At 43.0% G+C, this 57269-nt stretch overlaps 2 protein-coding genes across 3 annotated transcripts in view; one reads left to right on the top strand and one right to left on the bottom strand.

Moving 5' to 3' along the window:
• The first annotated feature begins 10653 nt into the window (after window positions 1–10653).
• Window positions 10654–37549, top strand: MRPS5 (mitochondrial ribosomal protein S5). Of its 2 annotated transcripts, XM_061210681.1 has the most exons (12): window positions 10654–10859; window positions 14161–14241; window positions 16414–16551; window positions 20303–20428; window positions 22236–22469; window positions 24233–24267; window positions 25817–25907; window positions 28191–28237; window positions 28710–28767; window positions 29075–29137; window positions 32766–32902; window positions 35596–37544. In XM_061210681.1, the coding sequence occupies exons 1-12, from the start codon at window positions 10802–10804 to the stop codon at window positions 35818–35820; spliced, it is 1293 nt and encodes a 430-aa protein (XP_061066664.1). In that variant the 5' UTR covers window positions 10654–10801; the 3' UTR covers window positions 35821–37544. The 2 variants fall into 2 exon arrangements, with proteins under 2 accessions (XP_061066664.1, XP_061066665.1); XM_061210682.1 differs by lacking the exons at window positions 10654–10859; window positions 14161–14241; window positions 16414–16551; window positions 20303–20428 and having other exon boundaries at window positions 22252–22390; window positions 35596–37549.
• A 12743-nt stretch (window positions 37550–50292) lies between these two features.
• MAL (mal, T cell differentiation protein) overlaps window positions 50293–57269 on the bottom strand; it is a 20601-nt gene continuing 13624 nt past the window's right edge. The window contains exons 2-4 of the mRNA XM_061210579.1: window positions 56416–56583; window positions 55087–55212; window positions 50293–50836 (exon numbers count right to left, since the gene is read on the bottom strand). Of these exons, the coding sequence (XP_061066562.1) occupies window positions 50762–50836; window positions 55087–55212; window positions 56416–56583 (369 nt within the window). The 3' untranslated portion in view covers window positions 50293–50761. The remainder of the gene's footprint in view (window positions 50837–55086; window positions 55213–56415; window positions 56584–57269) is intronic.

The following is a 57269-nucleotide window of genomic DNA, read 5'->3' as shown; positions in this document are numbered from 1 at the left end:
ACTTCTTTCCTCCTGGTTCACAGCTATAGTTTGGGGATTGAGAGACTAAAGGCCTTCTCTGCACAAAAGCTCCATGCACTTGTTTCTCTGTAATACATGTTACTTTTATGAGGCAGTAGAGTACTCTTATTAAAGTTTTTGTGAGCAAAAAGCAATTTTAATAGATCTTTATGCTACTAGATTTGGGATTTTTGAAATAAAAAAAATTTAAACATCAATTAAAATATGGGTATTATTAAAATCAAAACCTCAATAACATTATCCTATGTGAGAGTAGCCAGATGCCAGGGACCACATATTGTATGGCTCCCTTTATATGGAATGGCCAAAAAAGGCAAATCTTCAGAGACAAAGTAGATCAGTGGTTGCCTGGGGCTGGGAGTGGCAACTGGGAGTGACTGCAAATATTTCAAGGAATCTCACTGGGGTGGTGGTGCTATCCTAAAACTGGATTATGGTGATGGCTGAACAACTTGGTAAATTACTAAAACTCATTGAAATGTGTAAATAAAGTGCGAATTTTATGGTATGTAAATTATACCTCAACTGTTTTTCAAAAATCAAATATACAGACATACCAACTATTGCTAAACCAATTTTCCTATCTCGTCTGTTACTTCAAGCCATCTGTGTGTCGTTGCTATCACCTTCTATTTTCTGTAATGGTTATTCCTAAGCTTACTGGGTCTCAAGTTCATATCATGTTGTCTCTGCAACCTATGTGGAGAAGCCAAGACCAAGAGCTGTCATAGGCCAGAGGAATCTTGACTAAAGGAATTAGCTTGCACTAAGGACAGTCGTTCAAACATTTAAAGTCCAGATGAGGTAGCTGAGCCCAGAATTCAGGGAACCAGCTGGGTCCATGCAGACAAGCAGGATCTAGGGGTACAAGAGGCTGGCAGAGGGGAGTAGGCAGGTAGAAGGCACAGGAGGCATCTGGACAGCTAAGATCATGATGCCAGCCTAGGAGCCTGAAAATCATGGGAAATTCTTCCCAGAGATTCAAAGTTCACAAGCAGAAATAGCAAATATTTTACATTAGTAACAGCTTAGTTTGCTCTATCACACATTTCTTCCCTCCAGTGCCCTTCTCTAACCCCCGCCCAGGTCACTTTATATACCTGGATACCTGCAACAACTTTGTAGCTGGTCTTTGCCTAACATCTGTCCCTTCCTCTTTTGTATCTCGGCCACGTTAACCATTCTCATCAGTGTGCACCCATTCGCACCCCTGAAAGCCTTTGTACTGCCTACAGGATAAATGCTCACCTCTCAGTTTAGCATTTAATGCCCTCTTCAGTCTGCCCTAATCTCCTGCTGCTTCTGACAACCTCTATTTCAGAAAAACTAGCTTGCCTGCCATACTTAAGACATGCCTCTGCACTTCCCAGCCTGGGCCGTTCTGCTCAAGCCGTTCCACCAGCCTGGAATGCCCCCTCCACTGTCTAAAGCCTAACAATCAGTCAGAACCCTGTTCAAAGGTCCACTCCTTGGGGAATAATTCTCTTGAACACTGATGAGAAGTCAGGTCTTATTCATTTGCAATTGTAAAAGCATTTGTTGTATCCATAAATATTTAAAAATGAACAATATATAGATAGGGATAGTTCTTATCACTGTCTTGATCTATTTAAGTCACGGGTTGTTTATCATCTTGCCACTTTCTTGTCTCCTGAACCAGATTATCAGCTGCTTCAGGTCATTTCTCATACTTCCTCTCAGAAATGAGCACCCAGTAGGTCCTTACTAACCACGTATTAATTTGAAAAACAACTTGTATTGCCCAAGTTTTCTCAGTGCTCTGACTGCACAGTTTCTACTAGATGAAAATCTTTCCTTCTAGAACACCACCAATCAAATATTTTCTTAGAAAAATACTATATTGCTCCTGTAATTATTTTTCAATTTCAAATATAGATTAGCATTGTTCCATCTTTTGGGGTTGTTGTATGCGTATATGAAAATTCATTGCTATTTTATTTTGTAGCACTACAATGACTTCTCATTCCAGCTACCCAGAGTTGGGCCAAACTTCACAGGTTAAGGAAACAGTCACCCACAAGACTGCTCTCACTTCAGACACCAGCCATGAATTGGGGGTCCCTAGGTCACCCTTCTGACCATCTGGCTACAAATTTGGGAGTTCCCACTACTCTTTCAGACTTGGTAATTCTATATAACTACTCTCAGAACTCAAAAAAGTGCTGTATTTATTATGGTAATTTTATTGTAGCAAAAGGATGCAAATCAAAACCAGCCTAAGGAAGAGACACATAGGGTAAGGTTTGGGAACAGCACAAATGTGAGGCTTCCCCAGGAATACATTACCTTTCTGGCATATTGATGTGTAACAACAATACATAGAGTGCTTCCAGCCCAGGAAACTCACCTGAGCTTCGTTGCCCAGAATTTTATTGGGGTTTCATTACGTTGGCATGATCAGTTGACCACACAGTTGAATTCCATCTCCAGTGCCCTCCACCCCCAGGTTGGGCTGATACCATGTGGCTCAAAGCCCCAACCCTCTAATCACTTGGTTGATCTGTCAGGCATGGCCAGTCCCCATCTTGAGTCATCTCATTTGTGTAAACTAGGGGCCAACCACGAGTCACTTCATTAGCATAAACTATCAGATATGGTCCCTGGGGGGGTCACTATGAATAACAAAGATATCCTATCACTCAGGAAGTTCCAAGGATTTAGAGGTTACCTCCTAACACATTCAAATCAATGTAAAAATGCTTCAATTATTATTCAAATAAGTCATAAAAATAAAGACTGTACTTTAAACATTCCTCATCAAATAATTGCAATATACCACTTCTGCTTGCAGACCACTGGCAAGAACTTAGACATAGGACTATGGCTGATGGCAAGGGAGGCTGGAAATGGAAGTCTTTGTCCTGGGCAGCAATGGGGCCAATGAAAATTGGGGGATTCTATTACTAAGGAAGAAGAGGAGGATGGATATTGACAAATGACCAGGAATCTGTGCCTGAAGACCCCAATACTTCAAAGCCATTTGGGAATGAGATCATATCCATGATCCTCTCTGGGTCTCAGTCTTCTCCTCTGTAAGATGAAGGGCTTTGCACTTGTGGAAATAAATGAAGACTACCCAAATGAGAAGAAACAGGCTGTTTATTCAGAGCTTGCCATAGCAAAGGATCAGCCACTATAACCTGCACCTGGCAGAGACCCAAAGGCATGAAGGGATTAAGAAAGCTTTACGATGAGAAGAAAAAAAATGAAAGCTTCAGGTATGCCCTGACTGGAAGTTGTCGGCATGGGAAAACTGGAGGGGGGTTAACTAGGAGCAGGATATCTTATGTGATTGGTTTGGGCAGCATATTTGGTTTTCTATGGTTGGTTCTAAGTTGGAAGTGAGGGCAAAGAATAGGGGGGAAGTAGCAGTCATTTGGCTGTTCTGAGCTGATTGCTGCAGAGGCTGTGGTTTGGCTTCCAGGCTGGTTGCTGCAAAGGTGTGGGACAGAGTTCTATTGTCATATAAGGTGTATCCATTGTCCATTGGTATATTTAGTCCCTCAGTTCTCCCTTTTGGTCATTTTCTTCCTTGAGAGAGGTTGACCAATTCAGAGATGCTAGAGAGCCAGATCTTTATGGAGAATTGTTTGGTTGTCTCCATAGTAAACTTATCATGAGATCTTTTTGATCTTTTTGTTGTTGTATCATCATGGCAATCATCTGATGAGAGAGAATCTGTGCAGAAGCATTGAGCCAAGTAGTGTTTTCTTTAAGGTGATGTACTGCCTGTTCTACCATGCCTGTTTCATTGAGCCAAGTATAGCAATGACATAGATACCCCCATGATTAGTCGGTAAGAAGTTTAGTGCAAAGCAGTTGCCCATAACTACTTAAGCCAATGAGCTGAGACAAATCTACAGATCTTCAATCTAGGGAAGAGGTGATGTCATTAATAACTTCTGGCAGGGTTAGTGAGTGATAGGTCTCTTACAGTCTTTTTGTCTCCCACCATTGGAAATACTGCTCTGATTGTTCACATAAACAATGAGTCAGCAATTCCCCAAGGCAGAATGCATGAATAATTAAGGGTGGCTGCATTTTGGAGCTCTTGCCTGGGTTGGAATTTCCAGCACTGGTGATTTATAAAGTTAGGATTTCTATATACAGACAGTTTTGGGATGCTATTCCTAAAGTGCATGAAGTTTTAGTCTGAGGAAAACGAGACCTGTTGACCTGGTTGCAAAGGAAGTAGAATCCAGTAGGGGCACATAGAGATCCAGGAAAAAAGTTGTTCATGACATGAGATGGGAACCAAAGCCTCACATTAGCTCTGCTATATATTTGGATCCCTTTACTTTCTTCCAGCTGATAAGTAACTGGCCTACTACCCTAATTGAGGTTGTTGAATTCAAATTTAGAATTACCTGGATTCTGATCAACAGATTGTGATAATTGGCTCTTTATCTGGTAGAGTGGGACACTAGCAAAGTCACAGGTTGATTTGTTTAAGGTCATTTGTCCCTGTAGGTGCTAATGGAAAAACCACTGGCTTTAATTCTCTATAGTCTCATTTGGTGAGACCAGAACCGTTCATATATATTTATCCTGATGGTCTGCCAATGGATGGCATATCCAGCAGTTGGTGAGACTTAGAGTAGTGGCTACTATTTAGGATAATCTAAGAATGGCATTAGAATGAGTACGCTCTGGGGACTTCCCTGGCGGTCCAGTGGTTAAGACTTTGCCTTCCAGTGCAGGGGGTGCGGGTTCAATCCCTGGTTGGGAAGCTAAGATCCCATATGCCAAAAAACCAAAACATAAAACAGAAGCAATATTGTAACAAATTCAATAAAAGACTTTTAAAAAAAGAATGAGTATGCTCTGACCTAACAATTATAATGAAGAGGAAAGAAAAGAGAAAACGGGTCATTAGGGGTGGATGACAACCAGGAATCAATAGAAATGAGAAGGATAACTATAAGCAAGCAGATGAAAAACAAAACAAGACTTTTTTTGAAGTATAATTGATACAGTACTGTGTTAGACAAAACAGGGCTTTGACACAGGTCTTGGTCTGACATCTTAGGCAGAAGCTATCTGTTATCTGAAGTCATCTATTTATTCCAAAGGTCTTTGGTCAGCTGTATACTTCTGAAGACCAGCTGCTTCTAGAGCATCTGGGAGAATCCTCAGTTTGAAGTCCTCTACTGGAATAGGCTTCCAGTTGTGTCAGTTCGGAAATTCTTCTTTAGTTGTAAAGTATGTATTGAAGAATTGACCCTCTGGAGTTTCACTGCTGTATTTGTTAACAGTACCCGATAAGGTTCTATACAATAAAGTTCAAGAACAATTTTTCTCTGATGTCTCAGACAAAAATCTCATGGTTGAAGATCACAAAGAGGCTATTTAGGAAGATGCTGTGGGAAGATGTCCTTAACCTGCTGATGATAGTACTGGGTAGAGTACATGAATCCCTTGTAATATTTTGCCATGTCTGCATGCAGCAGGGTAGAGTCTAGTATTGGAAGTGGAATCTCTAAATAAATGGGTTCAGTTCTTAGATAACTGATGTATCCCCAAGGAGTGAACCATATGGCCATAAGGGCTTCTGGGAGTACCCTGGACAGGGAGCTAAAGGGTTTCTGAGATTTTTGCTAATTTTAAGTTAAGGATGTCATTGATTCCTGTAAAGTGTGTGCTTTGATCACCTGATATAAAAAATGGGATGTGGCCTTCCCTGGTGGCGCAGTGGTTGAGAATCTGCCTGCCAGTGCAGGGGACACGGGTTCGAGCCCTGGTCTGGGAAGATCCCACATGCCGCGGAGCAACTGGGCCCGTGAGCCACAACTACTGAGCCTGCACGTCTGGAGCCTGTGCTCCGCAACGAGAGGCCGCGATAGTGAGAGGCCTGCGCACCGCGACGAAGAGTGGCCCCTGCTTGCCGCAACTGGAGAAAGCCCTCACACAGAAACGAAGACCCAACACAGCCATAAATTAATTAATTAATTAATTAAAAAAAATAATAAAAACTTATTTAAAAAAATGGGATGTGATATGTTGGATACACAAAATCAAGCAGCTTTTAGTAAGGACTATAGCTTTTCATAGCAACTAAATGCTTCAGTCCATCATAAAAATAGCCATATTAAAAACTAAAACACATTCCCATTTCATGAAGGGTAGGAGCTAGCTAAAATCCATCTGAAGGTGTCCAAGGATCTTGGAGGCTTTGGTTCCAGGCCATGTCCCACCTTTAGTTTTGTCAAGATTATGTTTATAGGTGACACGTGACCTAAAAATAACCTGTTGAAAAGTTTTCTTTTTAAAGTTTATTTACCAATGTTAATTTAAGATTGTAACCAATTTGTATCATGATGTGTAGTTTCATGGAAAAATTTAGCTATCATCTGAAATCATCTGGCGCCACCAAGTGGCCATCTTGGGAGCACCAGTGATGATCTGAGTGAAGGTTACATTTTTTAACATTCTTCTTTTTCAGAATCAGGGGCTAAACATTGATATTCTATAGTGGCCTCTCTGAATTCCTCCAGAGGTTTATCCTTTGAGGGTTTAGTTAGGAACCTCACCTTGGTTAAGGCTGCTTGTTTGGCCTAATGATCTGCTAGTGCATTTCCTTTCACTTCCATATTATTTCTTTTGTATGAGCCTCAGCCCTTATAATAGCCACCTCTCTAGGAAACAGTAGAGAATCCATAAGTTCTTGTTGTGCATTTTTGATGGGGATTCTAGGAGAGGTTAGGAAACCTTCTTTGTTTCAAAGCATCTCAAAGTCATGTTCTGATCTCAAGCATATCTCCTATCTGTGTATATGCTTACTCTCTGGTCTTTGGCCAGTCGACTAACTGTATATAGTAAGTGCAATAAGTTCTGCCATCTGGGCTGCTTGTAACTCAGGTAGAGGACTACATTCTAAAGAGAACTTAAATTAGTGACACCATATCCTTCTTGATAACTTTGGTTTCTTATTTGAGATATGCTTCATCAACAAAAAATATTAGTTCAGAATTCTTAATTGGAGTCTCTAGTAAATCTGAGCAAGGCACAGAAAGTTTCCTAACTAAGGTAAGACAATCATGAGGTTCTTCTTCTGTTAGGGGCAGGAGTGTGGCAGGGTTCACGATGCTGCAGTAGTGAACAGAAATGTGAGAGGGAGAGAGTAACAGAATATAATAAGATGTTAATTAGCAGGCTGACAGTGTAAACTCTCTCTTTTCGCAGATGACATGATCTGATATGTAGAAAATCCTAAGAAATACACTAAAAACCTATTGGAATAAATGAATTCAGCAAAGTTTCTGGATACAATCAGATCAATATACAAAAATCAATAATATTTCCATACATGATCCATAAAAGAAAAAAACTGATAAACTGGACTTCATCAAAACTGAAACCTTTTGCTTGGTGAAAGACCCTATTAAGAGGATGAAAAGACAGGCTACAGGCTGGGAGAAAATATTTGCAGACAACTTATTTCAAAATGTACTCCCATCTAGAATATACAAAGAACTCTCAAAACTCAATAGTAAAAGAAACCAAACAATCCAACTAGAGAGTGAGCAAACATTTCACCAAAGAGGACATACAGATGGCAAACAAGCACGTGAAAAGACATTCAAACATCATTACCTATTAGGGAAATGTAAATTAAAACCATGATGATTTATCACTACACAACTATTAGAACAGCTTAAAAAAGTGTTTTTTAAGGGACAATTCTAAATGCTAGTGAGGATCAGAGGAACCAGATCTCTCACACATTGCTGGTGGGAATATAAAATGGTATGGCCACTATGAAAAAGAGTTTGGCCGTTCTTAAAAAACAAAACATACATTTACCATTCAATCTAGCAATCTCACTGCTTGGCATTCATTCCAGAGAAATGAAAGCTTATGCCCACACAAAAACATGTACATGATGGGTATATACCTCTAAGTATTGAAAGCAGGGACCTGAAAATCTATTTGTACCCCATGTTCATAGCAGTATTATTCACAATAGCAAAAAGGTAGAAGCAACCCAACTGTCCATTGGCAGATGGATAAACAAAGTACAGTATATACATACAATGGAATATTATTCAGCCTTTAAAAAGAAAGGAAATTCTGACACATGCTACACAAGGATGAACCTTGAGGACATTATGTTAAGTGAAATAAGCCAATTACAAAAGGACAAACATTGTATGATTCTACTTATAGGAGATAGTTAATCAAATTCATAAAGACAGAAAATAGAATGGTGGTTGCCAGAGACTGGAGAGAGAAAGGAATGGGGAGTTTCTGTTTTGCAAGATGAAAAGAGTTCTGGAGATGGATGGTAGTGATGGTTGCACAACAATGTGAATGGACTCAGTGCTCTGAACTGTACACTTAAAAATAGTTAAGATGGTAAATTTTATGTTATGTGTATTTTATCACAATTTGAAATTTTTTAAATGTCAAAAAATGCACATGAATATTCACAGCAGCTTTGTTTGGAACAGCCAAAAATTGGAGAAAAACTACATATCCTACAATGATGAATGGTGGAACAAAAGAAAGAAACTATTGATGCATTCAACAACTTGGATGGACATCAGCGGTATTATGATGAGTGAAAAACGCCAATCTCTCTAATTCCATTTATATAACATTCTCAAAATGACAGTATTTTAGATATGGAGACCATATTAGTGGTTGCCAAGGGTTAGGGATGGTTGGGGAAGACAGAAGAGGGAGAATGTGACTCTAAAGAGAAAGCACAAGGGATCTTTGTGATGATAGTTCTGTATCGTGATTGTGGTGGTTACAGAAATCTACATGTGATAAAAATTGCATAGAACTACACACCACCCCCAAGAATGCATGTAAACTGATAAAATCCAAATGAACTCTGTGCATTGTATCAATGCGTACAATGGTTTTGATACTGTATTATAGTTATACAGTTGACCCTTGAACAACATGGGTTTGGACTGCATGAGTCCGCTTATATGCAAATATTTTTTCAATAAATACTGCTGTACTACATGATATGCGACTGGTTAAATCCATGGATGCAACACTATGAATTCAGAGGGCCAACTATGGGACCTGATCACCCATGGATTTTGGTATCCGTGGAAGGTCCTGGAACCAATCCTCTGTGGATACTGAGAGGTGACTGTATAAGATGTCACGATTGGGAAAAACTGGGTGAGGGGTGCATGGGACCTTTCTGTACTATTTTTGCAGCTCCCTGTAAGTCTGTAATTATTTCAAAATGAAAAGTTAGAAAAAAACCAGAACTTGACTGCTTGGCCATGGGCCAGCAAGTTCCCTTGTGACCTGAGCTGTCCATCATGAACTGGGTGCCATCTGACCCACCAAGCCATAAAGCTGGGCACACAGCAGCACGCCATCATCAAATGGAAGTGGTATATATGAAGCTGGGCTCAAGCAGATCCTGAAGGCACAAGAAATTGTATGATTTCCTCATGACCATGGCCTCTACTCTTGCGACATTATCTTCTCTCTCCAAGCCCTACCTACAGCTTCACGGTAACCTCCCTCTGACTAGTTGCCTGAAGAGGAAAACTCTTGGGTTCTGCATGGTATGCAAGCATCACCTAAAAGGACACAGCTGCACAACGTCTCACTTTGGGAAGGCTCTGCGGGACAGTGATGAAGGGAAATCCTCTCAGTGGGCAGAACTTTGAGCAGTGCACCTTGTTGTTCATTTTGCTTGATCAGAAGCACAGAGCTATACTTTTTCATGGGCTGTGGCTAATGGCTTGGCTGGATGGTCAGGTACTTGAAAGGAGTATGATTAGAAAATTCAAGGAGGTCTGACAAGGAGTCTGGGGAGAGGTGTGTCGACAGACTTCTCTAATTCGGCACAGAATGTTAAGATAATTATGTTCCATATGAATACTTACCAAATGGTGACCTCCACAGAGGAGGATTTTAATGAGGTGGACAGAATCACCAACCTGTGAATGTCAGTCAGCCTCCTTCCACAGAAATGGACTCAAGAACAAAGCACTAGGGATGGAGGTTACGTTTGGGCTCAGCAACATGGACTTCCACTCACCAGGGCCAATCGGGCTCCAGCCACTGCTTAGTGCCCAATATTCCAACAGCAGAGACCAACACTGAGCCCCCAATATGACACTACTTCCCGAGCATTAGCCAGCTCTCTGGTTGCAGATTGATTACATCGGGCCAGTTCTATCATGGAAGGAACAGCACCTTGTTCTGACTGGAACAGACACTCTGGATATGGATTTGTCTTCACTGCCCGCAATGCTTCTCCCAAAACAACTATCCAGAGCTTTGCTGGAGTTGGGTATGAATAGCTTTTTAATTCTATTTATTCCCCCCTCGGACCTTCACTGAGACCCTCTCCGTGCTCGTCTGTACCTCTCACTTCTGGTTGGGAAGAGTCCGCAGCATCAGCTCCATTCCGAGGGAGGAGGATGTCACCGGCTCGCGGCCCCGCCGCCCAGTAGACCCCAACGGTCCCGCCGGGTTCCTGGAGAGAACACTGTGAGCCAGCCCCGCCCCCACCGGCCGCCAGCCCAAGCCCCGCCCCTGGGTCCTAACGCGAGGACCCCCTCCCCCCCCCCCGCCCGCGGGGGCTGTCCGAGGCTGCGCCGGACTCATCCCACTTTGCTTCCCGTCCAGACAACCCCTCACTCGGGCCTGCGCTGCGGCGCGGCCCCCTGGCCTCGGAAATACAGTCTCGGGCCGAGGTCCGCGGCCGTTGGACGAGGAGCAGTCGCGGCAGGCGGTGGGAAGGCTGCCCGGACGGAGGCGCTCGTGGGTCTCCACCATGGCGGCGGCGGTGCGCGCTGCGGGAATTCTCCCAGCGCTGTGTGGCGCGTCGGCGGGTGAGAGCCAGGACGCTGGGAGCAGGGGCTCTGAGCGGGGCGGGAGTGGGGGTTCGCCCGGGGCCTGCAGACACCCGGGTGGAAAGAAGCGAGAAGCCGCGGCCCCGGCCTCTCACGCCCGGCTCTTGTTCTGCTGGGACCTGCTGTGTGACCTTGCGCGCGTCCGCATCCTCTCTGGGTCGCAGGGCCCGGGTCTGTAAAGTGAGGGTGGACTGGACGCGGTCCAAAGTCTCTTCCAGTTCACCAGGCCGCTCGTGCATGCTCGGTTAAAAGGGGCAGGGTAGTGGCAGGCAAGCATCGCCTTCCCCGCGGGCGTGATCCACAGGTTCATTTGGTGATGTTGATGTGGGGTTCGAGGTGGATGGCGGCCAGCGAAGCTCGAAAGGGAAAGAAGCTCTCTTCCAGCTTGAGTCGGATAGGACTAGTGTCAGTTATTTTAGATTCCAGGCTGATCAGTGCCCTTTATTAAAAAGAAGGATGTTTGGAATGTCAGTAGTTTTGCTTTTATTGTCCTCCGCCACCCCTAGTTGGTTGTTTGCAGCCCGAGGAAAGGCAATCTGCTATCCTCCAGCCTGATGTTTATCTCTAGGAACCACTTAGTAATTAATTTGACCTCTGTTCGTTCTATTTTATTGTAAACCCACAATCCAGCATTCGTAATTCCGAAATCCAAAGATCTGTAAAAATCGAAAAGTTCTTTTTTGTAACTCATTTTGTTGGGAAACTTGACCTGCAATCGTTTGTCGGAAAATCTGACCTGAGCATTTTTTACTTTTGTTTATGTTGTGACCACCTCCTCCTTTTCCAAAGCCCCGATCAAATAGCACCTAGCATGTGTAGCTTTCTTTCATGAGCTCTTAGGTGTAGCAGGGACTGTCTTAAACTCTTTATGCTTTTTTCTTTGCTTCATCTTCACAATGCCTTTATGAGATAGATGCCTTTATTATTCCCATTTTACAGATGAGGGAATTAAGGCACACAGAGGTTGAGAAACTTGTTCAAGGTTAGACTGGGAGGATGTCAGGTTTTTGCACCCACACCACCTGGCTCCAGAGCCTCTTTCTTTCTTTCTTTCCTTCTTTTTTTTTTTTCTTTTTCTAGTGTATAAACTTTTTTGGGTAGTGGCTCTATTGGGATGTAATTTATATACCACAGGATTCATCTTCTTAAAGTATACAGTTCAGTGGTTTTTAGTGTATTCACAGAGCTGTGCAACCATCACCACAATCAATTTTAGAACATTTTCATCACCCCAAAAAGAAACCCTGTACTCTTTTAGCTAGCATCCCCCTGACCCCCATTGCCCCCAGCCCTGGGCAACCACTAATCTACTTTTTTCTCGATAGTTTGCATGTTCTGGATATTTCATATAAATGAAATCAAGTAATATGTGATCTTTTGTGACTGGCTTCTTTCACTTAGCATAATGTTTTCCAGATTTGTCCATGTTGTAGCATAAATCAGTAGTTAATTCCTTTTTATGGCAGAATAATATTCTGTTGTGTGTATATACCACATTTTGTTTATCTGTTGAGCATTTGGGTTGTTTGTACCTTTTGGCTATTATGCCTAATGTGGCTGTAAATATTTGTGTGCAATGTTTTTGTATGTACATATATTTTCATTTCTCATGTGTATACACCTGGGAGTGGAATTGCTGGATCAAATGGCGACTCCATGTTTCACTTTTTGAGGAACTGCTAGACTGTTTTCTAAAGCAGCTGTACCTTTTTACATTCCCACCAGCATGAGGATTTTTATTTCTCCACATCCTTGTCAACACTTGTTATTTTCTGTCTTTTTGACTGTAGTCATCCTAGTGGGTGTGAAGTGGTATCAATTTGTGGTTTTGATTTGCATTTCCTTGATGGCTAATGAATGTCTTTTTTTGTGCTTATTGGCCATTTCTGTATGTTCTTTGGAGAAATGTCTATTCTAATCTATATCCATTTTTAAACTGGGCTGTCTTTTTATTAGTGAATTGTAAGAGTTCTTTATATTTTCTAGATACAAGTCCCTTGTCAGATAAATGATTTGTAAAATTTTCTCCCCATCTGTGTGTTGTCTTTTCATTTTCTTGATAGTGTCCTTTGAAACACAAAAGTTTTAAATTTGGATAAAGTCTGATTTACCTATTTTTGGTTTTTGTTGCTTATGCTTTTAGTGTCATATCTAAGAAACCATTGCAAAATCCAAGGTCATAATTATTTACCCTTATGTTTTATTCTAAAGGTTTTACAGTTTTTGCTCTTACCTTTAGGTCTTTGATCCATTTTGAGTTAAGTTTTATGTATGGTATAAGTAGGGCTCCAACTTCATTCTTTTTGCATGTGGATACTCAGTTGTCCCAGCATCATTTGTTGGAAAGATTATTCTTTCTCCACTGGTTTTTCTTGGCGCCCTTTTCAAAAATTAGTGTCCAGTGAATGCTGTCAGAGCCTGTTCTGAAGTACTGTACTGTGTGAAGTGGTACACTGTACGGTTACAGCCTGGCACTGCAGGGGCTCCTGATGAAAGAGGGGAGCAGAGTGCTGTGGAAATTGGGGAGCCTTCACCGAGAGGTGGTGTTTCAGGCAAACCAGGAGAGCCTGTCAGAGACACACTAAAGGATTCAAGAGCTGAGTGTGTTCCAGACTGACTGCGAGTCTGGTGCAGCCAGAGGGGGATGGAGAGGAGAGTGGTGGAGATGAGGCTGACGTGGAAGGTTGGGGCCAAGTCGCAGCCCTGTAGGTGATGTTGAGGAGTTTTGAATTTGTTCTGCAGATAGTAGGGAGCCAAAGAATGATATATCAGGGCTGTGTGTTGACTAGACTTGTAGTTTTAGAAAGGCCTGCCTGTTACCAAAGGGAAAAGGAAAGGGGGGTAAATTAGGAGTTTGAAATAAGCAAAAAGAAAAGAGAAGGGCCTGCTTGACAGCAGATGGTGAATTAGAGGGAGAGAGACGAGGCAGACTGGAGACCTGTTAGGAGACTGTCAACAGGAGACTGTCCTTACCATGTGGCTGAGGGATGGAGCCTGAACAAAGAGGGGCAGTGAGACTGTAGGAGGGTGTGCAGCTGAGAGGTGGATTGATTTTTGAGGAGAATCTATAGGGCTTGGTAACAGGTCAGATGTGAGAGTGAAGGAGCCGATGTGATGTGATTTCATTTACTTGGGCAAGTGGTCATGGAGCCCAGAAATTACTCATGTACTTGTCTTGGTTTTTTTATTCTATAGATAATACCGTTCTTTAGGTGTTAAAAAATGTTCCTTTTCATGTAGAAATGGATCTTAATTTTTTTTTTTTTTTTTTAATTTATAGGTCATTTATGGTCCAGGCAGCTTTACCTAAACAGCTTTCCAACAGCTTCCATTTTGGCATTGAAGACTGTTCCCAGCAATGGTGAGATTTATTTATCTAACTACCTTTTCTTATAAGAGCTAGTGTTAAGAGTACTTTATGTAGTTTTTAAAAATGTAAAGGAATGAAGTACATTCTTTGTAATAGAAATGGAGAAGGTCTAAAGAGTATTTTTCAAATTTTTAATGATTACAGCTGTTATAATTCAAGGCTTTAAAAAATAATAGCCATGATTTATTGAGTAATGACTGTGTCAGGTTAATAGTATGTTATCTAGGTTAATCCTCACACCAGTTTTTATGAGGAGTTGTTATTCCCATTTTACAGATGCTGAAGTGAGTCTCTGAGAGGCTAAGTGACTTGCTTAAGGTCACACAGCCAGTAATGGCAGGACTGGGTCCTGAGCTGTCTCGGATACTGTGATGTGTTCTCGAAACACAGTGTTTGTAGAAGGGGTGGGAAGAGTGCTGACTGGTGGAATGACCGCACAGTTCTCGGCTCCTCCACTTTCTGCCTGTGCAACCATGAACTAATGACACCCCTTGGACCCTCAGTTTCCTCTTCTATAAAATGAGGATGGTAGTTCCTACTTTAAAGATTGTTATCTTAAAATATTGTACTTCCGAAGAGAACTAAAAGGTTTATATCTTAAAACCACTTCCCTTTTCTAGGCCTTCTCATCTTCCAGTGACACTTGAACTTCCATCTGGTTATATTTCTAAACAGATAGTGTATATATTTGTTCTTTTCTCTGTTAACATCGTTATGCTAATTGAAGATTTAATTAGGCACCATCCCTGCTTTTTCTGAGCATAGTTGTAAGCACAATTTTGGTCGAATCTATAGGCAGTTATGTATATGTTCTTCACAGCTGAGCTAGGTAGTACAGTTGACCCTGTACGACCAGAACGGGTTTGAACTGCACGGGTCCACTTATATGTGGATTTTTTTCAAGAAATAAGTACTACAGTACCATGCAATTCGAGGTTGGTTGAATCCAAGGATGTGGAATCGCAGATAGGGAAGGCCAACTATATGTTATACGTGGATTTTTAACTGGTGGGGGGGTCAGTGCCCATCACCCTCACGCTGTTTAAGGGTCAACTGTATTCTCTTATTACGTTTCCTTTCTCCTACAACATTTTCTTTTTCCTAGAGTTAGTAATTGCCTTGTTTTTAAAAAATTGCTTTGTATTCTTTGTACCTGTTGCAGTATTTTCCTAAAGGCTGCAACAGATTGGTCAGAAATAGCAATAATTTTTCTAAAATCCCTGAAACACATCACTAATTAACCAGTTTGATTTTATAGAAGAGATTTAAATTAGAAGGAAGAAATTCTTCATGGTGAAAACTGTTAAACACTGAAGTGAAACCTTCAAGGGCAGACTCTGTCTTTGAAGAAGTCCACCCAAGGGAGCTTCCTGGGCTTGGCCCTCTGTGGACTCCATGCTATTCCTGAGATGGAGACTTCATGGTCCGAAATTAATAAGCATTCAAAGGATCAGAGCAAAATTGTTAATTGATCGTTGGTGGATGATAATCTGTAATTGAACTTCAAATGTGATTTAGCATGAGCTGCTGCCACCTCCTGTTTTAAAAAGCACAATGCAATTTGAGCAAACTCAGTTGTAGCAACAGTATATTAAAAGAGATTATTCCTAAACTCTGAAGTTGATTTCTTTCTACTTTTGACAGTTGGACCTTTGTAGGCTAACTACATTATTATTTGTGAATAGTATTTTGGTCTTTTGAAAAAGATTAAAGAATTCTAAATTTGATGGTAGTGATTTTTACACTCTTCAAGTATGTCAAGGATTGTAGTGCTAAACTACAAAAATAAATTCATGTGCACTTGATATTTTGTTGAAGGTTGAGAAGGTTACAAGAAAAACTAAAATGTGTCCAACATAATGGGATTTAGAATGATTATTGAAGATCTGAATTTATTTAAAATGAAAAGCCAGTATTTTCTGTTTACTTTTAATTGAGTAATTTACAAAGTAAGCTAATAGGTCCAGAGAGACCTCACTATGTTATCTGAGCCAGCCTCCAGAAGTTTTATTTTTTAAAGAAAGACTGTCCTCAAAATATGATTCTTAAAAGTTCAGGATTTTAGTGACTTATTTTTATTAGTAACAGTTAATTTTTTGGTGCTGGCAGTGTTTCTCCATAGGTGTGGAGCATCTAACAGAGTTTTATTCCATCTACCTGCAGGCTCTTTGTCATCTCCAGGAACCAGAGACAACCGTCATTTTATCAGCTTGACCCGTGCGCTACAGACACAGTGCTGTATTTCATCTCCCAGTAACTTGATGGGCCAGCAGTATAGATTCTATAGTTTCTTCACTAAATGTATGTAGACTGGGCACAAACTTCCCATTTCATGAAACAGGAAAATAAAAGGTGCTTTTGTATCTTAATTTTTCTTCTTTTTCTTTTTCCTCCTTAAATGAATTAACACTTCAGAGATTAATATATGATGTACAGGCATACCTCATTTTATTGCACTTCACTTTATTGTGCTTTGTGGATATTGCATTTTTTACATATTTAAGGTTTGTGGCAACCCTGTGTTGAACAAATCTATCTGCACCATTTTTTCCAACAGCATTTGTGTGTTGTCTCTGTGTCATATTTTGGTAATTCTTGCAATATCTCAAACTTCTTAGTTACTATTATATTTGATATGGTGATATGTGATCAGTGGTCTTTGATGTTGCTACTATGACTGGCTGAAGATTAGCATTTTTTAGCAGTAGAGTATTTTTTATTTTATTTTTTTTGAATATTTTTAAAATTAAAGTATATATATTGTTTTAGACATAATGCTATCGCATGCTTAAGACTGCAGTATAGTATAAACGTAACATTTATATGCACTGGGAAACCAAAAAATTTGTGTGACTCACTTTATTGTGATATTTGCTTCGTCGCAGTGGTCTGGAACCAAACCCACAGTATCTCCGAGGTACGCCTGTGCTATTAAAATAAAAATGTTCCTCCGTGTACCTCCTAGAGTTATCTCACATGCTACCAGTTGTATTGTACTATAGACACTTTTGGGAGTACTACTTTACTTTAATCCCCTCATTTGGGGCACCTGAGGTCTAAAGGACCTGTGGAATCCCTGGAATTCCAGGATGGAATTGTGGCCCAAATCCCTGCTGATTTAGATTCACACCAAGAATATACTCAAAATCTGTTTTCAGTTGCACTTTAGTTGAGGAGACAGGACTAATCAGGAAAAGTTAATTTTAAGTAGATGTTGTTTTGCTAAGATTACTCCTATCTGAGATAGTATTTGAGAGTCCAGTCTGAACTGAAATTAGCTTGTAATAAATGGAGATTGAATCCACAATTCAGCATTAGGCAAATTAAAAGAAATTAGGATTATAAAGCCAATTCATTTTAGACTATTTGGTAAATACAGAATCAAAAAGCAAAAAATGACTTGTAATCCTACTACCCTGAAATCCTGGATTTGCTGCTTTTTTCATGCAGCAGTACGCTATACATTTTCCCATGACAGTACATGGGCTTCTCCAGTGCAGTGTCATAACTGTAGAATATTTCATTGTGTGGGTACAGATCACTTTAATTTGGATTAAATTAAATAATGACCTACTAGGTCATTCGTGTAGCTATGCAGAAAAGAGGACCAGATGATGGGGAATTGCAAGTAACACAGTCTTCCTTGTATCAGAGGATTTTGGTGTAAAGAGAAAAGAGAGGTGGGTAGAGCTGGAGCCATGAGGCTCTTCCTTGGTGCTCCCAGCCCCAGTGTTTTCTAATAGCTGACTTTGTGCTTTGATGGTGGTGGTTGGGGGGGTGTCGGGCGGGTGTATATCAGACTTACAGGCCTTTTTAAAAATAGTCTTTTCCCTGCCCTGAAAGGCCTTTTCTCTAACTCTTCTTGTTCTAGAGGTGCCCCTTGCCCTCTGAGACCTCTCACACCTGCCTCTGACTCTTCATTAGCCTCCCTTCTTCCTCAGTCATAGGACTCTGTACCCTTATGAGTTTATTGCTCCCAAGTCAGGGCGGGGTGGGGGTGAACTCAGTTGAAACCAGCATGGGGCTAGTTTTTGCTGTTTTAATAGGAAATAGTCTTTGACTTTCTAAATCTCTTCCAAGAAATTAAAAAAACCATAATTTTTTCAAAACTCATTAAGATTTCCTAAAAATGTTTAACATTGTATTTATAAATCTATCCCTCTGCCATAGAGGGTCCACCATTAAATGGTGGAGTCTTTTAAATCTTCGTCTTAATATCGTTTCTTTTAAAATCGAATCCCTTTTAGTCTTAATGAGTGATTTGCTTATTCTGATTCTAAGAGAAACTGTAATTGGTTGACCTCCTTATGCCTCCATTAAAAGTGCTCTCACTGTGAACTTTCAAGTTTTTGATGGCATTTATAGATACCATCATTTTTAAGCAATTAGGAAAGAAAGTCAGTCTTTAGTGAGACTTTAGTTTGAGGTTGGTAATTTTATTTCAAACCTGTGGTTCTTTTAAAAGAATCAGTGTCAGTCTAAAGTTTGAAGTTAACCCTTTGCTTTGATCAGGGATACACAAAGCAGCATGTGATGTGGAAGCTTACTTACTTTTGTGAGCTTCAGTTATGCAGATCATCTGTAATAATACGTTTGTATTTTTAAAAACAGGGTACTGTATAGCTATAAAGCATTAAAAAATATTATAAATCCAAAGCATTTTTCCCTTTCCATGTTATCTACCCAAAGGATCAAGGTGTAAGGCCTTTCAGGAAGCTAGCAGGTAGAACTTTCATTTTTATTTTTATTATTTTTTAAAATTTTTATTGGAGTATAGTTGCTTTACAATGTTGTGTTAGTTTCTACTGTACAGCAAAATGAATCAGCTATATGTATAATATATATCCCCTCTTTTTGGGATTTCCTTCCTATATAGGTCCCCACAGAGCATTGAGTAGAGTTCCCTGAGCTATACAGTAGGTTCTTATTAGTTATCTGTTTTATGCATAGTATCAATAGTGTATATATAGTGTATATATGTCAATCCCAATCTCCCAATTCATCCCACCCCCCCCCTTCCCCCCTTAGTATGGTAGAACTTTTAAAGCCTAAGGGCTCAGAAGAGGAGAATGAAGATACTCATTTGAGTTCTAGAATATGTTTAATATTTCAGGCATGTAGATATATGTATCTTAGATTTTTGACTAGTACAACATTTGTATGGCTCTGAGTCTTTATTAAATTGGTAATGGAACAATCTGTGGTCATAAAATCAATTGGTGATACTGTGAAAGGTAGAAGTGCTTGTGAAGACAATTTAAATCTAATAAACGACATAGCTATACCAATAAAATTCAGAAGTGGTCAAAAGTAAAGAATCTGAATATTCCACAAGTACAAAGGGAAAAATACTGCTTGCAATGTATGATAGAAAAAGATCTGGGGACCCTAGAAATTCACAAATGGAAATAAATCAGCAGTGTCAGGGTCTATATATAAAGAAAAAGACAACAACGATGATTTAAGAAATACACACATACACATGCAGGTATTAACTATCAGACCTCTACATACTCATTCTTTCGCAAGTATTGGTTAGGCTATAATTAGAGTTGAAGGTGAATTTGGGCATCTCATTTTGAAGGATATACAGAGATGTTTAGGGCATTTACAGAATAGAGCAAACAATCCAAATTATTAAGATTTTTGGGTTCAAATTGCAGTGTTGGTACTTTGGGCTAAGAGATCTGTATTTTGGAAGTCTAGTTACTGATTATCTCAATAGTTATAATGGAGGCAAGAGGGCAGGGAAGAGACCAGTCACACAGTTGTTAAAAATGTCTGGGCAACAAATCTACTGGAAAGTAACAGGGATTGAAATATGGTTGTCTATTGTGGGGGAAGGCCATATTCTGTAAAAGGAGTAGAATCGCTTCCTCTTGGGCTTTCCAAATGTAACCATGTGATGTGTGCAAAGAATGTTTTAATTTTGCGTTCATTGCCGTAATGATATGTGACCCGACTTCTTCCAGCCTTTTGTATTCAACAGGAATAAATCAGTAGACCGTAGATCACTGCTTGAAGAAATTTTTTAAAACCTATTTCTTTACAGTGACAGCAGATGAGCTGTGGAAAGGTGCCTTAGCAGAGAGTGGTGCCGGAACAAGAAAAGGAAGAGGCAAAAGAACTAAGAAGAAGAAAAGAAAGGATTTGAACAGGGGTCAGATCATCGGTGAAGGTAAACTTATTTATAGAAACAGCTAATGTGCTTTCTAAGATTTTTTCTCCAAAATTTTATAGATATTTTACAAACTAGAAGCATAAAACATTTCTCATGAAGGGTATTAGGTTCTGTGATTTTAGGGTCCAGCCAAATGGCTTATTGCCCCATGATTCAGGGAAAGGAACATCCCATAGAAAGGGATTGATTCATTTAGTTATTCATTCAACAAGCCTTAAGTGCCCTTGTGTGGCATCTGCTGCAAAAGTCCCTATCCTCAAAGAACTTATGATTCAGAGGTAGAAGGTGGAATAACTGGAGAACTGGCTTAACTTTTTCTCTGAAGGGCCAGGTAGTAAATACTTTTTTAGCCTTATGAGCCACATGGTCTCTGTTCCAACTATTCAACTCTGCTGTTGTAGCACAAGAACAGTCATAGACAATACATAACCGAATGGGCATACCTGTGTTCCAATAAAACTTTATTTACAAAAATAAGTGGTGGGCTAGGGCTTCCCTGGTGGGGCAGTGGTTAAGAATCCGCCTACCAATGCAGGGAACACGGGTTTGAGCCCTGGTCTGGGAAGATCCCACATGCTGCAGAGCAGCTAAGCCCGTGCGCCACAACTACTGAGCCTGCGCTCTAGAGCCCACGAGCCATAACTACTGAAGCCTGCGCACCTAGAGCCCATGCTCCGCAACAAGAGAAGCCACCGGAATAAGAAGCCCATGCACCGCAACGAAGAGTAGCCCCTGCTCGCCACAACTAGAGGAAGCCCACGTGCAGCAACGAAGACCCAACGCAGCCAAAAATAAATAAATAAATTTATTTAAAAAAAAAAAAAAAGTAGTGGGGTAGATTTGGATTGTGGGCCTTACTTTGCCAACTTCTGGAACACATGATTGTTTATATTTGTGTTTTTTAAAGAATAAAAATTGTATACTTGAATCAACATTCTTTACTGTGGTTGCTGACAAATTATCTTTGATAGTAATAGCCTTTTGGACGTAAAGAAAACACCTTTCACTGCACTTGTAGCTGCTGCATGTCTACTTGGATGTTTTTCTCCATGACTTACCTTATATCTTTTTTATTTATTTATTTTTTTAACATTTTAAACAATCATATATGTATACTTTCTCAATAAAAAAAATTCTCAATAAAAAAAAATAGAGAAACCTAAAGTCCCCCTTGATGCCTTTATCTCCCCCAATCCCAGTTGCCTCCCCTAAGGAAACCACTGATTTCATTATGATGTGTTTCCTTCTGACATTTTCTAATGCTTTTATGTATGTAAATACCCTAAAAAGAGTATACATTTTCTTTTAAAAATAATTAGATCATGTCATATGGTACATATTGTCTTATAATTTGCTTTTTTTCACTCAATAATAGGTCTTGGAAATTGTTCTATATCAGAACCTATAGCGCTACCTTATTCTTTGAATTTAGTACAGAGTATTTCATAGGTTGGATATGCCGTAGTTCATTTTACTGTTCCAATATTGCTGGACATTTAGATTGTTTCTGTTTTTTGCCTTTACAAATAACACTTCAGTGGACATCCTTGTCCAAGCACACATATGCCTCATACCTGCATGGGAGTGTTTTTCTAGGCAATACCAGTAAGTGGAATTACTAGCTGTTACGGTAGGTATGTTTAAAATTTTAATGAACAGTGCCAAGTGGCCTGTAGAGTGATTATGTTAGCTTAAGCTCCCCCCAGCGATATCATTATCTATATACACATTGCCTGGCATTTTAATACTCAAGAAATGAATGCTTTTAAAAAATTCTTATTTATGTATGTTTTTAAACCTTCAGGGCGTTGTGGCTTCCTATGGCCTGGTCTGAATGTCCCTCTTATGAGAAATGGAGCTGTGCAGCCCATTGCCCAAAGAAGCAAGGAAGAGCAGGAGAAGGTAGAGGCGGATATGGTCCGGCAGAGAGAAGAGTGGGAGTGGAAGAGGAAGATGAAGGTTAAACGGGAGCGAGGCTGGAGCGGAAACACCTGGGGAGGCGTCAGTCTTGGCCCCCCTGACCCTGGTTCCAGTGGAGGTAGCAGAGTCCTGGTTTTGCTTACATTGTGACAGAGAGAGCACTCCTATTTCTGGAATTCTTTGATATGATTCTATTTACTCGTCTGTTTAGATTGCCTTCTTCCTAAAAAGGATTTGAGCATCATTGAAGTAACTTCACATTATTACCCAAATGTATTTTATGGAGCACTAGAGGCCTATAAGCCAAGAAGTATTCCACAAATAGGGGGCAAAGCACTGGGTTCTGGTGTCTTTATTGTGTGGCTTCTCACAGAGCATTTGAACATGGTGGTGTGCATTATGGCTCTATATAAGTCATCTATGGGATGCAGTTTCCCAAATGCTATTGGTCATGGGGTATGGAGCAGCATGGCTTGGGAGTGCTATTTTGATAACAGAAGAAACCAAATAGTTGTCATTAAGCCTCATAAAAGTACACATGAAATAAAAGTTGATAATATTTATCAGACTAAATTAGAAAACAAAGTCATCTCCCCACTGCTTCCTGAGTACGTAAAGGAGTAAAAATCATCTGAAATATTCATTCTTGTCAATGAATAGGAGATGAAGAAATAGACAAGGGTTCGGCTGCTTTCTTTAGTTTGGCTCAAAGAGGAGACGAGAGGTTGAGGTGGAGAGGCTCAGGCCAGCATGCTTAGGAGCAGAATGCTTCCACTGGGGGAATGAAGATACGGGAGGGAGAGGAAAAACCCATAAACTTACTAAGTCCCTAGTGAGGGCCCAGATTTAGAGTGTAGATAAATGGATGAACTTGTGATGGAAGAAAGGGCAGGGGGCAGAGTCAGGTAAGCTGTGTTGTTGGTAGTGGAAGGAGGGGGTGGGGCCTGTGTGAATGCTGTCTCTCTGGAGCCTTCAGTTAGTCTGTGAGGAGGAGATGGGCATGGATGAGCATGGCCACCAGAATATTTTGATGAAAAGGTAGGGTATCTGGGACGGGCCTCAAAAAAATTATCCAGTGGAGTGGGACTTGGACAGAGTTTAGAGGAAAGAAGATTGGCTGTGAGTTGATAATCATTGAAGCTAGCTAATGATACATAAGCTCACGTTTTGCTGTTTTTTGGGGGGGTTTTTTTGCCTATGAATGTAAATTTTCTATAGTAAAAGGTCAATAAAAATAAAAGAACACAGAGAGTGTTTGAAATGGCTGCTGTGGTGAGAGGAGAGAGACCTAACTAAAAGGATGTAAAAGGCCAGCAGGCAGCAGGGAGGACTTGACTGAGGTGGAGACCATGAGTTTTTAGTGGCCCAAGTGTGTCCCATGCTTTGACTTCTCTACAGCAGCACCTGGCAGGTCAGGTGTGCCCAGACAGCTGCGTTGATTCCATCCTGGATAGTGTGGTGGAGAGGGGAAGAGATGAGGGAGTTGAGGATATTCACAAGACCTGGTGGAAGTGTTGGACTGTGGTGTCTTGACTGAGTGGGAGAGACTGGAAGACCAGAGGGGTGACGGGGAAGGGGAACAGTGGTCAAGAGTCTGGAGGTGCTGGGGAGCCCCAAGGACCATCACCTTTGAGTCACTGAGTGAGAGCTGGAGAGGTGGGAGGATGCAGTCAGGGAGATAGTGGTCGAGTTTATGAATTTAATGGTAGAACAGTTTCTGGTGATGATGGAGGCCCAGGGTGTTGCTTTGATAGTGGCACCAAAATATCTGAGATTCTTTCTTAGTTAAAAGTCAGTGATGGTGCCTATGTTAAAAAATGCTTTCATACACTAATTATATAGACATATTTATCTGTATACCTGTTTCTTTTCTCCCTACAGAAACATACGATGATTTCGATACCAGGATACTTGAGGTGGGCATGCTGAATAAAATACCCAGTTAAGCCTTCCGAGAAGTTGAGATGGACGGAGTGGGGTGGGTGGAGAGGGTAAGAGGAACAGTGAGGAAAAGCCTTTGATGCATGACTTTTTCTGAGCTACAGAGCTGCTTTGGGTAAGGAAGTAATGAAACTTTAATTTCAGTTACTTGATCATATTGGCTTTTCTGACTGCTGCCCTTTTGGGGGGCCACCCATTAAGGTCTCAAGACAAAGCAACTTCAGTGGTATTGTTGATAACAGAATTTGGAGATTGCATTTAAATTTCCTCCTTCTTAAAGCAAAGGTTGCAGTAGCAATTTCTCCTTGAATTCGGTGTATCTGACACTCAGTTCAGCGGGCAGAGATTGAGGGGAGCCATGGGAAGGGTAGAAAGCTTGGAGTTACTGTGTATGTCCAGCTCTTGGTGGGGAAATGATCTGCTGGGCTGCTTGTAGGCCCTTGAAACTGAAGCCTGTATCAGGTAAATTGCAATCACTCTTTCCAGGGTGTTTCCTAAAATAGTCAACTTCCCTTTGAGCTAGTGCTGCATACTTAGTGTTAAATGCCATATGGAATAATCATGTATTGAGTTTGTGATTGAATGTGGATATTGTTTCTTCAATATCAGTTGCATTACAGAGTTTAAGATATATTTACAAGTATTTTAAGTCTCTGGGTCCTAGTTTACACCCTTTTGAAATTAACTCCTTTGAAGAACTCTTGTCTATGTGGGAGATTTCCTGTAAGATTATCCACAGGAGTGGGCTTGAGCTCCCTTTCCTTACCTTATGGGAAAGGGGCTGCCGTGTAAGCAGTTTAGTTAACAGTTTCATAGTTCTTGGTAAATTTATAAATATGCCAAAAAATGCAGATTTTCTTGTAGTTCATAATAAGCAGGTATTTCCAAATTTTCTATTTTCAGTTGAGCCTAACCCATAGAGATCCAGTCCTGTGCTAATTATTTCTATACACTGCATTTTATCATTTCTAAGATGGACATTTTTTCATATTTTAACATCTCTGATATTGGGATGTGATTGATTGACTGATGGATTGATTTTTGGCTGCTCCACGCAGCTTGTTATATCTTAGTTCCCCGACCAGGGATGGAACCCGGGCCCCAGCAGTGACAGCGCCAAGTCCGAACCACTGGACCGCCAGGGAATTCGAAGGATGTGTTTTTATAATCAATTAGTTATAAACTATGTCAAAGTTTAATCAGCAACTTTTTATCTTTCTGTGGTGCGTTCATTAAAATAGGGTGTATTGAGTTTTACAGTTTCAAATCCTTTAAAAGTTGTCTCAGTCAAACTTTCTAACAAGCCTGTGAAATAAGAAGAGAAAGGCTTACTTCCATTTTACTCCTGAAGAAACAGTGCAGATGGAGGTTTCCCATTGGAGAAAGTGTGCTGTTGGTGCTCGTGGGATTGAGGGATGATGTGTGTATTCACCACGTGTGACTGTGTGTGTGTGAAGAGGTCACTCCAGTTCCCTACTTCAGAATTTTCTTAAGGTGTAATATTTATGAAACATTTTCTTTTAGGTGAGGAATGTTTTCAATATGACAGCAAAAGAGGGAAGAAAGAGATCAGTCCGTGTCTTGGTCGCTGTGGGGAATGGCAGAGGAGCTGCAGGTGAATGGGGGTGTGATCATATACGAAGAGCTGGTGGTGGAGGGACAGCCGTGGCCTGGGCTCAGCCGTGGAGTCAGTGGGTTCAGGCTTTTTTGACTAATTAAATCTTTCAGCGGCTTGGGCTCACAAACCTTGTGGTAAACCCATATAATCCCGTAGAGGCAAAAGAAAGATCTTCCTACATCTGCCTTTTTCCATGAAGACAATGAATATTTTAAAAGGCTTAAGACACTATTGTTTATGTATAATAGTGAAAAACGAGGGGTGGGGGGAAACGCTAAATGTTCCACAATAGGGATACAGTTACAAGAAGAGTATAGCTATACATTGTAATAGTCTATAGCCATTAAAGAATTATGGAAAATTACTTACAAAATAATGGTAAGTCAAACGAACAGACAAACAAAAACCCACTTCATATAGAACTGTGTAATATAATCCCAATTTTTTAAAAGTATGTTTATATGCAAAGAAAAGACTGGAAGGATTGGAAGGATATACACTGAAAAGATTAAAAATGTTTAATTAGTATGTTTGCCAATCATTTAAATTTCTTCTTGATACTTTTCTCTAAAGTTTCCATAGTGAACATCTGTTTTTGAAATGTATACATGAATACATTTCAAAAGGGAAAGAAAAGTGGAAAGAAAAATGGAAAACTGCCTATTTAAATCCATACTGACACTTTCAAAACAAGTACTACCTATAGATAGTATGTTGCCAAAGGAAACCACTCTTAACAGTTACTTTTATATCTTTTCAGAAATTCTTTGTTCATATATCACCATATATCTTTTTAAAAAAATTTATACAAAGGGTCATATTATATCCATAATTTTATAGCTTGTTTTTTTTGCTTAGTATTATACCCAGAGATTTATATATTAGCATAAATGGATTCCCCCTCATTTTTTTGTATTGACTGCATAGTGTTCCATTGTATGGATAAATGTAATTTTTGTAACCTTTTCCCTATTGCTGAATATTTATGTTGTTTACACTTTTTTTTTTTTTTTTTTTTACTATTTATAAAAACAGTGAGCTTCTTACATATGTTGTACTTTTGCAAGCATATCGATAGGGGAAATTTCTTGCAGTGAAATTGCTGCCTCTAAGTTACATACATTTGAAATGTTGATGAGTATTGCCAGATTGCCCTCCCAAAAGGCTGCATCCGTTTATGTTTATCTGCACCATCACACCCTTGCCAGTCCTGGATAGAGTCAGACTTTACTGATTGTAAGTAAGTGACGATATGAAACATAACTCTTAGTTTTGATCTGTATTTCTTTAGTTATGAGAGTTAGGACACCATTTTACATGTCTGTTGGCCATTATAATTTCCTTTTTGAGATCTGTTAGTTCACGTGTTTCACCCATTTTCTGTTGGGTGATTATTCTCATTGATTTTCCTCTTTGTATGTTAAGGACATTAGCCCTTTATCTATCATATATTTTGACTTAGTTTTAGATTTTTTCCACACGAAAGTTTTTAAATCACAGAAGCTTTACACCTTTATATAGCAAGTAAGTTCACCCATATATTCCTCAAGGACTTACATGGTTTAATTTGTTTTTTTAAACTAGTAATTGTAATCCACAGCCCCTTTTGCCCCAGCTTCTCAGATGTCTTGCATATCTCATGGAACAGTACTGTCTTATGTTACTTTTCTGTGTATAATTTAAAAACAAAATACATTCTTCAAAATAAATAATGGTGATAGCAAATAATGCAAACATTTTCTTAACTTGTGGTAAACCTCATTTCACAGGATTAAGCATTTACAAACTCAGGAATCACTGATTTTTATTTCTGGGTTAACTGAAATCTGAATTGCATTTGAAAGTTCCACTGAAATCATGGTTTTACTCTATAGCAGTGTATGTTTTTTTCCCAACTTTTCTGGTTATTTTAATCTGTTTTCAGAATTCGTGAAAACCATTTACCTTATTAATTTAGCATGGTTAGGGTTTTTTGGGGTTTTTCGTTTGTTTTTTTATTCAGTGTAGTTTTATCTAGAAATTTATAAAAGGTAATGTTATGCATCTAACCTTGAATTTCATAGGTACATTCAAATGTAATGTTTCCAAAATGCCCCAAAACAAAGAAGCAAATCTCTGTAGCCTTATGCTTTGTCATTTGTTTTGGATAGCGGGTTTTCTGTGGGCAGAAGAAAGATGAACTACTGCGAAATGTTGTAGGAACTGAAACTTGAAATGTGGTAAAAGACATTATGTGCCAAATTTATGCCCCTTTTCATATTTTTGCTTTTTCTTTTAAAGGTTTTGCCATTGGGAAAGCCGCTGAACGGGCAGATGCTTTCAGAAAAGTATGTACATTTTTCCTTTGTTAACAGTAAAAGACCAATAAGCTATGTGCTAGACATTGTGGGAACCACAAAAAAATACTGTCAATGGTTACTTACTTACTGTCAAATACTTACTGGCAAAGGTTACTTATCTCAGAAAAAGCAATTTCAGAAGTGCCTGTATTCTTGCATCATTTCTATCAGACTTGCAATTGCTTACCAAAATTACGAGACAACAAGGGAACGTTTGAACACTGTCAAAGATACTAAGGAATTGTTTGGGGTTTTTTTTCTGGTGTGATAGTGATGTTATACTTACGGGTTTTTTTTTTTTAATTACATCCTTAGCTTTTAGAAGTATATACTGAAATTTTTGTGTAAATTTGAAATTTTCCATAATAAAATACTTTATAAAAGGTATTTTTTGAAATCCCTGAGGAAATGTAAATTCTAACAATAGATTTAAGGAAAATATTTTCCTTCTTTCTTTCAGGCAAAGAACAAGGCAGTTCACTACTTGCATTATATAGAACGATATGAAGACCATACAAGTGAGTTTTAATCTTTTCTTTTAAAATTTGCAGGATTATAGTTGTTTCATTTATGTGTGGCAATATATCTCTGTGGGTGTTTCTGTGTTTCCCTGCTTGTTACTGCATTCTTACATATAAATATATAAAATGTAGAAACAAACTTTCTCTCCTGAGAAGGTTAGTAATGAGTGAAATCGGAGCTTGTTACTCATCCCTGGCCAACGTGTGGTGGCTGCGTAGGGTAGTATTGGTTGCTTTGTGATATTTGCAAGGGCGTTAAAGCTATACCCCTAACCCTTCTTATGTTTATGTTTTTACTCTCCAGTATACCATGATATTTCTTTAACATTTAAAAGGACGCATATCAGGATGAAGAAACAACCCAGAGGTAACTAAAAAAACTCATAATTTGTTGACGATAAAGCAGAGAAACTGTACCAATTTCATCCTGCCCTCTATTTTTGCTCACCTTTACCTGATCTCATTTTGAAAACACCAAAATGGAAAGGCCTAAGTTAGATTTAAGAAGATTGAGGCTTTGGGGAACTAAAAAGCAGTCATCCTACCCAGGCTCTCATGATTACAAACACTTCCAGGGGTAATTGTAGGTGGGAAGAGCACTTAATGAATAAGAAACAGTAACTGAGTGCGTGAATAGTTGGGTTTGTAGTGGGAACATTGGTTACTCCTAGACAATTCATTGATGCTACTAGATGGTTCTTTTTTTTTTTTTTAATTTTATTTATTTATTTATTTTTGGCTGTGTTGAGTCTTTGTTGCTGTGCGTGGGTTTTCTCTAGTTGCGGTGAGTGGGGGCTACTCTTGGTTGTGGTGGCTTCTCTTGTTGCAGAGCACGGGCTCTAGGCTCGCGGGTTTCAGTAGTTGTGGTGCGTGGGATTAGTTGCTCTGCGGCATGTGGGATCTTCCCAGACCGGGGATCGAACCCGTTTCCCCTGCATTGGCAGGCAGATTCTTTTTTTTTTTTATAAATTTATTTATTTAGTTTTGGCTGCGTTTGGTCTTCGTTGCTGCACGCGGGCTTTCTTTAGTTGTGGCGAGCAGGGGCTACTCTTCGTTGCGGTGTGCGGGCTTCTCGTTGCAGTGGCTTCTCTTGTTGCGGAGCACGGGCTCTAGGCGCACGGGCTTCAGTAGTTGTGGCACGTGGGCTCAGTAGTTGTGGCTCACGGGCTTAGTTGCTCCACAGCATGTGGGATCTTCCCGGACCAGGGATCGAACCCGCGTCCCCTGCATTGGCAGGCGGATTCTCAACCACTGCGCCACCAGGGAAGTCCCTGGCAGGCGGATTCTTAACCACTGTGCCACCAGGGAAGTCCCAGATGGTTCTTTTCTTATAGCTTATTCAGTTCCACTCATTTATTCTCATCATCAAGTATTGATTGAACATCTTCTGTGAACCAGGTGCTACACTGAGCTCTGAGGTTCCAGAGATGGACCTTCTTCCTGTCTTGGAAAGAGCAAGCAGGCAGAGTTCAGGGTCATGGAGCTATGCCAGTCATGCCCAATGGTCTCGAGGTGTAGAATTCTTGAACATTCTGATTTGTGTTTCACCTGTGGTTCTACAGTAAAAATGATCTCATATAACTCTAGGTATACTTAGAAGGTCTGGATCAGAAGATAAAATATTATACAGTATTTAAATTTTTCATGTCAAAGCTTCTCATACAGCTTTGCTAGAGCTGTGGCATGGAAAGAAACCAAGAGAAAAAAAAATCAAATACAGTACCAATTGTATTAGTGCACCAGAACTTGCCTTCTGCTTTAAAGTCATAATTAATCATTCATATGCCAGATAAAAACCATTTATCTTATTATTAGAAAAAGTATTGAGTTGAACACTTAGACATTAAGGTTTAGATCTGTGCTAAGGTGTGTCCCATGTGGTAGTTGCAGCCTGTGTGGCTATGGAGCACTTGAAATGTGGCTTCTGAGAGACCCTGTAAGTGTCAAATACCACCAGATTTCAAAGACTTAGTATAAAAAAAAGAATAAGAAATATCTCAAAAGTATTACTGTATTGATTACATGTTCAAATGATAATGTTTTAGACATATTGGGTTAATAAAATATATTACTAAAATCAATTTTACCTGTTTTTAAAAAAACTTTAAAAAACATATCTGCGAGAGAATTTAAAATCATATATATGGCTTACATTTGTGGCTTGTGTCATGTTTTTGTTAGACATGTTACTTTGGATACATCTTTATCTGAATGATTTTGGAAAGACTGCTACAATTTTTTTTTTTTTTTTAAACATGGGCCCATCTTTTGTTTTACATTTTTTTTAAAATTAATTAATTAATTAATTAATTTATGGCTGTGTTGGGTCTTCGTTTCTGTGCGAGGGCTTTCTCCAGTTGCGGCAAGTGGGGGCCACTCTTCATCGCGGTGCGTGGGCCTCTCACTATCACGGCCTCTCTTGTTGCGGAGCACAGGCTCCAGACACGCAGGCTCAGTAATTGTGGCTCACGGGCCCAGTTGCTCCACGGCATGTGGGATCCTCCCAGACCAGGGCTCGAACCCGTGTCCCCTGCATTAGTAGGCGGATTCCCAACCACTGCGCCACCAGGGAAGCCAAGACTGCTACAATTTTAATTGCAGAAGTTACCTTTTTTTATCTTCCCTGTCTTCTAATCAAAGCTGTATTTTTCAGTCCTGCCTTTAAGGCATGTGCTGAGTTTCATGCCTGGTTAATCAGAATATTAAGAGTCTAAATTTGGGCTTTTTCTCTGCATCATTCCCACCTGCATTTGCCAGGTGCTGATCTAGGCTCTGGGGATACAGCAGTAAGCAAACAATATCCTGGCTCTCATGGAGCTCGCATTCTGCTGAGGGGAAACATCGGATAACAAGTTCGGCTGAGTGCCTGAAAGCAGCCATCAGGGTCTGGTTTGCAGGGGAGGGCACGGGGAGGGAGGAAGGAGGCCACCTTCACTAATGTGGTCAGGGAAGGTCTCTTTGAGGAGGACGTATCTGAGTGAGACATTGAAGGTAAGAAGGGGTCATGCAGGGAGAGCAGGCTGAGGGAAACACTGAGTGCAAAGTCCTTGCGGTGGGAAAGCCAGCACGCGGAGGGTGGTGTCTCTGGATGAAGTCGGTGAGATGTCAGTCACAGAGGGCTTTGAAGGCCGTGGAGTTCTTTGTTACAGTCGACCCTTGAACAGCACGGGTTTGAACTGCTCGGGTCCACTTATACTCAGCTTTTTTTCTAAATACTACAGTGCTTCACAGTCCGTGGCTGGTTGAATCCATGGATGTGGGACCTTGGATATGGAGAAACTGAGGACATGGAGGGCCGACTATAAGTTAGACTCAGATTTTCCACTGTGTGGAGGGTTGGCTCCCCTAACCTCCACACTGTTGAGGGGTCAACTGTACTTATTTTAATTCAAGGGACAGTGGGAAGTGAAGGGCTTTAAATGGGGAGTGATGTGTTTGTGTTTTTAAAGCTCTCTCTAGGGAAGGGATTACAGGTAGACAAGAGTAGGGCGAATGGCTGGAGGGGAAACCACCCAAGATTTAGAGGCCAGCAAGGAGGTGAGAAGGATGGGCCAGTAGCTAGGAGGAAATCTGGGAGAGGGTGTGTTACCAAAGCTAAAAGAGTTTTTCCAGGAGGAAGTGGATGTCTCTGCTCAGTGCAACTGAGCATTCAAGGAGGGTGAGAACAGATGTGTCCCTCGAGTCTTAGTTAACATGGACATGGGGCGCCAAGAACCTTCAGGCATCTCTGTTAATCTTAACAGCCCTGTTTTTTTTGCCCATATGTTTAAGAAACTTATATATTATTTCTTTAATCCTTATAACATCTCATTTAAATAAGTGTCATTGTGGAAGTTAAGTAAGTTGTGAAGGGTCACCCAGCTGGGAAGTGGTGAAGCCGGAACGTGAACCAGCATCCCCTAAACCCAGAGCTGGAAGCCGCGCGAAGCCAGCAGGTGATGCCGCCTGCATTGTGGGCAGTGGGCAGGTGTTTGACTTGTTTTTCCTCTTTCTAGGCTATGGCCTCCGCTGCCACCGGGCCATCATCACCATCTGCCGGCTCATTGGCATCAAAGACATGTATGCCAAGGTCTCTGGCTCTCTCAACATGCTTAACCTCACCCGGGGCCTCTTCCACGGGCTCTCCCGCCAGGTAATTCTTCCCTGGGCTCTGAAACAGAAGGGCTAGTTTGTATTTCATTTGTGTGCTCTGAGATCACCATCTCCTGGGCCGTCCTGGAGTTGCTCTCGGGCCACCTGAGGACTGGGCATTCTTTGTTGTCTGTGGTTGCATCAGGTTAGTTAATCCAGCTGATGAGTTAGTTCATGAGAATTATCCTATGAAAAAATACTCCATGGGTGTTTTGAAGTTTTAAAATTAAGTATTTTTAAAAGCCAGTAATTATAATCTGTTTTATTATGGAAAGAATACCTGCTTGTTCTAAAGCTCCAACAACATAAAGATGTAAAGTAAAAAGAGAAAGTCTCTTTCCTAACTTCGTCCATTCCTTTGGAACTGGTGTGAAGCCCCTCGGGCACCTCTACTCGAGAGCGGTCTTCAATTGAAGCACAGTCAGTTTTCATGTCACCTGTATAGGTAGTTCAGAGGGACATCTGAGTCAGTAGGAATATGAACATTAGTAGTTCAGGTTATTTCTCCACATAGATGGGAGCTCTGGGCCCCTGCCCAGCTCACCCCCTCAGCCTCGGCTAGGCTCACAATCACTCCGGCGGTAGGGAGGAAGGGCTGTCACTGCACGGGGCGCCCCCTCCTGGGCTGCCTCTCTGCCAGCTCGGCGGGGCTGGCTTGTCCCTTGAAAGGATGGGTGGACCTTAGCAGAGCTGGGTGAGCAGAAAGACAACCAGGTTCAAGAGACATTTGCTGAGGACTTTGACAGGCTTCCTGACAGAGTGTGATGGCTGTTTCTGAATAAAGTGATCCATGGAATAATTGTAGCTGTCTCTGTTTAAAATAGGAAAATTAATTGAAAGAAAAAGCTTTGCTTAAAAAACCTTTTTTGAACAGCTGTGTTCATGTATGTGTGTGTGTTTGTATGTTACTACTATCTAAAACGTGTGTGTGTGTGTTACTACTACCTAAAACGTCCTTCAAAAGCACTCTAAATTTACTTACTGTTAAGAGGTTTAATTGTTTGATGTAGCTAAGATATTTGTTTTAGATAGGTCATATTTATGGTCAAGTAGACCTGTTCTAAAATGCCATCAGCTATAAAAAGTTGCATTGTTCTACTCAAAGAAAAAAAATGACACCAGTGTAAGCAACATGCCACTGATTATAAGACACTCCAATTTAAATTATTTTATGTTGTTTTTTTTTATGAATCAGCTCTTCTCTTTTCTAATTTCAAATGTATATAGAATTAGAATAGTACAAGGTGCGCATAAAGTCTGGAAACATGAGATTGTACATTTCTCATGGTATTTTAGGTATTTTAATGTACTATCAATAAACCATCTATTGAGGTTATTCGCCTTTTTCTGACTTTTATGGCTACCTTCTGTTATGAATCCCCATGGCTCTCTTATACAGAATCAACAGTTAGCAGCTCGTGGCCAGTTTTGTTTCTCTCAACCACCCCCAACCAGCCCTAGTATTTTGAACCAAATCTCATATATCAATTTATTTCACTCATAAATATTTTATCGTGTATCTCTAAAAGATAAGGATTAAAAAGGACCCGACAATACTACTATCATACCTAAAAAATTAACAGTAACGAGATATCATACATCTAGTCAGTGTTCATAGAAATGTACCCATTTGCCAGATTAAAAAATTCTTTTTTAATTAATTAATTTATTTATTTTTGGCTGCTTTGGGTCTTCGTTGGTGTGCACGGGCTTTCTCTAGTTGCGGTGAGCGGGGGCGACTCTTTCATTGAGGTGCGCAGGCTTCTTATTGTGGTGGCTTCTCTTGTTGCGGAGCACGGGCTCTAGGCGCGCGGCTTTCAGTAGTTGTGGCACATGGGCTCAGTAGTTGTGGCTCTCCGGCTCTAGAGCGCAGGCTCAGTAGTTGTGGCGCACGGGCTTAGTTGCTCCACGGCATGTGGGATCCTCCCGGACCAGGGCTTGAACTCGTGTCCCCTGCATTGGCAGGAGGATTCTTAACCACTGCACCACCAGGGAAGCCCTAAAAAAATTTTTTTAATACAATTTGTTTGAATCGGGTTGCAGAAAAGGTCCATGCATTTTAAATCTTTGCTGTCTTTTAAGTCACTTTTAATCTGTAAGTTCCCCTCTTTTTTTTCCTTGCATTTTTTTATTGTTGAAGAAATCAGGTTGTTTGTCCCAGTCTGGTGCTAAATATCTGAGGATCCTTAACATCTTCTCTCCCTGCATGTCCTATAAATTGGTAGCTAGAGCTGGGACACGATGAGGTTCAGGTTCAGTTTTGGGCACAGTATGGCACATGATCAGGAGGGTTAGGAAGGCAAGAGACCAGAGGCCAAGGCCCTTCCTTTATCCCACTTGGGGGTGGGGAGATGAGGCTGAGATGATTCCGCCCACAGCAGGTCACCATAGTTTAGCCGCAGCAAGTTCCTGCTCTTTAAGTTACAGACTTAAGTTTATTGTGTTTCTTTTTTTTTAAAGTAAAATCTTGTTTTTAATCACTCTTAAATAATTCAGTAAGCAAATAAACTTGATATTATATTACCTGGGCCATGTTTCCTGCTGTAATAATCACCCTCAGTTAATGAATTTTCAAGAGTTGCTACATTTTAATCAACCAAACAGTTTTGGCCACGCAAGATGAGTATCAGGGGTGGACCACGTTAGACCAACCTCATAGACCTAACCTCGTGGTCTCAATTTGGTTGTGCCCAGGAAACCCATCAACAGCTGGCTGATAAGAAGAGTCTCCATGTTGTGGAATTCCGGGAGGAATGTGGCCCTCTGCCCATCGTGGTTGCCTCCCCCAAGGGGGCCTTGAGGAAGGATCCGGAGCCGGAAGATGAGGTTCCAGACATCAAACTGGACTGGGAAGAAGTGAAGACCGCACAGGGTATGAAGCGCTCTGTGTGGTCAAGTTTAAAGAGAGCCGCCACCTAGGCCTCCCTCTGGCCTGGCTCAGCCTGGCATCTCTTGCTTCTGGCACCTGGGAGAGACTCAACCCCTCACACTTTGGATTGTCACTTGTTTTTTTTTTTTTTTTTTTTAAAGGAAAGGCCAACCTTACATTTCTTTATTGACAAATAACAAATAATTATAGATTTAATTTATTGAGTACGTCTTATATACCAATTACTGTGATAGGAACTTTACGTACATATCTTAGTTAAAAACTACTTTAAATATTCATTTAAACTAGCAAATTAGGGAGGTAGGGCTTCTAGTCTAATAAAAAATAATATGCAGTTAAGTTATAGTTACTTGACTACAGTCAAGAAAGCTAGAAAGTAGCTTTCAGCTAGAAAGTAGAGGAAAATGGGCAAACTTTGTTCTTTTTGACTCTAGAAATTCTCCTTTTTAGTAAAACTCTTTGTATCGATGTTTTAGTGGTTGCTCTAGGTATTATGTTATACCTATATCACTTATCACCAGTCTACTGGTGTTGACTTTTTACCAGTTTGAGTGAAGTATAGGAATCTTACTTCCCTTTAAATCCCTTTACCCTCACCTGTTTCTATAATTGTTTTAAAATTTCCTCTGCCTACACCGAGAACCACATTAGACAACATTATAGTTTTGCTTCAACCATGAAACATAATATAAAAAACTAAAGAAGAAAAAAAAATAGCCTATTGTATTTACCCATGTTTTTGCTCTTTCAATCGTTCGTTCTTCTTTCCTGATATTCCGAGAGTCCTTTTGTCATTTTGAGTGGGGAAAAGCCAAGGTCTCCTCCTGTGTGTCTCCTTAACTCTCACAGTACTACCACACTCCCAGCACTTCTGACAGCAGATGTGGGGGGTTTCCCCTCACCAAGCAGTCCTCTGCAACACCAGCTGCATGTCCTACAATTTAACTCAATTCTGACACTGTCTACCTGGAGGTAACATCAAATTCCACTGGTTAAAGGCTCAGTCCCACAAGACTGCCCCCACCCCACTTCACACCAATTGCAAGTTCGGTTGTCACCTGTGCTTCTGACTCATCAGCTGTAAATCAGAGGTTCCCATGACTCCCTCATTGTGTTTGATTAATTTGCTAGAGTGGCTCACAGAACTTAGGAATACAGTTTATTTATTGCCTACCAGTTTATTATAAAAGGATATGATAAAGGATACAGATGAACTTCCAGATGGAAGAGAGACAGAATTTTAAAATTTTCATGAAGTCTAATTTGTCTATTTTTCTTTTGTTGCCTGTATCTTTGGTGTTCTATACAAGTAATTATTGCTAAATCCAGTGTTGTGAAGCTTTTGTCCTATGTTTTCTTCTAAGAGTTTTATAGTTTTGGGTCTTACATTTAGGCCTTTGATTTCTTTTGAGTTTGTTTTTGTGTATGGTGTTAGAGATCAACTTCATTCTTTTGCATGTGGATATCCAGTTTTCCCAGCAACATTTGTTGAAAACACTGTCCTTTCCCCATTGAATGGTCTTGGCACCTTTGTCAAAAATCATTCAACCATATATACAAAGGTTTATTTCTGGGCTCTCTGTTCTATTCCATTGGTTTACATGTCTGTCTTTATGCCGGTACCACACTGTTTTGGTGACTATACCTTTGTTGGATATTTTGAAATCAGGAAGTATGAGTCTTTCCATTTTGTTCTTCTTTTTCAAGATTGCTTTGGCTAGTCAGGTGTCCCTTGAAATTCCATATGAATTTTAGGATGGGTATTTCTGTTTCTGCAAAAAATATCTTTGGGATATTGATAGAGATTGCATTGAATCTGTAGATCACTTTGGGTAGTATTGACATCTTAACAATATTAAGTCTTCCATTCTATGAACGTGGGTATGTGTTCACTTATTTACATCTTCTTTAATTTCTTTTAGCAATGTTTTATAGTTTTCATTGTACTTTCACTTCCTTGGTTAAATTAATTACTAAGTATTTTATTCTTTTTGATGCCATTTTAAATGAAATTGCTTTTATAATTTCCATTTGATAAGGGATATTGGTCTATAGTTTTCTTGTAGTGTCTTTGGCTTTTCTATCAGGGTAATGCTAGTCTCATAGAATGAGTTAGGAAGTATTCCCCCCTCTTCAATTTTTTGGGGAAAGTTTGAGAAAGATTAATATTAATTCATCTTTAAATGTTTGATAGAATTCAGCAGTGAAGCCACCAGGTCTAGGGGTTTTCTTTGTCAGGAGATTTTTGATTACCTACTTAATCTCCTCAGTAGTTATTGGTCTATTAATATTTTCTATTTCTTCGTGATTTAGTTTTGGTAGGTTTTGTGTTTTTATGAATTTGTTCATTTCATCTAGCTTACCCAATTTATTGGTGTACAATTGTCCAGTATACTCTCTTATAATCCTTTTTATTTCTATAGAATCAGTATTAACAACCTTACTTTTATTTCTAATTTTTTAGTAATTTGAGTCTTCTCTCTTTTTATTCTTAGTCCATCCAGCTAAAGGTTTGTCAATTCTGTTGATCTTTTCAAAGAACCAACTCTTGCTTTCATTGATGTTTTTCAATTATTTTTCTATTCTCTATTTTGTTTGTCTCTGCTCTAATCTTTATTATTTCCTTCTTTCTGCAAGTTTTGGGTTTAGTTTATTCTAGTTCCTTAATTTATAAATTAGGTTGTCAATTTGAAATCTTTCTTGGTTTTCAGTGTAAGCATTTATAGCTGTGAAATTCACCCTTTGCACTGCTTTGTTGTGTCCCATAAATTTTGGTATGTTGTATTTTCTTTTTTATTTATCTCTAAGTATTTCTAATTCCCTTTGTGATTACTTTTTTGATTTATTGAATGTTTAAAGTGTGTCATTTGATATCTACAAATTTGTGAATTTCCAAGTTTTCCTTTTGTTATTGATTTCTGACTTCTTGTTGTGGTTGGATAAGTTACTTTTTATAATAGTTATCTTTTAAAGTCTGTATGACAGTTTCTGGCCTAACATATGATGTAGCCAAATTTTCTGATGAGATCTGCTGGTAGTTTTAATGAGGATCCCTTGTATGTGATGATTTACTTCTTGCCTCTTTGAAGATTGTCTCTTTGTGCTTGTCCTTTGAAAATTTGATTATAATGTGTCTTTGTGTGGATCCCTTTGAGTTATCTTACTTGGAGTTTATATTTTAGATGTTTATATTCATGTCTTTCATCAAATTTGGGAAGTTTTCAGCCATTACTTCTTCAAGTGTTTTATTCTGCCCTTTTCTCTTTTTTCTGGGACTCCCACAGTTTGCGTGTTGATCTGTTTGATGCTGTCCCACAGGTCCCTTAGCGCTGTTCATTTTTCTTCAATCTTTTTCCTTCTGTTCCTTGGACTGATAATTTCTGTTGTCCTGTCTTCAAGTTAATTGACTCTTTCTTTTGCCTGCTCAAACCTGCCTTTTAATCCCTTTAATAAAAATTTCCATTTCAGTTATTAAAATATAGCTACAGAATTTTTTTGTTTGCTTCGTTTCAGGTGTTTGATATCTTTATTGGTGTTTCCATTTTGTTCGTACATTTTTTTCTTGGTTTTGTCCCCATCTTCCTTTAGTTCTTTGAGCATTTTTAAGACAGTTGTTTTAATGTCTTTGTCTATTAGATCTGCCATTAGGTCTTTCTCAGGGACAGATTCAAAAGTAGACATTTTAATCTAATAATGTGGTAACTCCAGAAATCAGATTCTCCTCCTTCCCCAGGGTTTGATGTTTTTAAATGTTTTAAATTTATGTATGTATGTATTTATATTGTTGTAGGTTGCCTCTATGTCAAGAATATGCCAAGATGTAAACTTAAGGTCTTCTTAGGTCTTTTCTGAGTCTGTGCCTTTCCCTGGGTATGCATGGTCACTTTATAATGTTCCTTGTATATGCAGCTCCTTTTGAACCTCCTACTCTTTAATGTGTGACCCCCAAAAGGTGAAAAAGAGAAAAATAAAGAGAAGGGGAAAAGGGCATTATCCCTTTAAATCCCCTTAAAGTCACTTCAGCTGGAGGTGGAGGGACTTCTAACAGTTGTGGGAGGTGCAACAAAATTAGCCACCAGCCTTTTTGTCTACACCTCTCTGATCAGAGGCAGCAATCAGTGATCAGAGCAGAGATCCCTGGTATTTGGGGGACAGGGTCCTTTTCGCCCACCCTGGCTTCAGCAAGCTGTGTGCAGGCTGCTCCATGGACACTTGCACAGCTGCCTGCCAGGTGGCTTAAAGCAGGGGTGGGAAGCTGCTACTGTGCTGAGTGACGAAATTGACCAAAATTAGCCACAATTTACCGTCTATGCATTTCCCTGAAAGTCAGAAACCTTCAATAGACTCCACAATTCCAAAACAGTTACATCAGATTCTGCCAGCACAGTTGTTATTTAGGTGCGGAGACAGATTCCTGGTGCCTGCCACAACCAAAGGGTTCTGAGAACCCTTTCTTGTTGCCCTTGTTCTCTGTTCCTATTATTGTCTTCCACCCCTATCTGCTTTGTGTGTGTGTGTGTGTTGTTTTAATTGAGCATTTTATATGATTTCATTTTCTCTCTCAGCATGTCATTATACTTTTTTTTTTAGTGGCTGCCCTAGAGTTTCCAATATAAACTTACAACTAATCCAAGTCCACTTTCAAATAACACTGTACCACTTCATGGGTAGTGCAAGTACCTTATAATAATAAAGTATTTCTAATTCCTCCCTCTCGTCCCTTAATGTCATTCTTTTCACTTATACATAATTTATAACCAGTGATACACTGTGACTATTTTTATTTTGAACAAACTGTTATATGTTAGATAACTAAGAAAAAATTGTTATTTTTCCTTCACTTATTCCTTCTTTAATGCTCTTCCTTTCTTTATGCAGACCTGAGTTTCTGGCCTATATCATTTTCCATCTTTCTGAACAGCTTCTTTTAACATTTCTTGCAAGGCCAGTCTACTTGACAAATTCCCTCAATTGCTGTTTGTCTGAGAAAGTCTTTATTTCTCCCTTGCTTTTGAAAGATAATTTTACAGGATACAAAATTCAAGGTTGGTGAGATTTTTTTCCCCTCAACACTTTAAACATTTCATTCCACTCGCTTCTTACTTGCATGGTTTCTGAGGAGAAGATGGATGTAATTCTTATCTTTGCTTCTCTATGGGTGAGATATTTTTTCCCTTGGCTTCTCTCAAGATTTTTCTTTACCTTTGATTTTCTGCAATTTCAGAGGGTACTTTTTTTTTTGGCCATGTGGCTTGTGGGATGTCAGTTCTGTAACCAGGGATTGAACCCGGGCCACAGCAGTGAAAGCCCAGAATCCTAATCACTAGGCCATCAAGGAACTCTCTGATTTTCTGCAATTTCAGACTTACACATATATGGTCAAATGATTTTTGACAGACTCCAAGGTAATTCAAGGAGGAAAAGAATAATCTTTTCGACATTTAGTGCCTGGAACCCTTGGATATTCATGTGGAAAAAAAAAAGCTTGACCTTACTTTAGGCTACACACAAAAGTTAACTCAAAATGGATCATAGACCTAAATATAAAAGTTAAATCAATAAAATTTCTAGAAGATAATCTTGAAGACCTCAGGGTAGGCAATAACTGATGTCTTAGAAACACAAAAACGTAAATCATAAAAAAGATACATTGGTAGACCAGTCTTCATAAAAATAAATGTTCTGCTTTTCAAAAGACAGAAAAAGAAAACAAAAAGACAAGCCACAGATTGGGAGCAAATATTCACAACACACATAACTGACAAAGGACTTGTGTTCAACTTGGGTCATGCATCCCTCTGACAATATGTACACTTGCTTCTCATTATTTGTTCTGTACTGTGAATTTGCCAACTTGCTAATATTCATTTGTACCCCTGAAGTGGATCCTTATGGTACTTCTGGGTCATTTGTGGACTTGTACAGAGTACTTGGGAACTTGAGTTGCCTGATGTGCACATTCTGGCTGAGGTTGAACAAGGTGATGCTCTGCTTTCATGTTTCAGCCCTTGTCCTGTAGCCAAGTATCCTTTTCACGGTCTATTTAGCACCATGTGTTTTGCATTTTTGTGCTTTTTGTTGGTGATTTTACTTTTTAAAATGGTGCTCAAGCACAGTTAGTGCTGACTAGTGTCCCTAAGTGCAAAAAGGCTGTAATGTGCCTTATGGGGAAAATACCTGTGTTAGATAAGCTTCAGTCAGGAATGAATTATAGTGCTGTTAGTCATGAGTTCAGTCAGTGTTCATGAATCAACCAAATACATTAAATAAGGTGTCTTTAAACAGAAACACAGATAAAACAAGGTGATGTATTGCCAGCTGGTGAAAATGTAGTGACCATAGGCTTATAGAACCTAATGCTGTATTTATCCTAGGAGCAGTAGTTCAGTATTTACTAAGCCAGTGTTTGTGGTGACTTTACAGAACCTAGTTACTGTGAATAGTGGGAATCAAATGTATATCTGCTGTGTATATCTGAAGTATTGCTCTGTTGCATTCAAGATTTCAGAGCTGTTATTTATTTGATGATTGGAGGGAAATTATTTTTAACCCAAATTGTATATCCTGCTAAACTATTAATCAAGTGCAAAGGTAGAATAAAATATTTTCAAACACAAGTAGTCTAAAAGCAATCACCTCAGTCCCCATTGAACTATTTCCTAGGAAGTAACTAAAGCATGTGCTCCCCCAAATGAAGGAGTGAGCCAAACAAGGGGCAAGGGTTGTATGGACCACAGAAAACCAGAGAGCAACGTGGCAGGGAGATGAGGGAACATGCAGAGTGATGATGAGGGGACAGCTGGGCACAAGGTCCCAAGAGGACAACCAATGAAGATTGCAAAGCTCTGGGAGAGACTTCTTAACGTCAAAAAAACTGAGGGAATATCCGACACATCTCACAACTTGAGAGATTCAGAAAACTGCTACAGTATTTTGGTTGAATTAATAATAGAAAAAAATAAAACCCTCCCCTTTAAAAACAAACACAAAACAAAAAACCACAGATATTAACCCTATGGGAAATAAAAATATTTTTTTAAGGAAAAAGTAGCCATGTTACCGACACTTTGGATTCAGGCCCCAACAAAGGTCCTTCTGTCCGGCATCACTTGTGCCAATCGGACGAGACGGAGTTCCATTCGGAAGCGAAGGGAAGCTTTATTCTCTGATAAAAGAATGGAGAGGTGTGAGCGGCCTCGGAGCACACGCTTTTCCCGAAAGGCTATGGGCGGGGCTGCTCAATCGGGTTCTCTTCCATGGAGGGCGGGGTGGGCGCCTGCAGGTCCGGCGCAGGCGCATTGCTCACTGCACTTAACACTGAAGGGCGGGGCAACGTCTCTGCACACCGCCCGCCACCGCCATCTTGGATTGAGTGTCTTGTGCACCGTCTGCACACGGCCTGCTGAGCTGAGGTGTCAGGCGCAGCCACTGGCCGTGGGAACTCTGTTCGAAGTGCCGGGTGCGAGGCCTCTGCTCGAGGCACCCTTTGAGCAGGGTGGATCACAGGAGGGAGCAGAGCTGAGCGGGTGGTGAGGGGGCAGGATGGGGCCCTATGGTGACCACGTGGCAGCTTCCTCACCCCCTAAGCCTCCCCCACCTCCCTGCCTGGTGAAGCCAGAGTCCCCTGCGCCTTCCATTACCGCTGGGGGCTGTGCCGGGCCACGGAGGACACCCTGTCGGGAGACCCCCGAAAGGGTCCAGGATCCTTCCCCTGTTAGAATCAGAGGCCAGAAATCCACCTGACTTAGGTGAGTGGGGCGAAGGGCGGGCAGCCCTATCAGAGCATCTGGCGGATGAGGCCAACTCCCCAGGCACGCTGTCTCGGGGTGCATTCCAGGCATTGTTTGCCCAAGGCAGGGCACAGGCCGAGACTGGAGGCCCCTGCCCCACTTTTAGAAGCGAGGGCTTGGCAGAAATATGCTGTTTGTCCACCTGCACTTGACCTGCCTGCCATCCCTTCCCGACCTGGGCGATAGGAATGAGTCCCAGGAGGGGCCCTTGGGACCAATTCACTTCTTCCTCTTGGGAGCCGCTCAGAGCCCCTCGGTCCTTCTCGCCTCGCTGTGTCCTGTTGGGGGGTGGGTAGGGTGAGCATCTGCAGAGAAGCAACCAGTCAGGGCATCTGCCTGGGAGGTGGGGGTGGGCGAGGTGCTTGTAGGTTTACAGAGCAGAGGCTGGCGGTGTGGAGAGCAGGAGCAGGCTGGGTCTGGGGACCCGTCGGCATCATGACAGACGTTCGTGGTACAGTGTTCGAAGAGTGGGCTGGGTGATCTGTGCATGACTCTCAGGGACGGCCGTGCCCCTCCCTAGCCGCTGGTGGATGCTGTCCTGTGGTCCCCAAGGTTGTCATCCGTTCTTACCCCAGAAACTGAAGTCCGCAGGGCAGCTGGTGGGCCCCAGAGCCCGCGCACTGGACCTCCACACTCACAGGGATGGCTCTTTTTGACCTCCTGCCCTGTCTTCAGTGCAGGTTGCTAATTTAGCCCCTCTCTCTCTGTTCTGCCTCAGTGCAAATGGCAGAAAGCAGTGGGATATCTTAAAAGAGGAAGACATAACGCCCTCAAGTTCCTGTCAGTGGACACTTAGATTGTTTCTGTGTCTTGGCTACTGTAAATAATGCTGCAGTGAACATGAGGGTGCAGGTGTCTCTCTGGGATAGTGATTATCTTATGCTAAGTGAAGTAAGTCAGAGAAAGACAGTGTACGATCTCACATATGGAACCTAAAACAAACGAACAAAAACTACCTCATAGAAACAGATCAGTTTTGTGGTTGCCAAAGGTGGGGCTAGGGCATGGGAGAATTGGGTGAAAATGGTCAAAGGTACAAACTTCCAGTTAGAGATAAATAAGTCCCGAGCATGTTTGTACAGCATGATGACAATAGGTGACAGCACTCTTCTGTATATTTGAAAGTTGCTAAGAGAGTAAATCTTAAAAGTTCTCATCCCAAGGAGAAAAGATTGTGTCCACTATGTGAGGTTATGGATGTTAATTAAACCAGTTGTAGCATTTCACAGTATACACATAGATCAAATCATCATGTTGTACACCTTAAACTTCTACAATGTTATATGACAATAGTATCTTAATAAAACTGGAGGGAAAAAGAGGAGGGCAGCAGGGGCAGGAAGACAAGGCGGGCGGCTTTCAGAGGAGGGTGCCCAGGAGCCCTGAGGCTGCGTGCCTGCTCCAGCACTAACTTACGGGGTGCTCAGGTGAGTCTCTTGGCCTCTCCAGCCTCCTGTTCTTCATCTGTAATGTCGCCGACCCCTCCCAGCACTGCCCCCAGGAGGGAGGAGTGAAGCTTGTTAGGTCTGGCTACTCATGCCTGGGCAACTGAGGGACTGAAGGGTCTGGTCAGATGACCATGACCATGACAGTGACCTGCACTTGGTGGTCAGAGGGCTCTGGCAGAAATGGCTTCCTTCCCAAGGGACTGAAAGCTGGTTTACTATGTTAACCAAAATTTTGGGAATGAAGACTTAATGGAAATAAAGAGGCATTTATTTGGGGTTTTTTAGGACTGCAGCCCGGGAGAGCCAGATTCAAGAAGCACTTGAATTGTGTTCTGTTGGACTACAAAATGGAGAGCGCTTATAAAGGCAAAACCCGCAAGGCCACAGTTAGTTACGAGTTGTTGATCACGAATTATAATTGGAGCTGGCAGGAGGTAAGGATCGGTTGGAGTCTGAAATGATTGTATCGTTAGAAGGGGGAACAACCTTGAGACCACAATTTTGCAGCTGGCAGATGTTGTTTTAAAAACAACTGGTGTCCTTGGTTTGATACAGTTAAGAAAATGTTGAAGTTCTCAGTGGTGCAGGGACGTGTCTGAGACAAGATTCTCAATGGCCACCTGCCCTGTTTTGTATTCCTGAGCTGTGATTACTTCCGTATGATTTCAGTCTGTCATCAGCTAGGTGGGGCTATTTTAAAGTGTGTCATGGCTGATTAAATGTTCAGTTCTGTGGGGAAAAGCAAAAGTGTCAGTCCAAGTTTCTGACAATGTCAGGAACATGGTTAATTAATAAACACAATGCCCATAACCGTCATCTGCCCAGGTTAGAGACTTAGGATCATTCTAGACCTTTCCCTCCTTCATTCCCATGATGGTGAGCCCAGCTGACACTTCCTCAGTCTTCCTTGGTCCTAGGTGCTTACCTGAACCAAGTTCTTGAATCCTCCCAACAACCTGGGAGGCAGGATGAATATTCCCCTTCTGCAGACAAGGGCCCTGAGGCTGAGAGAGAGGTCACACACGTGTACAGGCTCAGGGTCCGTGTCCTCAGCCACTGCCTTCCATGGGATCTCTGTTCACCAAAACCTGGTCAGGTCTATCCCACCTCCCCAGCCCAGCCTTTCCGCCGCTCTTCCCCCACCACCCCTGCTACTGCCCACACCCATAGCATCTCTCACCTGGAGAGCTGCCCCTGTCAACAGGTATTCGCCTTCAGGGCCATGTCAGACTCTCCTAACCTCCAGAGGCCTCCCCTCCCCCACCCCACCTGGCTGGATCATTGCCCTGGCTCTGCCTAGGGAAGACTCCCTGCCTGCAGGTGCTCTCATCTCAGACACACTTCCTTGGCGGGTTGGGCTTCGGCCTGTGTTTCCCTGAAAATCCCTGTGTGTAGTTTGGAACCTTCAATATCGTCTGTCAGTGTTGTGGGTTTGAAGGACTTGCTTGGCAGGTCTGTGCCCCCTGGTCCTATGAGATGTGGCACGTGACAGGTAACACTGGGGGCTGTGGAGCCAGACCCTTGGAACTCGAGTCACACCTACTTGCTCTGTGACCTTGGGTAAATCATTTAACCTCTGTTCGCCTCAGAGTCCTCATCTAAACAGTATCCACCACATAGGGTTGTCCTGAGAATTAAGTGAATAAGTAAAGTGCTTTAAGCAGCACTGGGCAGCCAGTGTTGTTGGCAAGGCTTCTCCCATCATGTCCCTGGGCGCCTGCCTCCTACCAGGCTCTCCTTGACTACGAATTGGCTGAAGGACATCTTGGAAGCTGAACTCCCTGCATGTATCAAACCTCTCTGGGTACCATCTCTAGAGTCTGGCACTGTGATGGTCCCAGATTACCTGTGAGAGAAGAGAGAGGTCACAGCTAGGAGCCCCAGCATCTGCCTCCAGCACCCCAGTTCTTAGCGGCTGCCATGACCATATGATGGAGACAGAACAAAGCCCATGAATCATGCAGAGAGTGGGGAAAATCGCTTTAAATCTTTTTCTCAAGTCGTGTTATTCTAAATGCCCTGGGCGGATGCCCATGTGTGCAGGAACACTCGGCCAGGCCAGAGGCATTTTGCCCCTCAGAGGCCCCATTGTGACCCCGAGCAGGCCCCGAGTGATCCCGGGAACAATAATCCCTTGTGTGGGCCTGAAGGCTGCACTGGCCCACGGCCCACGGGCCACGGCTGGCAGTGCAAAGCCTCTGTCTCTTTAAGGTCAGCATGAGGAGGCCTTAAATCCCCCATGTGGGCTGCTGCAGGGGTTCTGATAAGAGGTGCTTTTCAGAGTTTGGTTTGGGCATGTCGGTGAAGCCCAGCTCCTCTAAACTCTGTCCCCTCCAGGAGAAGGGCGGATCTGGTGGGACCAACTGTGAGCACGACAAGGGGTAGCGGCTCGGTTCCCAGAGGAGGACTACATGTGGATGAAGCCCCTCCCAGGCCACCTGCCCTGTGCAGGGAAGGCCCTTAGGATGTGTCCCCAGAGCCCCCATAAAGCAAGGGGGCCACAGGCACTGAAGTCACAGGTAGGAGCATCCAGAATACCCTGGTGGGATTTGATCCACGGCTGCCTCTCCTTCTTTCCGTCCAGAGATGCACACCCTCACCCAAGTTTGTAGTCACCATGGTTTGTTCTGTGCTGCAAGCTTTGGCTCTTGGTCATGGACAGGCATTGCCGCCTTCTTACTCCTTTCTCAGGCCCGTGGAGGGACATAGCTCTTTGTTCTATGAACTTAGAGACACCCAGTTATTCACCTTCTTCACAAAGCATCAGCTGGCCTGGGGGGGCCTTTGGCTTTGTCGGGGCTGCAGCATGGAGCTCGGCAGCTGCCTGGACGGGCCTGGCCATGACTTTGCAGCTCAGAGCAGCCAGCCCCTTTCAGGAAGACAACGGTGCCCAGGACCTGGACTCGGCCATGTGGCCTCCTACAAGCCCTGCTAGTGGTCCGGGTCTGTCCCACATGCCCGGCTTCATCCCCCTCTGAAGTCCTCTGCCCACTGGTATCAGGTCTGCTACAAGGTCTTGTCTCACTGTCACTTCCTGAGAAGCAGCCAGAGAACAGACCCTCATGGGGACAGGTCTGGACACGTGAGGACAGTGAGCGAGCACAGGGCTTCAGGGACAGAAGAAGTTGGCCCCAGGCCCAGCTCCAGTTCTCACCAGCTGAGTGAGTCTGTCTCCTTACCTGTACAAGGACAGTCATAGCCATCTACTGTGCCCACTGGGAGGATGACAGGAGGCTCTCTGTATGGGAGGTGCTTCCACAGTGCCTGACCCAAGGCAAGAGCTCCAAACATGGCAGCCAAGATGGTCACACAGTGCAAATTTGGGTCCTTTGTGCAGTCGCGTTTGGGTGTTGGTGTGACCTGCCCTTTGGTCCAAGTCAGGGCCACCAAGCAGGCAACCTCTAAGGCATGTCCCACCTGCCCTTGGGGTGGCAGCCAGATGTGCCCCATAGGAGGTTCCCTCCTGCCCAAGACCCAGAGGCAGAGCTGAGGCATGCCAGCCACGAGAAGCTTTGGGGGGCAGACACCATCCCACACCTGGAGGGACCAATGGTCCCAGCACACAGTAGGTGCTTAGTTGACGCCCAGTCTCTGTGATCTGAGGACCTTTCTGCTGTTGCCCAGCAGGCTTCTTAAATGCCCCCTTCCCCAGGCCACGTGGGTTCCTGGGAGCACTACCCTTAGCAAGGAGGCCTGCCCACTGGCCAGAAGTTGTACCTGCAAACGCTTCCTAAATAGCTGGATGCAGATGGAGCTGAGCAGTGAGATGCACCAGCCGGGAGACTGGACCAGGGTCTGCTGGGGGTGGGGAGAGGCGGGGTGGTCTGGGTGAAGGAAAACAGGACCAGGAGAGGGCATTTTTTGAGGCTGCCCACCCTTATTACACCCAATGCAAGAGGAGGCAAATCAAATGCCCAATGAAACTGCAAATTATAAAAATGACTCAGGATAGAAGGAATGAGAAGGTCATGTCAGAGAATCTTCTGGAAAGCTTGGGATTAATGAGGGTTTAGAATTAGACAATTCCCAACTGAAAAAGGGAAAATAGAGAAAGAGCACATCAAATTTCCTTTAAAGAGGATAATTGAAAAAACATTGAGAAACCCTTGGGAAATTCGACTAAGGCTCTGGTTTCTTTTTTTTGATGGGGTCGAACATGAGCTTCTATTAGCATCTTGGTGCATGATGAAAAAATTATAGACTTCCCTCAGTCAACACCTGGTAGCAAATTTTGTTAAACACGTGACAAACTTCCTATCATTTCTTAACTTGTATTTGTATTTTTTAGGATATAGCCCCAATCACCTTTTGCTCCTAATAATGTAAAATTTTACCTTAAATTTAAGTGGACTCAGTGAAAGTGGCCTTTTCTGGTACAATTACCCTGGGATAACAGCTCCTGAAGATTCCACTGAGATCCAGTTTAGTCACAGGGTCCCCATGTTGGAAGGGGAGTAAGATGTCAACTAGTCAGACCTCTGCTTGAGGCTTCAATCTTTGCTCTGCGTGCCTGCTAGCAAGCGGTCGTCCAGCCTCTGCATCTACACCTCCACACTGGAACGTGACCAGCTTTTGAGACACCTGTTCTGGTGTCCCAGCTCTAGAATATCATTACCTTCCTTTAATGAAGGGATAAAGGAGCATTTCATAACGGGAGCGGAGTTTTCAGGATTCCTTACTGAGTGCCCTCCTTCCTCATCATCCTTTCTCCTCCTGACCCAGACCTCTCATACCTGAAAGGTAGCACTGCCACTTGTCATACTACTTCCTTTCACACTGTGGCCCGGTCCCCTTTCTCTACAACAGTGTGGTCCAAGGAAATTCTAAAAACAGTTTCTTATCCACGTTCCTAATGGGAATAGAACATGGAAGATACTGCCCAGAAAATTTCTGATCAGCTTCATATAGAGAAGAAACTTCTGCCCCTGTTTTCTTTTGGCTTAAGGATTTTCCAATTTAGCACAGAACCCCCCCCCCCCGTTTTGTAGGAAAAAGAAGGGGTCCCCCAGGCTGGTACTTGGTTAGTTTCCAGAGATGGTGAAGCCCTCTGACCTCCCTGGTTCCTGGGGAGGATGGGATACCCACGCCGGGCTCTCTGAGATGCAGTGGCTGTGCACACTGTCACCTGAACTGCCCTTTGATGCTGCCTCTAGAGATTTGGTCTAAACCAAAGATTCCTCAGAACGCTGACATGATTGTGTTCTCTATACTGGAGAATTAAAAAATAAAAATAAAAAAACCCCGAAAAACACCCCCATGAAAGTATCGAACATACAGGTACTTTATAAAGTATTTCAAAGGTTTATCACATCCCACTGTGGACATCTGCAAATATTTGTTGGGTGAATTTTATTCCCCATGACAGAATATTCTTGAAGACGGAGAAACTTGCTGCAAGATGGACACTCAAAAGAGCCGGAGGAAAATTCCAGTAGACGGTTCTCACGATCCGGTCCAGGAGTCAGCAGTCCAGTTTTGTGGTCTCTCAGATCACAATCCTCACTTCCCACTCCCACTGCCCCCTTTCAAATAGGAAACGATCTTGGAAAGACAGCTCAATAGTTGGAGGATAAATGTAGCAAGCCTCCTACTCTGACATGAAGGTATATGGGAGAGTAAACCTCTTTCTTTATCCACTATCAAGAGCATTTCTGCATTCTAAAGTGTTATGCTGGAAGGCGGGCCGATCAGTTAACACCCTCTCGGTTTTCAGCTAAAGTTCTTCTGCTGCTTTAGGAAGACTTCCATCTGATTAAAGAAAACACTGCATGGACCACGTACAGCAGAGTGGCTACGAATGAAAACACCTGAAACCAAGATAAGTGACAATTAATGGCCGTGCATGGGGCGAGGGAAAGGCATGGGCTGTCCACACTGGGGTCGCCACGTGCATGGCTTGGGGTTGACAGCCCTTAAGTCTGTGGACTGCCACTGCTTCCCATCACACATTCAGATATGCTTTCCCGCAGAGCCTAGGTGCGACCCAGAACGCTCTCAGCACAGACTCCAGGTGACCTAATGTTATACTGAACTTGGTGTGCAAGGTCAACTATTTGCCATCACACGTCATCATATTGGTGCCATCCAACTGGAAACTAGGGCCCTCAGAGACCCTTCAAGTGATCATTGCAGGGAAGTATTCCCCTGCTCTTCATGGAAAACTTCCTTCCTGCACACCAGTAAGACCAGAGTCCACCAGCTGTGATCCCAGCGGCCTTGGCTAAGAGAGTTTGAACACGTGGGTTTGCTGCCTGGACATCTTCAGACCCCGACCAGAATTTTATTCTAAGATTCTGAATTTCACAAGCAGTGGCCAGGGAGCCAGGCCACAGGAAGTGAGGGGCTGGGATGGGGAGGAGGGATTTTGAGCTTTTGGCAAAAGGAGGGAGCTTACTGAGAAAGCTACTACTGGGAACAGAGGCTGGGAAATGTGGCAAAAAGTCACTTTGTGCCCTGTCAAGGCTCTGACCTGCCGTTGTGCACCTGGGCACCATCTATCCTATCACCCTGCTCTGGGTGGCCGGCCCTGAGGGCTGACTGCTCCCAAGCAAATATCTGCACCTGGCTTGTGACCTTGGGTGTAGGGTCAAGAGTTTCTAACCCAGGCATAACAGCAGGGCGGCTACACTCCCGTGACTGTTGAAAATTCCCCTAAAACCAGCCGTAACTGTGCCTGCTCTTCCCCTGCCTCCACACCTGGGCGAACCCTCACCCTCACTGCCGGAGGCGGTAAGTAACCTGAGTTATTTAATAACCAAGGTAAGAAAATTTATCTGGGAATCAAATACCCTGTCTGAAGGGAGCAGTCACACACGAGTGAGAAGCCCCTGGAAGACCCCCCCTGCCCATCAGGAGGGAGCAGTGTGCTGTGTCGGGGACCCCGAGCCCAATGGAGACCCTTGGCAGGAGCACCTCAGAAGTCCCCACAGGCACAGGAAACACTTATTTTAAAGGGGGGTCAAGAAATGGCACATGGGACATTGAGAGCCAGGGCCATGAATGGACATGAACTTAGGCCCTTAAAAACCCCTCTCCCTGAACAGCTGCCATTATTGCCCACCACAGTTAAGATCCAGGAACCTCTAGATTTCTCCAGAAATTTCCAGCTACTCTCAGGCAACTCTCACCAATCCCAGGGATCCCTCTGGTGCAGATTCTCTGCTGCCAGCTGAGGAGAGAGGGAGAAGCTCAGCTTTTGAGGCAGGTGAGGAGTCCCAGAGGGGTGAGAGGAGGCCAGATGCTCCCAAAGGCCAGGGGTGTGTGGGAGGTCGTGAGATGCCTGCTCACATCCCCGGACTGCCGCAGCCCCGCCCCACCCTGAGACCATGGGAGGGGCATGTGGGTGTTGGGCAGCGTCTGGGGTTAAATCCTGAGCGTGTCGTGTCGTCATGATCCCGTCTCCCAGGTGCACAGACACAAACTGATATTTTGAATAGAAAGGCGTGAATTTACATTGAACTGGGCTCATATTTCCCCTGGGAGGTTTCAGCCCAGCGTTTCTGTCTGCTGGCAACATTTAGATTCCTGATTCCAGCCCTGCTGACTTTGCCTGGGCCTCCTCATGGTTCTCCAGCTCAGCTCCCAGAGATGTGGGGACGTGATCAGTCGTGGAAGGGATAAATAAATGTTGGTATAGTCCTCCGTGGAACACTAAACAGCAAAGAGAACGAACCTCTACATCCCCACCCAGCAATGTGGATGAGCCTCACAAACCTGAGGTGAAGAGAGAGAAGCCAGACATGGGAGAAGGCACGTCATGCTCATGAAGATCCAAAGCAGGTGAAGTGGAACCTGAGCTGGAAACCAGGACAGTGCTTATCCTCAGTTAAGGGGCATAGTGACTGCAGCAGGACAAGAAGGGGACTTCTGGGAGCTGCTTATTATGTTGTTTCTTAATCTGGATGCTTTGTTACACAGAGGACTTGTGAATTATGAATAATGGATGGATTATGGAAATTCATCAGGTTGTACACGTGCATCCAGGTCACCTCTCTGGATGCCTGTTTATGCTGCCTTTTGATGGAAAGTAAAAGGGAGAAGTCAGAATATGGTAGAGCCTGGTAGAGCCCAGTGGTTCTCAACTAGATATCTGCCCAGTAGGCAGGTCATTAACTCCCCCCTCCTGCATTGTTCAGTCAAGGGCTGGCCCACTATCCACATTTCACCTACATTTCACTGCCCTCGTCTGCAATAATTTTACAGAAATGGTTGTCAGATGCCTGGCTGATGTCTGTTCAGAGAGAAGGCTTCTGGGGTTGGGATGGGGGAGGTATGTATGGGTTCTCTTGTGAGGGGGTGATGAAACAGTCATTTGAAGGTGACAGAGGAGGCAGATGACCAGTCTCCCAAGAGAGGGAAGAACAGCCAAGGTGCTGCCTGGTTGGGAACCAGCCATCTTGGGAGATGAGCCCATATGGGGGAGGGTCCCACACGGTGGGACATCTGAGGGGGTGCCAGGGACCAGGAGGTGGCCATGCTTATGGAACTGGAGAGTGGCTGGGAGCTGAGGGCAGTGTGTGGCTTCCCCAGGGAAGTGGGTGGGCCCCTGGGGACCAGCAGACAGGCTTTGAGGAGCTTTCCCCCAGGCCCCTCCCTCTGGGAACAGGAAGGGCACCCTCACTAACCCCCTTCCCAGAGCCCAGCTGCGCCCACCCTGTGGGTTTTCTCTCAGCCTCTGCTCTACCCTTCCCAAAGAGAGGCGGGGGTGGCACAGATTTGGCACCTGGGGCGGACATCTTGTAGTGTGTCATCACATTTGACCTTGGGATTTGCTTAATTCATAGGTCGATCGCTAGAAATCTGAGTGCTATTTCTGAAACTTTTTCTTAGTTTTTAAACAGTATCCATGGTTAGAAATACATCTGATATAATGAGTTAGCACACTGGTGCAAGGACACACATGCACAACTCTGGGAAAGAGTTTCATGAAACAATACACTCTCATATCCCCTGTCATTCTGGTCCATTCCATCAACAAGAAAATCAGGTCATGACCTCACAGCCCGCCGTGGATCTGGTCCCCCAGTTGGAGGTTGTTCATTTTAAAGCTCAGAGACCTACATGCAGTGTGCTCCCCAGACACACAGTTTCACCCCCATCTCACCTCCTAATGGGGTGAAGGAGGTTACAGCCCTGTTCCACCCATTGCTCATCATGAGGCTTTGGACGAAAGTGGTTTAAGAGCTGTCTCATTCTCCAGGGAAACAACAGTAATTACTGTCCCATTTTATAGATGAGCAAACCGAGGCTCAGAGGGCACAAAGGGACTTGCACAAGGAATGGGCGAGTGTGAACTCCAGGCTTCCTCCTGCACAGGTTCTCAGAGCGGTCAGGCAGGAGACACCGTCGTCAAGAGACGAAGGCCTAATCCCAGCAGCAACCATCCACGGCTGGGGGTCTGGACATGCTGCGCGTGGCAGGGCCTCCCCACAGCCGCAGAGCCAGGGCCTGGGAGACACTGGCCACTCGACTTTCCATCTGTGGTCTCAGCACTGCCCCTGCCCTGACTGTGTGCTTCCCTGGAAGACACTCATGGAGAGCCAGGAACCCAAGTGGCCAGACGTTCTGCTCACACTGGTGCTAAGAGTGTGGGTGAAAGAGCACCTGGCCTGGACACCAGGCCTCTCCAATTCCTGGTGACCCTGGGGCAAGTTGTGCATGCTCTTAGGGCCCTAGTTCTCCATCTGTGAAATGGGTATAACGGCACCTCCCTCCTAGGGCTGTTGTGAGGGGTAAACAAGATTGTTCACAAGGGCTCAAGACAGTGCCAGGCCCACGGTCATGTCTCCTCCCACATCTGCCTCAAAGCCCAAAGCCCACCCAGGCTTGGACCCCTGGTCAGTGCAGGCCTGGGCAGTGTAGCACTGACTGATGGCTGAGGAAGTCTGGGGCACATCATTTCCCTTTTCTGAGGCTTTGTTTTTTCAGAAATGAGGAGAAGGTTTATTTTATTCAAAATTTAGTGAACTAAAAAAAGTGTGGGGAGGGCCCGGGCAGCCTTCCACTCAGAACCTTTTCAGTGGGAGCTGTGAACAGGGCACATTGACTGGGGACTCACCACAGCAGCGATGTTTTCATGGTAATATTTGTAGGTGAAGCCCACTTGCAGCTGGATGGCGGCCAAAGCTTCCAGGACAGAGGCACCAAAGTAAAACAGGGAGGCGATACAGTGGTAGGCTGCATCCTGCAGGGTGAGAAAGGGCCATTGGAGAGGTGGGGCAGCCAGATGTGGAGATGCGGGGCAGCTGTGTTCCCAGCAGGGCCTATCCACCCCACCTGTCCCTGCCTGGCACGGACCAGGTTCCCTGTCGTCATCTGCTACCCCCTTTGACACTCCCCAACCCTGCGCCCCTCCTCAGAGACATTGATTAACCAGAGCTGCCGAGCTGAGTCATCTCACTGGTTTGGGGCCAGAGTAAGGACTTTGATGGAGGAAGGATACTGCTTCCCCTTGAGGTGGGATCTAGTAAGCGGTGGGGAGGTGGCCCTTTGGGATTGGCAGCAATTGGTTCTGGGCCTGAGAAGTGTCAGCTGCGGTCACAGTCCCCAGTTCGGGTGTGGCCTTGGTGGCCAATACAGAGTGAGAGGCTCAGGCCATTTCCACTGTTGTGTTGTTGTTAGCTTTTTCCTGGGAGGAGCCAGGGATTAGGGCTCCAGGTATGTTTTAAAAGCAAAAAAGCACTAGAACAGGTTTTTGAGTAGTTACGATTTGGAGGTGGTTTGTAAAGTCTAGGTTGGAGGCCCTTTGAGACTAAGAGGCCTGGCTAACAGCCCCACCCCCTTCCAGGGGAGATAAGGGCAGGTGGCCCACGTGTAAGTTTACCCCCTTCATGGGCCTCAAAGCAGAATCATACGCAAGAGAGATCATAGGCCTTCCCTCTTGCCGGGCCAAGTCCCTCTCTGGTGACCCTGCTCTAGAAGGTGGTGACTGAGAGCTGGGCGGTGAGCGTGGCCTCACGCTGGGCAGCCAGGACCAGCCCCCAGCACCCTGTCCCCTCCCCTGAAATGGAAGCCAGCCCTCCTGGGTGGTGGGAGATCCCAGCTGGCCCCTGGCAGGTGGTGCAGGAGGTACAGGGAGGGTTGTTGGGCTGCCGGTTTGCATGAAAAGGGCATTCACACAGGAGAAAGCAGAGCAGGCCCACAGAGAATCAGGCAGCGACAGTGACGGTCCGCTTCTGCCTTCACCTCTGCCTGACCTCCTGCGGCGGGGAGCCCTGGGCTGCTATGGGCAGCTCGGAGCTGAGGGCCTGGCGGGCTCAGCCTTGGCGCATGGGTGGGAGACGTCTACAGGGCACCTCACCCAGCACTGGCAAAGCCAACCTGCTAGGGGCGAGGGTCCAATGCCGCACCCCACCCCCACCTCAAACATCGCAGGACTGGGACTCACCAGGGTGATCCAGGAAGTTCTGCTGGCGTGGGCACCAATTACATACAGGAAGAGCAGGAGAGTGGTGGCTATGAAGCAAAACACAGACGTGAACATGACCCAGCCCTGGATCAGTGGGATGGGCACATGGGACGAGGCAATCAGGATCCACACCAGCCCCCCAAAGACCTGCAGAGGGAGGGAGAGAAGGGGTGAGGGTCAGACCAGGAGAGCCCATGCCCAGGTAGGGCCAGACCCAGAGGTCACGCTGGGGAGCCAGGGGCACGCTATAAATGTTAACTCAGTTAATCCTCATAACATCCCTGAGTGTGGTACTGACCCATTTGTGAGATGGGGAAACAGAGGCACCTTTGAGTTAAAAATTTGTTATCCCTAGAAAGGACTTAGGCCATCCAGTTTTTTTTAGTAGAAGGGCAAATTCTGAGATTATAGCCTTCCTAATATTTTTTATAGAAAAATATCCTTTTTGTTTTGTTTTGGCCATGCTGCATGGCTTGTGGCCCAAGGCTTGAACCCGGGGAGTGAAACCCATGGCAGTGAAAGCACTGAGTCCTAACCACTGCACCGCCAGGGAACTCCCAAAAATATTCTTCCTTTTAGAAAATGGTAGTGGCCAGCAGATTCTTTTGGTCTTTACTTGGCAAAACAAATTAGCCACACTATATCATTAGCATTTAAGAAAAAAACTTGACCTTTAAATCCCCAAGTCCCAGAAGTTCTCTGACTTTTGGAGATGGGGTTGGAGTAGGGAGGGCCCAGGTCAGCCTGGTCTCCTCAGAGGTGAGAGAAGCATTCCTCCCCCTGTCATTATCCAGAAGACATCCCACTTGGTGTCCTCAGGGTCAGGGAGCCCC

The sequence above is a fragment of the Eubalaena glacialis genome, chromosome 14 (genome assembly GCF_028564815.1).
Source record: "Eubalaena glacialis isolate mEubGla1 chromosome 14, mEubGla1.1.hap2.+ XY, whole genome shotgun sequence".
NCBI classification, from domain to species: domain Eukaryota; kingdom Metazoa; phylum Chordata; class Mammalia; order Artiodactyla; family Balaenidae; genus Eubalaena; species Eubalaena glacialis.
This window is presented reverse-complemented; position numbering and strand designations above follow the sequence as displayed.

What these genes read in the sequence shown, in the direction of transcription:
- MRPS5 (XM_061210681.1), top strand. Translation starts at nt 10,802, where the DNA reads ATGGCGGCGGCGGTGCGCGCTGCGGGAATTCTCCCAGCGCTGTGTGGC. An exon ending in TGACCCTGGTTCCAGTGGAG is followed by an intron (nt 22,470 to 24,232) that starts GTAGCAGAGTCC and finishes TTCTCCCTACAG; the next exon opens with AAACATACGATGATTTCGAT. An exon ending in GAATGGCAGAGGAGCTGCAG is followed by an intron (nt 25,908 to 28,190) that starts GTGAATGGGGGT and finishes TTTCTTTTAAAG; the next exon opens with GTTTTGCCATTGGGAAAGCC.